The 72,089-nt window shown below is 37.1% G+C and overlaps 2 protein-coding genes and 10 non-coding genes across 12 annotated transcripts; 1 reads left to right on the top strand and 11 right to left on the bottom strand.

The window, feature by feature from the left end:
• Positions 1-6,118: 6,118 nt before the first annotated feature.
• LOC113284923 lies at positions 6,119-6,280 on the bottom strand. The gene has a single exon (XR_003328451.1). It is a non-coding gene; the product is annotated as a U1 spliceosomal RNA (small nuclear RNA).
• Positions 6,281-6,714: 434 nt separating this feature from the next.
• Positions 6,715-6,909, bottom strand: LOC113284678. The gene has a single exon (XR_003328317.1). It is a non-coding gene; the product is annotated as a U2 spliceosomal RNA (small nuclear RNA).
• A 14,122-nt stretch (positions 6,910-21,031) lies between these two features.
• Positions 21,032-21,190, bottom strand: LOC113285033. Its single transcript, XR_003328547.1, has one exon. It is a non-coding gene; the product is annotated as a U1 spliceosomal RNA (small nuclear RNA).
• A 285-nt stretch (positions 21,191-21,475) lies between these two features.
• Positions 21,476-21,673, bottom strand: LOC113284663. Its single transcript, XR_003328303.1, has one exon. It is a non-coding gene; the product is annotated as a U2 spliceosomal RNA (small nuclear RNA).
• Positions 21,674-38,483: 16,810 nt separating this feature from the next.
• LOC113285000 lies at positions 38,484-38,642 on the bottom strand. The gene has a single exon (XR_003328519.1). It is a non-coding gene; the product is annotated as a U1 spliceosomal RNA (small nuclear RNA).
• Positions 38,643-38,941: 299 nt separating this feature from the next.
• LOC113284671 lies at positions 38,942-39,139 on the bottom strand. Its single transcript, XR_003328310.1, has one exon. It is a non-coding gene; the product is annotated as a U2 spliceosomal RNA (small nuclear RNA).
• Positions 39,140-50,038: 10,899 nt separating this feature from the next.
• On the bottom strand, positions 50,039-50,987 carry LOC113280432 (protease Do-like 5, chloroplastic). Its single transcript, XM_026529054.1, has 2 exons — positions 50,946-50,987; positions 50,039-50,800 (listed from the first exon to the last, which is right to left on the bottom strand). Exons 1-2 carry the CDS (start codon positions 50,985-50,987, stop codon positions 50,039-50,041), a joined length of 804 nt encoding a protein of 267 aa, XP_026384839.1.
• A 300-nt stretch (positions 50,988-51,287) lies between these two features.
• On the bottom strand, positions 51,288-51,448 carry LOC113284989. The gene has a single exon (XR_003328509.1). It is a non-coding gene; the product is annotated as a U1 spliceosomal RNA (small nuclear RNA).
• A 299-nt stretch (positions 51,449-51,747) lies between these two features.
• LOC113284669 lies at positions 51,748-51,945 on the bottom strand. Its single transcript, XR_003328309.1, has one exon. It is a non-coding gene; the product is annotated as a U2 spliceosomal RNA (small nuclear RNA).
• Positions 51,946-52,175: 230 nt separating this feature from the next.
• On the top strand, positions 52,176-52,826 carry LOC113280431 (ribulose bisphosphate carboxylase large chain-like). The gene is made up of 2 exons (XM_026529053.1): positions 52,176-52,395; positions 52,537-52,826. The coding sequence occupies exons 1-2, from the start codon at positions 52,176-52,178 to the stop codon at positions 52,824-52,826; spliced, it is 510 nt and encodes a 169-aa protein (XP_026384838.1).
• A 13,862-nt stretch (positions 52,827-66,688) lies between these two features.
• On the bottom strand, positions 66,689-66,852 carry LOC113285045. The gene has a single exon (XR_003328558.1). It is a non-coding gene; the product is annotated as a U1 spliceosomal RNA (small nuclear RNA).
• Positions 66,853-68,252: 1,400 nt separating this feature from the next.
• On the bottom strand, positions 68,253-68,446 carry LOC113284679. The gene has a single exon (XR_003328318.1). It is a non-coding gene; the product is annotated as a U2 spliceosomal RNA (small nuclear RNA).
• Between the last annotated feature and the right edge of the window lie 3,643 nt (positions 68,447-72,089).

Below are 72,089 nucleotides of genomic sequence, written 5' to 3'. Positions count from 1 at the left end.
GCAAAGAAGTTTTTTAGTTATTGGTAAAGAAAAAAAAAGAGTTCGTTTTCATTACGGGCATAAGATCTATTTATATTGTAAAAAGAATCAGAAGTTTCGGATACTTACTTTTTTTTTTTCCTCCAGATATGTATTTTATACCTATAATTGGTGCTATATTACTGATTAGTAATCAGGAAGTTTCGATCAACAGGATAAAAGAATACATTCTTCTTTTGTTTTAGCAAAATTTTATGAAGAAAAAGAATTTCATCTTATCCTCTTACGTATTATAGATATAGAAAAATTCAAATCTATAAAATAATAGAATAGAAATCGTGCATATTTCAATATTTCCCGTGAGAACTCATATTTAGTTCTACATTCCTTGCACTTATTATTCTATACTTATAATAAATAGATATATTTATCATAAGATATCTTTATAACAGGTACAAATTTTAAATCGAGGTATCCATTCTATGACAACTTTTGATTTACCCTCTATTTTTGTGCCTTTAGTGGGCCTAGTTTTCCCGGCAATTGCAATGGCTTCTTTATTTCTTCATGTTCAAAAAAATAAGATTGTCTAGATTCCTATGAAGCAGACGCTTTTATATTTAACCAATTTGATGAATTATTTCTAATGGTTCACATCATAATAGTGCTAGTTGATGAGAGTTACTTCGGGAACAAAAAAGTAAAGTAAAATTCATTTGGGTTATTCTCTCAATTCCAATAAAATGCAACTGGATCTAGTATGAACTGGCGCTCAGAACGTATATGGATAGAACTTATAACGGGGTCTCGAAAAACAAGTAATTTCTGCTGGGCCTGTATCCTTCTTTTAGGTTCACTAGGGTTCTTATTGGTTGGAACTTCTAGTTATCTTGGTAGGAATCTGATATCCTTATTCCCGTCTCAGGAAATCCTCTTTTTTCCACAAGGCATCGTTATGTCTTTCTATGGGATCGCGGGTCTGTTCATTAGCTCCTATTTATGGTGCACAATTTCGTGGAATGTAGGTAGTGGTTATGACCGATTTGATCGAAAAGAAGGAATAGTGTGTATTTTTCGTTGGGGATTTCCTGGAATAAATCGTCGTATCTTCCTTCGATTCCTTATGAGAGATGTCCAGTCGATTAGAATCGAAATTAAAGAGGGTCTTTTTCCTCGTCGTGTCCTTTATATGGAAATCAGAGGTCAGGGAGCCATTCCCTTGACTCGTACTGATGAGAATCTGACTCCACGAGAAATTGAACAAAAAGCGGCGGAATTGGCCTATTTCTTGCGCGTACCAATTGAAGTATTTTGAAATGAACTGCGAAGAATTAATGTTTTGTTAGCATGGGGGGAAGGAACAGAACTAAGGAATCTTCATTTTATAGAACTCATGCTTCATAGAAATTTTCGATCGGATAGAGTCGACGAAAGAGGTGGTTTCCTTAGTAATTTACATATTTAAAATGCCACAAAAGAAAACATTCACTACCCTCACATATCTTGCATCTATTTTATTTTTACCCTGGTGGGTTTCTCTCTCATTTAATAAAAATCTGGAATCCTGGGTTACAAATTGGTGGAATACTAGGCAACCCGAAATGTTTTTGAATGATATTAAAGAAAAAATCTTCTAGAAAAATTCATAGAATTAGAAGAACTTTTCTTTTTGGACGAAATTATAAAGGAGTACCCGGAGACACATATACAAAAGCTCCGTATAGAAATCCACAAAGAAACGATACAATTGGTCAAGATGCACAATGAAGGTCATATTCATAGCATTTTGCACTTCTCGACAAATATAATCTGTTTCGCTATTCTAAGTGGTTATTCTATTCTAGGTAATGAAGAACTTCTCGTTCTTAATTCTTGGGTGAAAGAATTCCTCTATAACTTAAGTGACACAATAAAAGCTTTTTCTATTCTTTTATTAACTGATTTATGTATCGGATTCCATTCGCCTCATGGTTGGGAACTAATGATTGGCTCTATCTCCAAGGATTTTGGATTTTATCATAATGATCAAATTATATCTGGTCTTGTTTCCACTTTCCCAGTCATTCTAGATACACTTTTAAAATATTGGATTTTCCGTTATTTAAATCGCGTATCTCCGTCACTTGTAGTGATTTATCATTCAATGAATGACTAAAGACTGATTCACCGATATTAATCAAATCATAATTTTTTTACTTTGTTTGTACAACACAAACAAGCATTCAAAATCTTACTCACCTTTTATATTTATACCCATCCCAGAGACTCTTCCTGTATTCCATTCCAGTAAAATTATTCCATTACAATAGCAGAATCGTGGATAGGGAACTATACTAGTAACCTACCTAATTTATTGTAGAAATTCTCGGGATCAATGATTGGACCATGCAAAAAAAAATATCTTTTCTCGGATAAAGGAGCAGATGGCTCGATCCCGAGAATTTCTACAATAAATATCATTAGATTTGATAAAGCGCGATTCGATTAGAAGAAGTTTATTCTGTAAATTATTTAGGATTCGGCTTACTTTCCCATTGTGATATACTTCGTTGTGTAGGGTTCTCGTTCAAAATAAATCTTTTTTTGCATGAAGGCTAACCCAGTGGTTGGTCTTACTTTAAAACTAATTTTTATTACATTAATAAGTATTCCCGCCTTTTCGGACCCATTTCAAGTCAAGTACTAAAGACCGATATTCTAGATTCTTCTTTTAAGACTTCGAGCTTTAATTTCATAACCCGATTCTTTTTTGGGGAGACGGGTTGCACGTCGAGGTAGTACAGACTAAAAAATGGTAAATTGGGGATAGAACCCTAGGATTGTTATATGTAAGGGTTTCTCTCAATTCAAGGCATTGAATAAAATCCATTAAGTCTAGAACAAGGAAAAAATAGAATAGGGCGATGCATTCAGTTTCCGTATCTAATCAATAGAAACAAGAATCCTCTAACTGGATTGGATCTTAATGAAAAAAATAAACCAATACCCTTCGGCTTTATTATATGAATATTCATAAAATATATAACATCCATATAGAATTCTTAATATTCTTAATAGTATCTTAATTTAATCTTAATAAAAATTTTCTATAAATTATAACTAAAAAAATATGTAATTCTTTTTTCTCTTTTTTTTAGAGAAAATCCGAGACAAGATAAAAACGATAAGTTTGTAATAAGAGCATAATATGTCTCTAGCATATCGAAATGGAATTGAAAGAAGTGAAAATAGGACTCCACTCGATGAACCTTGAAACAAGAATGACCCACAGCAAAAAAAACTGGGGAGTTCAATCAAAATTCATTGGTATTTCGACTAGACAGTTATAGCTTAATTCAAATTCCAGATCGAATCGAGGAATACGGTATATATTTTTTCCACATTCATAGGAGTGCATCTACGTTTCTGCTTTACGAATATGACATTTTCTGGGCATTTCTAATAATATCAAGTCTTATTCCTATTTTGGCTTTTTTCATTTCGGGGGTTTTAGCCCCGACTCTCGAAGGACCAGAGAAACTTTCTAGTTATGAATCAGGCATAGAACCAATGGGCGACGCTTGTTTACAATTCCGAATTCGTTATTATATGTTTGCTTTGGTTTTTGTTGTTTTTGATGTTGAAACGGTTTTTCTTTACCCATGGGCGATGAGTTTAGATGTATTGGGTGTATCCGTTTTTACAGAAGCTTTAATTTTCGTGGTTATCCTAATTGTTGGTTTAGTTTATGCATGGCGAAAAGGAGCGTTGGAATGGTCTTAGCTCCTGAATATTCAGACAATAAAGAAGAAAAAAATGACATTGAGACAGTTATGAATTCCATTGAGTTTCCGGTACTTGATCAAACAACCCAAAATTTAGTTATTTCAACTACATCAAATGATATTTCAAATTGGTCAAGACTCTCCAGTTTATGGACGCTTCTGTATGGTACCGATTGTTGCTTTATTGAATTTGCTTCATTAATAAGCTCGCGCTTCGACTTTGATCATTATGGCTTGGTACCAAGATCGAGTCCTAGGCAAGCGGACTTAATTTTAACAGCCGGCATTGCTATGGGAGCCTGCACTATTACATGAGGGATGTTCAGTACTGATTCTTATAGTACTATTCGAGGAGTTGATAAGCTAATTCTTGTGGATGTTTATTTGCCAGGTTTCCCTCCTAAACCGGAGGAAGTTATCGATGCTATAACAAAACTTCGTAAGAAGGTATCTCGAGAAATCTACCAAGATAGATTTGGGTCTCAACAAAATAATCGATGTTTTACTACAACTCACAAGTATTATGTTGGACGTAGCACGCATACTGGAAATTATGATCAAGGATTACTCTATCAATCACGATCTACTTCAGAGATACCTTATGAAACATTTTTAAAATACCAAAGTTCAGTATCTTCCCATGAATTAGTGAATTAGGGATACTGCTTTTCTTTTGTGCAGAAGAATAGCAAATGCCCTTCACTTCAATTTCCAAAATTTCGTCGTAAACGTGAACTACTTATACAAATGAAAATCCGGGAGAGATTAAAAAAATGCAGGGTCGTTTGTCTGCTTGGCTAGTCAAGCATGGGTTAGTTCATAGATTTTTAGGCTTCAATTACCAAGGATTCGAAACTTTACAAATAAAGCCCGAGGATTGGCATTCCATTGCTGTCATGTCATATGTATATGGTTACAATTATCTACGCTCTCAGTGTGCCTATGATGTAGCACCAGGCGGACTCTTAGCTAGTGTGTATCATCTTACGAGAATAGAGTATGGTGTAGATCAGCCAGAGGAGGTATGCATAAAAGTATTTGCCCCAAGGATAAATCCTAGAATTCCATCTGTTTTTTGGATTTGGAAAAGTGCGGATTTCCAAGAACGGGAATCTTATGATATGTTGGGAATCTCTTAAAACAGATGACAGAAGGATACTGAACTTTGGTACCTGCTCTTCTTGGTACCTCTGGTGATACGACATAAATCACCAGAGGTACCAAGAAGAGCAGGTTTGAGATCGAAATTTCCTTCTGCGACATCGATCTTTAAAACCGCCAAATCATACGTGGGATCAAAACCAACAAGTTTGCCTTCCTTGGAGAACTTTTCCCTGTGTGCATTTTCAAGAAATACCTTGCAACGCTGAAGTCCAGTCGTATCAGTTGCCAACTTAGCTATGACATGATAATTGGTCACTTTGTGTCCACTTTTATCCCATATGAAACCAGAACCAGTCCCTTCGACTTTCGCAGTTTCCTCTTCTTCTTTCGTAAGAACTTCTTCATTATTGTGCTTCTGCCTGACAGGTCTTAGCTAATTCAAGGTCCTTAATAAAACCACCGAAGCAGAAGCCTCTTCGAATACCTGAACGACTCGTTCTCTTGGCACTGAGGTGTTTCTTCTTCTACTCGAGCATTTGCCAACTGAAAAGACGCCAAATGTAGAAAAGAGATTAAAATTGAGAGGAAGTAGCTAATATTGAAGAATTCCGCCTTGTGAGGAACATCTCTGTGAGTGTTCACAGAAGAAGAAAAGAAATGTTTGCTGAGATTATTATTGCGGATTTAGAGATCAAGTGATGATGAATGGAACCCAACACCACCACATCGGTCTATTAGAGTAAACACCACCTCCACTAGTCTTATTGACTGTAAAATTTCTTGGATGTGGCCTTTTCATATCTTATCTTCAAGCCACATGCATGAGTCAATTGTGTGGCCATATTTAAAGTGCTATTGAGTCCCCCTCCTATCTTAAGTGCCTTTAACAACACAAGGGCTGATGATCACCTGCTATCCAAACGAATTCACCTTATTAGAATAGTAGCCTTCAATTTGATTTTGGGCAGCCATGTTTTAACAGAAGGGATTGTTTACAGGCCATAACGGAAAATTATCAAAAATAAAATAAAATTGGGGAACTACAGTCGGAAGTTTTTTTTTTTTTTTTCTTGCGAAGAAAATTGATGATTAAGATAATGCAATTCCATATTTTTCAGAGAAACTTATTGTCCAACACATTCTGACGAGATCATCAAGTGTTGCAGATCAAGCTCAAATAACAGATCCTGTTCGGATCAAGCAAACTGCACTATGGTAAGAGCAAACGCTAAATAATACAACCGTAGATAAAATTTAGACTTGGAAGATTGGCAGGGGCCGCGCGGACGCGTTCCCCCTCAGGAACAAATTATGACGTGGACTCTCCCTCAGTGGGGAGATCTTAGGCGAGCGCCCTTCCAAAGTGCAATGGAAGTCACTAACCTAGGCCATGACCCTTCATGATCAGTCATAGACCCCGTCCAGGTAAGTATGATTCCTAGTAGCATTACAAGCTTGTCTTATAGGCTTCTTTTCCTCATCTTTTCTATGTTCTAATTAATGTGGGATTATTATTATCTTCATTCTGCAATAACTCCAAGCGTTGGGAGAGGTTGGGCTATGTATATTGTAGACCTATAATCTTCTTGCAAAACAGTGCGCCTTTGGTGGGCTATAAGAACAAAGATCTTACTTGGACCTTGGTGGAGTGTTACCAAGAGCTTTTATTGGTGAATTTGGAACCACCGTTTCTAGAAGCAATGGTGAATTTGGACATTTTCAGATTGGATTTCCCAAAGTGATACAGGTTCACATTGAAGGCCTAACCCGTGGCAAGAACACCAAATTCAAGAGCTAACTGCTCTGAGATTTGCGGAACTGGTCAAAGGGTCCAGGTTAGGGAACATAATTTTTATCTTAGTTTTGGTTGGGGTGTGCCAGGCCTATGCAGTAGTGCAACACAAAGGCGACGCGTGAGAACCCTAGCAGCAAGCTGCTGTGATGGGAACTCCCCTTGAAAAAAATTAATTTAATATCGTGTGAGCCGATGGTTCATATCAGATATTAAACTGATAAGAACAGATACTACACTTGATCTTAGCCAAAAGGCCGAGAAAGGTATGCTTGTTCAATCTTAAGCTTCTTGCTTTATACAGTCTCGTTTCCGTTCTTCTGCTTTAACTAGTCTAGGTGGGACTAAAGTATTAGCTTACTCCGGCTTAGGTATACGAGTCATGGGCAGGATACGAGTGTCTGAAAAGACTTCGATAACAATGTGCCAAACTCTGATGTAGTAGTAACTAACACCCAATCTGGAGTCACTTATATCTGAAAAGGCAAGACATTTTCAGATGGAGACAATTTCCTACCTTCCCGACTATGGGGTTGACGACGGTACTATAGTAGTGAAGAAGAACGCAACATTTCCGCCACTTCTAAGGTACTTGGCAATGATAAGGGTGAAGATAACCGGTTAACCACGATATTCAAGATGATCGTTCACTACCTAGCTCAAGCTGTTGGTTTAGCAGATTTTGTTGGGATTTTCAAAAAGGTACAGTTGTTGACGAAGCTAATGTTCGTTAACATGAAGTTGTCCAATAATTTTTCATCATCCAGTTGTTTGCTTTTGTGGAAAAGAAGTATGCAGAATGCAATGATGGAACTAGACTTTCCGTTTGATGATTCGAAGGCTGTGTTTGTCGGTGCATTATACTTCGGTTTGTCTGCAATGGCAAGGAGGTGATACAATTTTTAAAGCGAAGTTTTGGACTTTATACCGAGGTAAGGTAATGCTGGTATTTCAACAATGGATGATGTTGATTGGTTGAATCATTCAAGGCGATAGATATGCAACAGCGTGTTGTAGTGGTGTTGGCTAGGAAAAAGTATACCGAGTAACCAATTCTACCTATAACTTAATGGTTTACATAATACCTTTATCATGTTAACAGGAGTATTATAACGGTCCAGTAATGTGTTTAAGAAAGACAATTTCTTTAAACAATTCATCATCAATTAGGTGTTCAATTTCTGGATTTATTATCCCTTCGTGGATACTCAAAATTCATGATTTCTTTTCCCTTTGCATACATTCCTTTCCTTGGTCTTCGCTGGGAAACTAAGACAATAAACTAAAGCAATGGAGAGACAATCCTTAACCTTCTAAGTCTCACAATCATAAATATTCAACTTCTATTGTGGAACCATTATTAATGAATTCTTCCTTTATAGAATACTCACATTCAATAAAATTGAAGGCTGAAAACCAAATTAACTTTAATTGGGATGAGTAACTAACTGTAAAACATAAGCCGAGCTTCTAATCTCAAAAGATTTGATAGCTTTCCCATACCTTGTTCTTCAATCCAATAGGCCTTTGGCTAACCTATCGAAAAATCGATTTTAGAATTAAAACTTAATGAAGATTAAATTTATATTTTATTTCCAATATGAAACAAATTTTGTAAAATATGTTTTTATCTCAAAATTATTCAAATATTCAATATATATGCTTTATATGAGAGCTTTTAGTAATCCACATATAGATGAAAATCGCGTAGTACATATCACTGATATATATATATTTTTTAAATCATACAGATATGCAAAACCTAACTAAGATCACTACTTGCAGGTAGTGTGTCTTAACATAACCAAGAGTATAACTTTTCTCGCAGATCACGAGGAGTATGCATACAGTTTGTCCCGTGATTCAATATTTTTTTATGACCTTAGACGTATTTGGCTATCCAAAATTGTTTTTTCGTGACCAAAATCTATCCGTGACCCTAGCTAAGTCGTTCATGACTCAAGCTTGACGTGTCTTTTAACACATGGTGTCTCAGTTAGGAAGTTAGGAGCAAAGATGATTGTGGGAAAGGTGAGGCCGTAATTTTAATAATGAGTCCTACTGGAGAGTACCTTGATGGATCATGGAGATATCATTTGGTAAAGATCAAACCAGATATCATTTGGCCTAAAAAGAAATTAACAACTAGAAATACGTGTGAGGTAGCATATTGTGATGCCCCGACTACTAGATACGCAAAAGTTTCTCACTTCCCAAAGATATCCCACCTACTAATTAGGATATACACTTTTTTTCAGACGCCTAAAGTTTCGTATAGGCCACCCGAATAACTCTTGAGGAAGGTTAAGACTATAAACCTTCTATATGTAACCAGTAAAAATATTTATTGTGGGATTGACTCAACCTCCATATAATGCGGGATGATAAATTCTCAAAGGAATTTATCGACTTTGGATGCATAAAGATGGAAAGAGAATAGAAGACCATGAGGGAAGCGTTATAAACTCATAAATGAGACTCTCATGATTTGGTGGGAAGTATAAAAGAAGTTGAAATAGAACGTTAACGACTTTCGACACGATGTTGAATCTACCCATAACCGTACATCGGCTTCTTGTCTGGAAAACGTGGAATAAAGCACTACCGAGTCATCTCACGATCTAGAATCGGCAAATCCCTGGGGCGTAAAGAGAAAAACGGGGAATGAAGCGTTATCAAGATGATCCTGAATTGTTTTCGCAAACCCGAGGCGTAAAATTAAAAGGGATATTTAAGTCATTTTAGTACTTGGACATCTCTACAGTATAAACACAAAATAAAATTTTTCTAAAGAACAAAATTAGAATAATCGAGAAAGATAGTGACTGATAGAGGGGGTGGGGTTTTTTTTAAAAAAATTAGAACAATCGAGAACAAAATTAGAACAAAATTAAAATTTGTCTAAACACAAATAATCTCCTACTACTAAAAATATTCTCTCTCATTTTTAGGATGATTTTCTCTCATCTTTATGATGATTTTTTTTATCATCAGAGGACGATTATCTTTTTCATTCTAAATCCTTCAGTTAATTCATCTTTTTTTTCTTGGTGTGTTTGTTTCGACAGACCAAATCCCCCAAAAACTCATGGAAATATACAGGGATGCAAACTAATAGAGTTAGGAAACATTCATTATCTATGAAACAACGAATTGAGTTCTGCTCCCGAAAAAACGAGGAGTTGGGGGCTTCGTAACTCGTCCAAGTACAAAAAGGAGACCTCAACCTTCTTGCATAAAGTCAGCATCGGTAGAATTGGAATGGTGAGCAATTGGGTTGGGGTATATTGAGATCTATAAAAAGATATTTTGTACAAAAAGAAAAGAAATATCACAAACCTTTTGATCCTGGATAGGAAAATAGGAAAAATTTGTGTGTAATTCATCCACAAAGAAGAAAGGACGGTTTTTTTTATCCGAGATCAAAAAAATACCGATTGGGCCCACTGAAATGTTTTTCCGCTTCATGCTCACCCACGGGGGTTGCTCGGAGCATGTGATGATTATTCTATTTCGATGGGCCAAACGACGTCCGACTACAACCAACAAACAAGATTGAGGAAATGAAAACTATACAAATTTCTAGGGCTATACGGACTCGAACCATAGACCTTCTCGGTAAAACAGATCCAACTTTTTATTATCGAAATGATTCGAACTGTTCCAAAGACCCAACATGCATTTTTTTTGCATTGGGCTCTTTCATCAACTGATATAAATATCAGATAGTCCGCCATACTTTTTCTTAACAAAAAGATCACGAGATGGCTCCACGTGCTCTGATTCATTATTTAGATTATGATCCAGGAACAATACCAAAGTGTTTCAAAGAAGAGTTACCTTGACGTAGGTCTGCCTCTGGCCTAGATTAACCTAAGTTAAATGGAGTCTCTATCGCTCTGCTCAAAGAGTCAAATATGAAACTTCATACACCTTAAAGTTCATAGTACGAAAAGATATTTTTCTGAGGTCCTTATACCCATTATGCCTAGCATTGAATGGGCTGTGTATTCACCTTATCAATTATCAAATCAATGATGGGTTCTTTTTGGAGCCTAAATTGGCACCCAAAGCGGACCGAACCAAATATTTGTCAGGCTATTGTTCCCTCGAATATATAGAGTAAAACACTGATTTATAAATAAGATCAATTTTGTTGATTAAGATCAATTTTGTTGATTGCATGATGGACTCCCCTGAAAAACATTGGCGCGCGTGTAAACGAGTTGCTCTACCAACTGAGTTATAGCCCTTGTGATAGATAGTTTATCATGGAAATAATTTCTTGTCAAGATGAATCTTCAATGATCCAACATGATAGCTTCTGATCTGTTTCCTACCAAGAATTGGTATTGCTTAGAAATAAGATTGCATCTATAATTCATCGATATGACAAGCCCCTTTCTTTCTCTTTGTGATGATAAATGACCTACTTAACCCAGTGGTTAGAGTATTGCTTTCATACGGCGGGAGTCATTGGTTCAAATCCAATAGTAGGTAGAACTTATTAGATACCGGAGTAATTAGTATCTAATAAGTTTTTCTACCCACCCTCCCTTTTATTTTAGTTGCATAAGAAATGCCATTACAGTTGATTCGGCTCAATCCGCAGAACCAAAATATGGTGTACAAACAAAATATACTCGCGTCCTAGCTCGTCTGACGGCTAAATTCGCTTCAATTGTTTGTCTCTTGCCCTCAGCCCGACTTAAGTTAGCTTCAGCTATTTTAAGAGCTTTCTGAGCTTCTTGTGGATCAATGTCACTACCCTTCTCCGCATCATTTACTAAGATGGTAATATCATTATTGCCTACTCTAGCAAAACCACCCATCAGAGCGATTTTTAACCATTGGTCATTAAGGCGTAGTCTCAAAATACCTATATTTACAGCTGTGGCAATAGGGGCGTGATTTGGTAATACACCGATTTGGCCACTATTAGTAGATAAAACAATTTCTTTCACTTCTGAATCCCAAACAATTTGATTCGGGGTTAGTACACAAAGATTTAAGGTCATTTCTTCAATTTTCTCTCCACTTCTATGTTCACAGCCTTCGCGGTAGCTTCGTCGATGTTACCTACCAAATAAAAGGCCTGCTCAGGAAGACCATCTAATTCTATGGAAAGGATCAATTGAAACCCCCTAATGGTTTCTTCTAGACCAACATATTTCCCTGGAGAGCCCGTAAATACTTCTGCTATGAAGAAGGGTTGTGATAAGAAACGCTCAATTTTTCGTGCTCTTGCTACGGTTAAACGATCCTATTCAGATAATTCGTCCAACCCAAGGATAGCTATAATATCCTGAACTTCTTTGTAACGTTGTGAAGTTTGCTTAACTCTTTGCGCAATTTCATAATGTTCTTCACCAACGATGCGAGGTTGGAGCATAGTTGACGTACTATCAAGAGGATCAACTGCTGGATAGATACCTTTTGAAGCTAGTCCTCTTGATAATACGGTAGTAGCATCTAAATGTGCAAATGTTGTGGCAGGGTCAGGGTAGGTCAAATCGTCCGCAGGTACATAAACTGCTTGAATAGAAGTTATATACCCCTCTTTGGTAGAAGTAATTATTTCTTGAAATGTACCCATTTCTGTACTAAGGGTAGGTTGATAACCCACAGCAGAAGGCATTATGCCTAATAAAGCAGATACTTCGGATCCTGCTTGGACAAATCGGAAAATATTGTCGATAAATAGAAGGACATCTTGTTCATTAACATCTCGGAAATATTCTGCCATGGTTAGGGCAGTCAAACCAACTCTAATACGATCTCCCGGCGGTTCATTCATCTGACCATAGACTAGAGCTACTTTTGATTCTGCAAGATTTTGTTCATTAATTACCAGACTCTTTCATTTCCATGTAAAGATCATTCCCCTCACGAGTACGTCACCCACTCCGCCAAATACAGATACGCCTCCATGAGATTTGGCGATGTTGTTGATCAATTCCATGATAAGGACTGTTTTACCCACTCCAGCTCCCCCGAATAGTACTATTTTCCCCCCACGTGATAAGGAGCTAACAAATCAACTACTTTGATCCCTGTTTCAAAATAGATAATTTTGTATCTAATTGTATAAAGGCAGGCGCGGATCTATGAACAGGAGATGTTGTGCGAGTATGTACAGGACCTAAATTATCAACAAGCTCTCCAAGAAAGTTGAAAATTCGTCCGAGAGTAGCCCCACCAACCGTAACACTTAGAGCAGCTCCCATGGTGGTCTAACAACCAACCATTCTGATTAGTTGATAATATTTGTTGAGAGTTTTGTGAAAGATTCCTGTTAAAGGTTTCATTAACGGCTAATTCATGTCGAGTAGACCTTGTCGTTGTGAGAATTCTTAATTCATGCGTTGTAGGGAGGGACTTATGTCACCACAAACAGAGACTAAAGCAGGTGTTGGATTCAAAGCTGGTGTTAAAGATTACAAATTGACTTATTATACTCCTGACTATGAAACCAAGGATACTGATATCTTGGCAGCATTCCGAGTTACTCCTCAACCTGGAGTTCCACCTGAGGAAGCAGGGGCCGCGGTAGCTGCCGAATCTTCTACTGGTACATGGACAACTGTGTGGACCGATGGACTTACCAGCCTTGATCGTTACAAAGGAAGATGCTACGACATCGAGCCCGTTGCTGGAGAAGACAATCAATATATTTGTTATGTAGCTTATCCTTTAGACCTTTTTGAAGAAGGTTCTGTTACTAACATGTTTACTTCCATCGTGGGTAATGTATTTGGGTTCAAAGCGCTTCGTGCTCTACGTCTGGAGGATCTGCGAATTCCTGTTGCTTATGTTAAAACTTTCCAAGGACCACCTCACGGTATCCAAGTTGAAAGAGATAAATTGAATAAGTATGGTCGTCCCCTATTGGGATGTACTATTAAACCAAAATTGGGGTTATCTGCTAAGAACTACGGTAGGGCGGTTTATGAATGTCTACGTGGTGGACTTGATTTTACCAAGGATGATGAAAACGTGAACTCACAACCCTTTATGCGTTGGAGAGACCGTTTCTTATTTTGTGCCGAAGCAATTTATAAATCACAGGCCGAAACAGGTGAAATCAAAGGACATTACTTGAATGCTACTGCAGGTACATGCGAAGAAATGATGAAAAGGGCTGTATTTGCCAGAGAATTGGGAGTTCCTATTGTAATGCATGACTACTTAACGGGTGGATTCACTGCAAATACTAGCTTGGCTCATTATTGCCGAGATAATGGCTTACTTCTTCACATCCACCGCGCAATGCATGCAGTTATTGATAGACAGAAGAATCATGGTATCCACTTCCGTGTACTAGCGAAAGCATTACGTATGTCTGGTGGAGATCATATTCACTCTGGTACCGTAGTAGGTAAACTGGAAGGGGAAAGAGAAATAACCTTGGGCTTTGTTGATTTACTACGTGATGATTATATTGAAAAAGACCGAAGTCGTGGTATTTATTTCACCCAAGATTGGGTATCTCTACCGGGTGTTCTGCCTGTGGCTTCAGGTGGTATTCACGTTTGGCATATGCCTGCTCTGACCGAGATCTTTGGAGATGACTCTGTACTACAGTTCGGTGGAGGAACTTTAGGACACCCTTGGGGTAATGCACCGGGTGCTGTAGCAAATCGAGTAGCCCTAGAAGCGTGTGTACAAGCGCGTAATGAGGGACGTGATCTTGCTCGTCAAGGTAATGACATTATCCGTGAAGCTTGCAAATGGAGCCCTGAGCTAGCAGCTGCTTGTGAAGTATGGAAGGAAATCAAATTCGAATTTGAAGCAATGGATACTTTGTAATCCAGTAATTACCATTCGTTCCTTTAATTGAATTGCAATTAAACTCGGCCCAATCTTTTACTAAAAAAGGATTGAGCCGAATAACGAATAAGGTTCCTATTTCATTTTCCAGGCATATATACATACTGGATTTCGGTATAAAAATATTAAATACAAGATCTAAGACTCAACAATTCAAATCCTTCTGTTGTTGGATCCATAATTAATCCTATGGATCCTTGAGATGGGATTAGTAGAATATTTTCTATACCCCTTAATCCGGACTATGGTCGAATCGAGCCAATGGTCACAACGCTTTATCCCCGTCCCGTATATTGCCCTTTTCCTTCCGCATTGCAATAGAAACTTATTATTCTCCAAAAAGAATTCCTAGGAGAGAACAAATCTTTTCGATTAGAATTTGTACACGGCACGGGATAACCCTCGCTTTCTATTCTAATTGAAGAAAGGGTTCCATCATATAGATTGATAGTGAAGTGATATCCAGATTCCCACAAAAAAAGAATCCTTTTTTTCAAGACTCATCCGTGATTAGTTAATTATTCTATTGGATCTATATGCTTATTCCGAGAGGATATATTCAAATTATTATTCATCGAATGACTATTCATCTATTGTATTTACATTCAAATAGGGGGGCAGACAAGCTCTATGGAAAAAAGGTGGTTCCATTCGATGTTGTTTAACGAGGAATTAAAACATAGGTCTGGGCTAAGTAAATCAATGGATAGTCTTGGTCCTATTGAAAATACCAGTGGAAGTGAAGATCCCGTTATTATGATAGGGATAAAAATATTGATAGTGGGGACGATAGTGATAATTCCAGTGCTAATAATATGGATACTTTTTTCGATGTCAGGGACATTCGGAGTTTGATCTCTGATGACATCTTTTTAGTTAGGGATCGTAATGGTAACAGTTATTCGATATATTTTAATATTGAAAATTTTATTTTCGAGATTGACAACGATCGCTCTTTTATGAATGAACTAGAAAGTTCCTTTTATAGTTATCTGAATAATGGTTCTCAAAGCGACAATCACTACTACGATCGTTATATGTATGATACTCAATATAGTTGGAATAATCACATTTTTAATTGCATTGATAGTTATCTTCGTTCTGAAATCAGTATTGACATTTCAGGCGATAGTTACAATTACAGCGACAGTTACATGTATAGTTACATTTGTAATGAAAGTGTAAATAGTAGTGACAACGAGAGTTCCAGTATACGAATTAGCACAAATAGAAGTGATTTCAATATGAGAAGAAGATATAATGATCTCGATATAAATAAAAAATACAGACATTTGTGGGTTCAATGCGAGAGTTGTTATGGGTTAAATTATAAGAAATTTTTTAAGTCAAAACTCAATGTTTGTGAACAATGCGGATATCATTTGAAAATGAGCAGTTCAGATAGAATCGAGCTTTCGGTTGATCCGGGCACTTGGGATCCTATGAATGAAGACATGGTTTCTATGGACCCCATTGAATTTCATTCAGAAGAGGAACCTTATAAAGATCGTATCGATTCTTATCAAAGAAAAACAGGGTTAACCGAGGCTATTCAAACAGGCATAGGTCAACTAAATGGTATTCCCATAGCTATTGGGGTTATGGATTTTCAGTTCATGGGGGGCAGTATGGGATCCGTAGTAGGCGAGAAAATTACCCGTTTGATCGAGCATGCGACTCGTAAAGCTCTACCTCTTATTATAGTTTGTGCTTCGGGAGGAGCGCGCATGCAAGAAGGAAGTTTGAGCTTGATGCAAATGGCTAAAATATCTTCCGCTTCATATAATTATCAATCAAATAAAAAGTTATTCTATGTATCAATCCTTACATCTCCTACAACCGGTGGGGTGACTGCAAGTTTTGGTATGTTGGGAGATATCATTATTGCCGAGCCTAATGCCTACATTGCATTTGCGGGTAAAAGAGTAATTGAACAAACATTGAATAAGACAGTACCTGATGGTTCCCAGCGGCTGAGTATTTATTCCAAAGGGCTTATTGGACTCAATCGTACCACGTAATCTTTAAAAAGTGTTCTGGGTGAGTTATTTCAGCTTCACGGTTTCTTTCCCTTAAATCAAAATTCAATCAAGTAGAGCATCCAATTCAGTTTTTTATTGCGGCAAAGAAGTTTTTTAGTTATTGGTAAAGAAAAAAAGAAGTTCGTTTATTACGGGCATAAGATCTATTTAGTAAAAAGAATCAGAAGTTTCAGATACTTACTTTTTCTTTTTTCCTCCAGATATGTATTTATACCTAAATTGGTGCTATATACTGATTAGTAATCAGGAAGTTTCCATCAACAGGATAAAAGGATACATTCTTCTTTTGTTTTAGCAAAATTTTATGAAGAAAAAGAATTTCATCTTATCCTCTTACGTATTATAGATATAGAAAAATTCAAATCTATAAAATAATAGAATAGAAATCGTGCATATTTCAATATTTCCCGTGAGAACTCATATTTAGTTCTACATTCCTTGCACTTATTATTCTATACTTATAATAAATAGATATATTTATCATAAGATATCTTTATAACAGGTACAAATTTTAAATCGAGGTATCCATTCTATGACAACTTTTGATTTACCCTCTATTTTTGTGCCTTTAGTGGGCCTAGTTTTCCCGGAAATTGCAATGGCTTCTTTATTTCTTCATGTTCAAAAAAATAAGATTGTCTAGATTCATATGAGGCAGACGCTTTTATATTTAACCAATTTGATGAATTATTTCTAATGGTTCACATCATAATAGTGCTAGTTGATGAGAGTTACTTCGGGAACAAAAAAGTAAAGTAAAATTCATTTGGGTTATTCTCTCAATTCCAATAAAATGAAACTGGATCTAATATGAACTGGCGCTCAGAACGTATATGGATAGAACTTATAATGGGGTCTCGAAAAACAAGTAAATTCTGCTGGGCCTGTATCCTTCTTTTAGGTTCACTAGGGTTCTTAATGGTTGGAACTTCTAGTTATCTTGGTAGGAATCTGATATCCTTATTCCCGTCTCAAGAAATCCTCTTTTTTCCACAAGGCATCGTTATGTCTTTCTATGGGATCGCGGGTCTGTTCATTAGCTCCTATTTATGGTGCACAATTTCGTGGAATGTAGGTAGTGGTTATGACCGATTGATCGAAAAGAATAGTGTGTATTTTTCGTTGGGGATTTCCTGGAATAAATCGTTGTATCTTCCTTCGATTCCTTATGAGAGATGTCCAGTCGATTAGAATCGAAATTAAAGAGAGTATTTTTCCTCGTCGTGTCCTTTATATGGAAATCAGAGGTCAGGGAGCCATTCCCTTGACTCATACTGATGAGAATCTGAGTCCACGAGAAATTGAACAAAAAGCGGCGGAATTGGCCTATTTCTTGCGCGTACCAATTGAAGTATTTTGAAATGAACTGCGTAGAATTAATGTTTTGTTAGCATGGGGGGAAGGAACAGAACTAAGGAATCTTCATTTTATATAACTCATGCTTCATAGAAATTTTCGATCGGATAGAGTCGATGAAAGAGGTGGTTTCCTTAGTAATTTACATATTTAAAATGCCACAAAAGAAAACATTCACTACCCTCACATATCTTGCATCTATTTTATTTTTACCCTGGTGGGTTTCTCTCTCATTTAATAAAAATCTGAAATCCTGGGTTACAAATTGGTGGAATACTAGGCAACCCGAAATGTTTTTGAATGATATTAAATAAAAGAATCTTCTAGAAAAATTAATCGAATTAGAAGAACTTTTCTTTTTGTACGAAATTATAAAGGAGTACCCGGAGACACATATACAAAAGCTCTGTATAGAAATCCACAAAGAAACGATACAATTGGTCAAGATGCACAATGAAGGTCATATTCATAGCATTTTGCACTTCTCGACAAATATAATCTGTTTCACTATTCTAAGTGGTTATTCTATTCTAGGTAATGAAGAACTTCTCGTTCTTAATTCTTGGGTGAAAGAATTCCTCTATAACTTAAGTGACACAATAAAAGCTTTTTCTATTCTTTATTAACTGATTTATGTATCGGATTCCATTCGCCTCATGTTGGGAACTAATGATTGGCTATCTCAAAGGATTTGGATTTTATCATAATGATCAAATTATATCTGGTTGTTCCACTTTCCAGTCATTCTAGATACACTTTTAAAATATTGGATTTTCCGTTATTTAATGCGTATCTCCGTAACTTGTAGTGATTTATCATTCAATGAATGATAAAGACTGATCACCGATATTAATCAATCATAATTTTTTTACTTTGTTTGTACATACACAAACAAAGCATTCAAAATCGTACTCACCTTTATATTATATACCCATCCCAGAGACTCTTCATGTATTCCATTCAGTAAAATTATTCCATTACAATAGCAGAATCGTGGATAGGGAACTATACTAGTAACCTGCCTAATTTATTGTAGAAATTCTCGGGATCAATGATTGGACCATGCAAAAAAGAATATTTTCCGGATAAAGGAGCAGATGGCTCGATCCCGAGAATTTCTACGCAAATATCATTAGATTTGATAAAGCGCGATTCGATTAGAAGATAGTTTATTCTGTAAATTATTTATGATTCGGCTTACTTTCCCGTTGTGATATACTCGTTGTGTAGGGTTCTCGTTCAAAATAAATCTTTTTTGCATGAAGGCTAACCCAGTGGTTGGTCTTACTTTAAACTAATTTTATTACATTAATAAGTATTCCCGCCTTTTTCGGACCCATTTCAAGTCAAGTACTAAAGACCGATTCTAGATTCTTCTTTTAAGACTTCGAGCTTTAATTTCATAAACCCGATTCTTTTTGGGGAGACGGGTTGCAGGTCGAGGGTAGTAGCGACCAAAAAATGGTAAATTGGGGATAGACCTAGGATTGTTTATGTAAGGGTTTCTCTCAATTCAAGGGCATGAATAAAATCCATTAAGTCTAGAACAAGGAAAAAATAGAATAGGGCGATGCATTCAGTTTCCGTATCTAATCAATAGAAACAACAATCCTCTAACTGATTGGATCTTAATGAAAAAAATAAACAATACCCTCGGTTTTTTATATGAATATTCATAAATATAAACATCCATAAGAATTCTTAATATTCTTAATAGTATCTTAATTTAATCTTAATAAAAATTTTCTATAAATTATAACTAAAAAAATATGTAATTCTTTTTCCTCTTTTTTTTAGAGAAAATCTGACAAGAATAAAACGATAAGTTTGTAATAAGAGCATAATAGTCTCTAGCATATCGAAATGGAATTGAAAGAAAGTGAAAATAGGACTCCACTCGATGAACCTTGAAACAATGACCAACACACAAAAAAAACTGGGGAGTTCAATCAAATTCATTGGTATTTCGACTAAAAGTTATAGCTTAATTCAAATTCCAGATCGAATCGAGGAATACTGTATATATTTTTCCACATTCATAGAGCGCATCTATTTTCTGCTTTACGAATATGACATTTTCTAGGCATTTCTAATAATATCAAGTCTTATTCCTATTTTGGCTTTTTTCATTTCCGGGGTTTTAGCCCGACTCGCGAAGGACCGGAGAAACTTTCTAGTTATGAATCAGGCATAGAACACATGGGCGACGCTTGGTTACAATTCCGAATTCGTTATTATATGTTTGCTTTGGTTTTTGTTGTTTTGATGTTGAAACGGTTTTTCTTTACCCGTGGGCGATGAGTTTCGATGTATTGGGTGTATCCGTTTTTATAGAAGCTTTAATTTTCGTGCTTAGCCTAAGTTGTTGGTTTAGTTTATGCATGGAGAAAAGGAGCGTTGGAATGGTCTTAGCTCCTAATATTCAGACAATAAGAAGAAAAAAATGACATTGAACATTATGAATTCCATTGAGTTTCCGGTACTTGATCAAACACCCAAAATTCAGTTATTTCAACTACATCAAATGATCTTTCAAATTGGTCAAGACTCTCCAGTTTAATGGCCGCTTCTGTATGGTACCGATTGTTGCTTTATTGATTTGCTTCATTAATAAGCTCGCGCTTCTTCTTTGATCGTTATGGCTTGGTACCAATACGATCCTAGGCAAGCGGACTTAATTTAACAGCCGGCACAGTAACAATGAAAATGACTCCTCTTTAGTAAGATTAAATGAGAAAATGCCTGAACCAAAATGTAATTGCTATGGGAGCCTGCACTATTACAGGAGGGATGTTCAGTACTAATTCTTATAGTACTGTTCGAGGAGTTGATAAGCTAATTCCTGTGGATGTTATTGCCAGGTTTCCCTCCTAAACTGGAGGCAATTATCGATGTTTATAACAAAACTTCGTAAGAAGGTATTCTCGAGAAATCTACGAAGATAGATTTGGGTCTCAACAAAATAATCGATGGTTTACTACCATCCACAAGTTTATGTTGGACGTAGCACGCATACTGGAAATTATGATCAAGGATACTCTATAAATCGCGATCTACTTCAGAGATACCTATGAAACAGATCCTGTTCGGATCAAGCAAACTGCACTATGGTATGCAACGCTAAATAATACAACCGTAGGATAAAATTTAGACTTGGAAGATTGGCAGGGGCCGCCGGACGCGTTCCCCTCAGGAACAAATTATGACATAGACTCTCCCTCAGTGGGAGATCTTAGGCGAGCGCCCTTCCAAAGTGCAATGGAAGTCACTAACCTAGGCCATGACCCTTCATGATCAGTCATAGACCCCGTCCAGGTAAGTATGATCCTTACGGAAAATGGAGTTTTTTTTTTTAATATGTTGGTCTATAAGAAACAAAGATCTTACTTGGACCTTGGTGGAGTGTTACCAAGAGCTTTTATTGGTGAATTTGGAACCACCGTTCTAGAAGCAATGGTGAATTTGGACATTTTCAGATTGGAATACAGGTTCACATTGAAGGCCAAACCCGTGGCAAGAACACCAAATTCAAGAGCTAACTGCTCTGAGATTTGCGAAACTGGTCAAAGGGTCCAGGTTAGGGAACATAATTTTTATCTTAGTTTTGGTTGGGGTGTGCCAGGCCTATGCAGTAGTGCAACACAAAGGCGACGCGTGAGAACCCTAGCAGCAAGCTGCTGTGATGGGAACTCCCCCTTGAAAAAAATTAATTTAATATCGTGTGAGCCGATGGCTCACATATCAGATATTAAACTGATAAGAACAGATACTACACTTGATCTTAGCCAAAAGGCCGAGAAAGGTATGCTTGTTCAATTCTTAAGCTTCTTGCTTTATACAGTCTCGTTTCCGTTCTTCTGCTTTAACTAGTCTAGGTGGGACTAAAGTATTAGCTTACTCCGGCATAGGTATACGAGTCATGGGCAGGATACGAGTGTCTGAAAAGACTTCGATAACAATGTGCCAAACTCTGATGTAGTAGTAACTAACACCCAATCTGGAGTCACTTATATCTGAAAAGGCAAGACATTTTCAGATGGAGACAATTTCCTACCTTCCCGACTATGGGGTTGACGACGGTACTATAGTAGTGAAGACGAACGCAACATTTCCGCCACTTCTAAGGGACTTGGCAATGATAAGGGTGAAGATAACCGGTTAACCACGATATTCAAGATGATCGTTCACTACCGCTCAAGCTGTTGGTTTAGCAGATTTTGTTGGGATTTTCAAAAAGGTACAGTTGTTGACGAAGCTAATGTTCGTTAACTTGAAGTTGTCCAATAATTTTTCATCATCCAGTTGTTTGCTTTTGTGGAAAAGAAGTATGCAGAATGCAGTGATGGAACTAGACTTTCCGTTTGATGATTCGAAGGCTGTGTTTGTCGATGCATTATACTTCGGTTTGTCTGCAATGGCAAGGAGGTGATACAATTTTTAAAGCGAAGTTTTGGACTTTATACCGAGGTAAGGTAATGCTGGTATTTCAACAATGGATGATGTTGATTGGTTGAATCATTCAAGGCGATAGATATGCAACAGCGTGTTGTAGTGGTGTTGGCTAGGAAAAAGTATACCGAGTAACCAATTCTACCTATAACTTAATGGTTTACATAATACCTTTATCATGTTAATAGGAGTATTATAACGGTCCAGTAATGTGTTTAAGAAAGACAATTTCTTTAAACAATTCATCATCAATTAGGTGTTCAATTTCTGGATTTATTATCCCTTTGTGGATACTCAAAATTCATGATTTCTTTTCCCTTTGCATACATTCCTTTCCTTGGTCTTCGCTGGGAAACTAAGACAATAAACTAAAGCAATGGAGAGATAATCCTTAACCTTCTAAGTCTCACAATCATAAATATTCAACTTCTATTGTGGAACCATTATTAATGAATTCTTCCTTTATAGAATACTCACATTCAATAAAATTGAAGGCTGAAAACCAAATTAACTTTAATTGGGATGAGTAACTAACTGTAAAACATAAGCCGAGCTTCTAATCTCAAAAGATTTGATAGCTTTCCCATACCTTGTTCTTCAATCCAATAGGCCTTTGGCTAACCTATCGAAAAATCGATTTTAGAATTAAACTTAATGAAGATTAAATTTATATTTTATTTCCAATATGAAACAAATTTTGTAAAATGTTTTTATCTCAAAATTATTCAAATATTCAATATTATGCTTTATATGAGAGCTTTTAGTAATCCACATATAGATGAAAATCGCGTAGTACGTATCACTGATATATATAATATATAGATATATATATATATATATATATATATATATTTTAAATCATACAGATATGCAAAACCTAATTAAGATCGCTACTTGCAGGTAGTGTGTCTTAACATAACCAAGAGTATAACTTTTCTCGCAGATCACGAGGAGTATGCATACATTTGTCCCGTGATTCAATATTTTTTATGACCTAAGACGTATTTGGCTATCCAAAATTGTTTTTTCGTGACCAAATCTATCCGTGACCCTATCTAAGTCGTTCATGACTCAAGCTTGACGTGTCTTTTAAAACATGGTGTCTCAGTTAGGAAGTTAGGAGCAAAGATGATTGTGGGAAAGGTGAGGCCGTAATTTTAATAATGAGTCCTACTGGAGAGTACCTTGATGGATCATGCAGATATCATTTGGTAAAGATCAAACCAGATATCATTTGGCCTAAAAAGAAATTAACAACTAGAAATACGTGTGAGGTAGCATATTGTGATGCCCCGACTACTAGATGCGCAAAAGTTTCTCACTTCCCAAAGATATCCCACCTACTAATTAGGATATACACTTTTTTTCAGACGCCTAAAGTTTCGTATAGGCCACCCGAATAACTCTTGAGGAAGGTTAAGACTATAAACCTTCTATATGTAACCAGTAAAAATATTTATTGTGGGATTGACTCAACCTCCATATAATGCGGGATGAGAAATTCTCAAAGGAATTTATCGACTTTGGATGCATAAAGATGGAAAGAGAATAGAAGACCATGAGGGAAGCGTTATAAACTCATAAATGAGACTCTCATGACTGAAATCAGTTTTTTGTCCAGACGTTTTTTTTTTTGGGGAAGTATAAAAGAAGTGGAAATAGAATGTTAACGATTTTCACACGATGTTGAATCTACCATATCCGTACATCGGCTTCTTGTCGGGAAAACGTGGAATAAAGCACTACCGAGTCATCTCACGATCTAGAATCGGCAAATCCCTGGGGCGTAAAGAGAAAAACGGGGAATGAAGCGTTATCAGATGATCCTGAATTGTTTTCGCAAACCCGAGGCGTAAAATTAAAAGGGATATTTAAGTCATTTTAGTACTTGGACATCTCTACAGTATAAACACAAAATAAAATTTGTCTAAAGAACAAAATTAGAATAATCGAGAAAGATAGTGACCGATAGAGGGGGTGGGTTTTTTTAAAAAAAATTAGAATAATGAGAAAAAATTAGAACGAAATTAAAATTTGTCTAAACACAAAATAATCTCCTACACTAAAAATATTCTCTCTCTCATTTTATGATGATTTTTTTTCATCAGAGGACGATTATCTTTTTCATTCTAAATCCTTCAGTTAATTCATCTTTTTTTTCTTGGTGTGTTTGTTTCGACAGACCAAATCCCCCAAACAACTCATGGAAATAGACAGGGATGCAAACACTAATAGAGTTAGGAAACATTCATTATCTCTGAAACAACGAATTGAGTTCTGCTCCCGAAAAAACGATGAGTTGGGGGCTTCTTAACTCGTCCAAGTGCAAAAAGGAGACCTCAACCTTCTTGCATAAAGTCAGCATCGGTAGAATTGGAATGGTGAGCAATTGGGTTGGGGTATATTGAGATCTATAAAAAGATATTTTGTACAAAAAGAAAAGGAATATCACAAACCTTTTGATCCTGGATAGGAAAACAGGAAAAATTTGTGTGTAATTCATCCACAAAGAAGAAAGGACGGGTTTTTTTATCCGAGATCAAAAAAATACCGATTGGGCCCACTGAAATGAATTTTTTCCGCTTCATGCTCACCCACGGGGGTTGCTCGGAGCATGTGATAATTATTCTATTTCGATGGGCCAAACGACCGTCCGACTACAACCAACAAACAAGATTGAGGAAATGAAAACTATACAAATTTTTAGGGCTATACGGACTCGAACCGTAGACCTTCTCGGTAAAACAGATCCAACTTTTTATTATCGAAATGATTCGAACTGTTCCAAAGACCCAACATGCATTTTTTTGCATTGGGCTCTTTCATCAACTGATATAAATATCAGATAGTCCGCCATACTTTTTCTTAACAGAAAGATAACGAGATGGCTCCACGTGCTCTGATTCATTATTTAGATTATGATCCAGGAGCAATACCAAAGTGTTTCTAAGAAGAGTTACCTTGACGTAGGTCTGCCTCTGGCCTAGATTAACCTAAGTTAAATGGAGTCTCTATCGCTCTGCTCAAAGAGTCAAATATGAAACTTCATACACCTTAAAGTTCATAGTACGAAAAGATATTTTTTTGAGGTCCTTATACTCATTATGCCTAGCATTGAATGGGCTGTGTATTCACCTTATCAATTATCGAATCAATGATGGGTTCTTTTTGGAGCCTAAATTGGCACCCAAAGCGGACCGAACCAAATATTTGTCAGGCTATTGTTCCCTTGAATATATAGAGTAAGACACCGATTTATCAATAAGATCAATTGTTGTTGTGATTGCATGATGGACTCCCCTGAAAAACATTGGCGCGCGTGTAAACGAGTTGCTCTACCAACTGAGCTATAGCCCTTGTGATAGATAGTTTATCATGGAAATAATTTCTTGTCAAGATGAATCTTCTATGATCCAACATGATAGCTTCTGATCTGTTTCCTGCCAAGAATTGGTATTGCTTAGAAATAAGATTGCATCTATAATTCATCGATATGACAAGCCCCTTTCTTTCTCTTTGTGATGATAAATGACCTACTTAACCCAGTGGTTAGAGTATTGCTTTCATACGGCGGGAGTCATTGGTTCAAATCCAATAGTAGGTAGAACTTATTAGATACCGGAGTAATTAGTATCTAATAAGTTTTTCTACCCACCCTCCCTTTTATTTTAGTTGCATAAGAAATGCCATTACAGTTGATTCGACTCAATCCGCAGAACCAAAATATGGTGTATAAACAGAATTTCCTTTTTTATTGGGGCGCACCTATTTTTTATGAAATTTCATTCATAGCCTCTACTCGCGTCCTAGCTCGTCTGACGGCTAAATTCGCTTCAATTGTTTGTCTCTTGCCCTCAGCCCGACTTAAGTTAGCTTCAGCTATTTCAAGAGCTTTCTGAGCTTCTTGTGGATCAATGTCACTACCCTTCTCCGCATCATTTACTAAGATGGTAATCTCATTATTGCCTACTCTAGCAAAACCACCCATCAGAGCGATTTTTAACCATTGGTCATTAAGGCGTAGTCTCAAAATACCTATATCTACAGCTGTGGCAATAGGGGCGTGATTTGGTAATACACCGATTTGGCCACTATTAGTAGATAAAACAATTTCTTTCACTTCTGAATCCCAAACAATTTGATTCGGGGTTAGTACACAAAGATTTAAGGTCATTTCTTCAATTTGCTCTCCACTTCTATGTTCACAGCCTTCGCGGTAGCTTCGTCGATGTTACCTACCAAATAAAAGGCCTGCTCAGGAAGACCATCTAATTCTCCGGAAAGGATCAATTGAAACCCCCTAATGGTTTCTGCTAGACCAACATATTTCCCTGGAGAGCCCGTAAATACTTCTGCTACGAAGAAGGGTTGTGATAAGAAACGCTCAATTTTTCGTGCTCTTGCTACGGTTAAACGATCCTCTTCAGATAATTCGTCCAACCCAAGGATAGCTATAATATCCTGAAGTTCTTTGTAACGTTGTGAAGTTTGCTTAACTCTTTGCGCAATTTCATAATGTTCTTCACCAACGATGCGAGGTTGGAGCATAGTTGACGTACTATCAAGAGGATCTACTGCTGGATAGATACCTTTTGAAGCTAGTCCTCTTGATAATACGGTAGTAGCATCTAAATGTGCAAATGTTGTGGCAGGGGCAGGGTCGGTCAAATCGTCCGCAGGTACATAAACTGCTTGAATAGAAGTTATAGACCCCTCTTTGGTAGAAGTAATTCTTTCTTGCAAAGTACCCATTTCTGTACTAAGGGTAGGTTGATAACCCACAGCAGAAGGCATTCTGCCTAATAAAGCAGATACTTCGGATCCTGCTTGGACAAATCGGAAAATATTGTCGATAAATAGAAGGACATCTTGTTCATTAACATCTCGGAAATATTCTGCCATGGTTAGGGCAGTCAAACCAACTCTCATACGAGCTCCCGGCGGTTCATTCATCTGACCATAGACTAGAGCTACTTTTGATTCTGCAAGATTTTGTTCATTAATTACTCCAGACTCTTTCATTTCCATGTAAAGATCATTCCCCTCACGAGTACGCTCACCCACTCCGCCAAATACAGATACGCCTCCATGAGCTTTGGCGATGTTGTTGATCAATTCCATGATAAGGACTGTTTTACCCCTCCCAGCTCCCCCGAATAGTCCTATTTTCCCCCCACGTCGATAATGGAGCTAAAACGATCAACTACTTTGATCCCTGTTTCAAAAATAGATAGATTTTTGTATCTAATTGTATAAAGGCAGGCGCGGATCTATGAATAGGAGATGTTGTGCGAGTATCTACAGGACCTAAATTATCAACAGGCTCTCCAAGAACGTTGAAAATTCGTCCGAGAGTAGCCCCACCAACCGGAACACTTAGAGCAGCTCCCGTGTCAATAACCTCCATTCCTCTCTTCAGACCATCTGTAGCACTCATAGCTACAGCTCTCACTCGATTATTTCCTAATAATTGCTGTACCTCACAAGTGACATTAATTAGCTCGCCGTCAGTATTTCGGCCCTTAACTACCAAAGCGTTGTAAATATTAGGCATCTTACCCGGGGGAAAGGATACATCTAGCACCGGACCAATGATTTGAGCGACACGCCCCAGGTTTTTTTCTTCAAGTGCGGAAACCCCGAGACCCGAAGGGGTAGGATTTGTTTTCATAATAATGATAAAGTGAAATATGTAGAAATTCTTTGCATTTTGTAAACCGAAGAAAAAATGTCCGATAGCAAGCAGGTTGATCGGTTAATTCAATACAATAATAAATAGGAGTTAGTACTTGATTTCGTTGGTACCATTCAAGCGACTCCAATTCGATTGTTTACTCGTTCAATGAGTTAATTTTCAAGTTTCACAACCTAAAAAATGAGGTAGATGGATAAAAACCATGAGGGAGCGTTTCAGTTCTCTAGCATTATAGACAATCCCACCCATATTTTCTATGGAATTCGAACCTGAACTCTATTTATGATTCATTTTTTTTCACATTGGCCATTATTTCTTATTTCAGCATATATTTTTCCGCCTCTTCTCTACCTTTTTAGGGACGAATTCCGGATAGTTTTACATCTAGGATTTACATATACAACATATAGCACTGTCAAGAGTGAATTTCCTTTTTTTGATAAATTTAGATTAAAAAAAGTACGGGATTCGAAACTTGAAAAACAGGGATTGGGTTGCGCCATACATATGAAAGAGTATACAATAATGATGTTGATGTATTTGGCGAATCAAATACCGTGGTCTAACAACCAACCATTCTGATTAGTTGATAATATTTGTTGAGAGTTTTGTGAAAGATTCCTGTTAAAGGTTTCATTAACGGCTAATTCATGTCGAGTAGACCTTGTCGTTGTGAGAATTCTTAATTCATGCGTTGTAGGGAGGGACTTATGTCACCACAAACAGAGACTAAAGCAGGTGTTGGATTCAAAGCTGGTGTTAAAGATTACAAATTGACTTATTATACTCCTGACTATGAAACCAAGGATACTGATATCTTGGCAGCATTCCGAGTTACTCCTCAACCTGGAGTTCCACCTGAGGAAGCAGGGGCCGCGGTAGCTGCCGAATCTTCTACTGGTACATGGACAACTGTGTGGACCGATGGACTTACCAGCCTTGATCGTTACAAAGGAAGATGCTACGACATCGAGCCCGTTGCTGGAGAAGACAATCAATATATTTTTATGTAGCTTATCCTTTAGACCTTTTTGAAGAAGGTTCTGTTACTAACATGTTTACTTCCATCGTGGGTAATGTATTTGGGTTCAAAGCGCTTCGTGCTCTACGTCTGGAGGATCTGCGAATTCCTGTTGCTTATGTTAAAACTTTCCAAGGACCACCTCACGGTATCCAAGTTGAAAGAGATAAATTGAATAAGTATGGTCGTCCCCTATTGGGATGTACTATTAAACCAAAATTGGGGTTATCTGCTAAGAACTACGGTAGGGCGGTTTATGAATGTCTACGTGGTGGACTTGATTTTACCAAGGATGATGAAAACGTGAACTCACAACCCTTTATGCGTTGGAGAGACCGTTTCTTATTTTGTGCCGAAGCAATTTATAAATCACAGGCCGAAACAGGTGAAATCAAAGGACATTACTTGAATGCTACTGCAGGTACATGCGAAGAAATGATGAAAAGGGCTGTATTTGCCAGAGAATTGGGAGTTCCTATTGTAATGCATGACTACTTAACGGGTGGATTCACTGCAAATACTAGCTTGGCTCATTATTGCCGAGATAATGGCTTACTTCTTCACATCCACCGCGCAATGCATGCATAGACAGAAGAATCATGGTATCCACTTCCGTGTACTAGCGAAAGCATTACGTATGTCTGGTGGAGATCATATTCACTCTGGTACCGTAGTAGGTAAACTGGAAGGGGAAAGAGAAATAACCTTGGGCTTTGTTGATTTACTACGTGATGATTATATTGAAAAAGACCGAAGTCGTGGTATTTATTTCACCCAAGATTGGGTATCTCTACCGGGTGTTCTGCCTGTGGCTTCAGGTGGTATTCACGTTTGGCATATGCCTGCTCTGACCGAGATCTTTGGAGATGACTCTGTACTACAGTTCGGTGGAGGAACTTTAGGACACCCTTGGGGTAATGCACCGGGTGCTGTAGCAAATCGAGTAGCCCTAGAAGCGTGTGTACAAGCGCGTAATGAGGGACGTGATCTTGCTCGTCAAGGTAATGACATTATCCGTGAAGCTTGCAAATGGAGCCCTGAGCTAGCAGCTGCTTGTGAAGTATGGAAGGAAATCAAATTCGAATTTGAAGCAATGGATACTTTGTAATCCAGTAATTACCATTCGTTCCTTTAATTGAATTGCAATTAAACTCGGCCCAATCTTTTACTAAAAAAGGATTGAGCCGAATAACGAATAAGGTTCCTATTTCATTTTCCAGGCATATATACATACTGGATTTCGGTATACAAAATATTAAATACAAGATCTAAGACTCAACAATTCAAATCCTTCTGTTGTTGGATCCATAATTAATCCTATGGATCCTTGAGATGGGATTAGTAGAATATTTTCTATACCCCTTAATCCGGACTATGGTCGAATCGAGCCAATGGTCACAACGCTTTATCCCCGTCCCGTATATTGCCCTTTTCCTTCCGCATTGCAATAGAAACTTATTATTCTCCAAAAAAGAATTCTTCCTAGGAGAGAACAAATCTTTTCGATTAGAATTTGTACACGGCACGGGATAACCCTCGCTTTCTATTCTAATTGAAGAAAGGGTTCCATCATATAGATTGATAGTGAAGTGATATCCAGATTCCCACAAAAAAAGAATCCTTTTTTTCAAGACTCATCCGTGATTAGTTAATTATTCTATTGGATCTATATGCTTATTCCGAGAGGATATATTCAAATTATTATTCATCGAATGACTATTCATCTATTGTATTTACATTCAAATAGGGGGGCAGACAAGCTCTATGGAAAAAAGGTGGTTCCATTCGATGTTGTTTAACGAGGAATTAAAACATAGGTCTGGGCTAAGTAAATCAATGGATAGTCTTGGTCCTATTGAAAATACCAGTGGAAGTGAAGATCCCGTTTATATGATAGGGATAAAAATATTGATAGTGGGGACGATAGTGATAATTCCAGTGCTAATAATATGGATACTTTTTTCGATGTCAGGGACATTCGGAGTTTGATCTCTGATGACATCTTTTTAGTTAGGGATCGTAATGGTAACAGTTATTCGATATATTTTAATATTGAAAATTTTATTTTCGAGATTGACAACGATCGCTCTTTTATGAATGAACTAGAAAGTTCCTTTTATAGTTATCTGAATAATGGTTCTCAAAGCGACAATCACTACTACGATCGTTATATGTATGATACTCAATATAGTTGGAATAATCACATTTTTAATTGCATTGATAGTTATCTTCGTTCTGAAATCAGTATTGATAATTACATTTCAGGCGATAGTTACAATTACAGCGACAGTTACATGTATAGTTACATTTGTAATGAAAGTGTAAATAGTAGTGACAACGAGAGTTCCAGTATACGAATTAGCACAAATAGAAGTGATTTCAATATGAGAAGAAGATATAATGATCTCGATATAAATAAAAAATACAGACATTTGTGGGTTCAATGCGAGAGTTGTTATGGGTTAAATTATAAGAAATTTTTTAAGTCAAAACTCAATGTTTGTGAACAATGCGGATATCATTTGAAAATGAGCAGTTCAGATAGAATCGAGCTTTCGGTTGATCCGGGCACTTGGGATCCTATGAATGAAGACATGGTTTCTATGGACCCCATTGAATTTCATTCAGAAGAGGAACCTTATAAAGATCGTATCGATTCTTATCAAAGAAAAACAGGGTTAACCGAGGCTATTCAAACAGGCATAGGTCAACTAAATGGTATTCCCATAGCTATTGGGGTTATGGATTTTCAGTTCATGGGGGGCAGTATGGGATCCGTAGTAGGCGAGAAAATTACCCGTTTGATCGAGCATGCGACTCGTAAAGCTCTACCTCTTATTATAGTTTGTGCTTCGGGAGGAGCGCGCATGCAAGAAGGAAGTTTGAGCTTGATGCAAATGGCTAAAATATCTTCCGCTTCATATAATTATCAATCAAATAAAAAGTTATTCTATGTATCAATCCTTACATCTCCTACAACCGGTGGGGTGACTGCAAGTTTTGGTATGTTGGGAGATATCATTATTGCCGAGCCTAATGCCTACATTGCATTTGCGGGTAAAAGAGTAATTGAACAAACATTGAATAAGACAGTACCTGATGGTTCCCAGGCGGCTGAGTATTTATTCCACAAGGGCTTATTGGACTCAATCGTACCACGTAATCCTTTAAAAAGTGTTCTGGGTGAGTTATTTCAGCTTCACGGTTTCTTTCCCTTAAATCAAAATTCAATCAAGTAGAGCATTCAATTCAGTTATTTTATTTGCGGCAAAGAAGTTTTTTAGTTATTGGTAAAGAAAAAAAGAAGAGTTCGTTTTCATTACGGGCATAAGATCTATTTATATTGTAAAAAGAATCAGAAGTTTCGGATACTTACTTTTTCTTTTTTCCTCCAGATATGTATTTTATACCTATAATTGGTGCTATATTACTGATTAGTAATCAGGAAGTTTCGATCAACAGGATAAAAGAATACATTCTTCTTTTGTTTTAGCAAAATTTTATGAAGAAAAAGAATTTCATCTTATCCTCTTACGTATTATAGATATAGAAAAATTCAAATCTATAAAATAATAGAATAGAAATCGTGCATATTTCAATATTTCCCGTGAGAACTCATATTTAGTTCTACATTCCTTGCACTTATTATTCTATACTTATAATAAATAGATATATTTATCATAAGATATCTTTATAACAGGTACAAATTTTAAATCGAGGTATCCATTCTATGACAACTTTTGATTTACCCTCTATTTTTGTGCCTTTAGTGGGCCTAGTTTTCCCGGCAATTGCAATGGCTTCTTTATTTCTTCATGTTCAAAAAAATAAGATTGTCTAGATTCCTATGAAGCAGACGCTTTTATATTTAACCAATTTGATGAATTATTTCTAATGGTTCACATCATAATAGTGCTAGTTGATGAGAGTTACTTCGGGAACAAAAAAGTAAAGTAAAATTCATTTGGGTTATTCTCTCAATTCCAATAAAATGCAACTGGATCTAGTATGAACTGGCGCTCAGAACGTATATGGATAGAACTTATAACGGGGTCTCGAAAAACAAGTAATTTCTGCTGGGCCTGTATCCTTCTTTTAGGTTCACTAGGGTTCTTATTGGTTGGAACTTCTAGTTATCTTGGTAGGAATCTGATATCCTTATTCCCGTCTCAGGAAATCCTCTTTTTTCCACAAGGCATCGTTATGTCTTTCTATGGGATCGCGGGTCTGTTCATTAGCTCCTATTTATGGTGCACAATTTCGTGGAATGTAGGTAGTGGTTATGACCGATTTGATCGAAAAGAAGGAATAGTGTGTATTTTTCGTTGGGGATTTCCTGGAATAAATCGTCGTATCTTCCTTCGATTCCTTATGAGAGATGTCCAGTCGATTAGAATCGAAATTAAAGAGGGTCTTTTTCCTCGTCGTGTCCTTTATATGGAAATCAGAGGTCAGGGAGCCATTCCCTTGACTCGTACTGATGAGAATCTGACTCCACGAGAAATTGAACAAAAAGCGGCGGAATTGGCCTATTTCTTGCGCGTACCAATTGAAGTATTTTGAAATGAACTGCGAAGAATTAATGTTTTGTTAGCATGGGGGGAAGGAACAGAACTAAGGAATCTTCATTTTATAGAACTCATGCTTCATAGAAATTTTCGATCGGATAGAGTCGACGAAAGAGGTGGTTTCCTTAGTAATTTACATATTTAAAATGCCACAAAAGAAAACATTCACTACCCTCACATATCTTGCATCTATTTTATTTTTACCCTGGTGGGTTTCTCTCTCATTTAATAAAAATCTGGAATCCTGGGTTACAAATTGGTGGAATACTAGGCAACCCGAAATGTTTTTGAATGATATTAAAGAAAAGAATCTTCTAGAAAAATTCATAGAATTAGAAGAACTTTTCTTTTTGGACGAAATTATAAAGGAGTACCCGGAGACACATATACAAAAGCTCCGTATAGAAATCCACAAAGAAACGATACAATTGGTCAAGATGCACAATGAAGGTCATATTCATAGCATTTTGCACTTCTCGACAAATATAATCTGTTTCGCTATTCTAAGTGGTTATTCTATTCTAGGTAATGAAGAACTTCTCGTTCTTAATTCTTGGGTGAAAGAATTCCTCTATAACTTAAGTGACACAATAAAAGCTTTTTCTATTCTTTTATTAACTGATTTATGTATCGGATTCCATTCGCCTCATGGTTGGGAACTAATGATTGGCTCTATCTCCAAGGATTTTGGATTTTATCATAATGATCAAATTATATCTGGTCTTGTTTCCACTTTCCCAGTCATTCTAGATACACTTTTAAAATATTGGATTTTCCGTTATTTAAATCGCGTATCTCCGTCACTTGTAGTGATTTATCATTCAATGAATGACTAAAGACTGATTCACCGATATTAATCAAATCATAATTTTTTTACTTTGTTTGTGTATGTACAAACAAAGCATTCAAAATCTTACTCACCTTTTATATTTATACCCATCCCAGAGACTCTTCCTGTTTCCTTCCAGTAAAATTATTCCATTACAATAGCAGAATCGTGGATAGGGAACTATACTAGTAACCTACCTAATTTATTGTAGAAATTCTCGGGATCAATGATTGGACCATGCAAAAAATATCTTTTCTCGGATAAAGGAGCAGATGGCTCGATCCCGAGAATTTCTACAATAAATATCATTAGATTTGATAAAGCGCGATTCGATTAGAAGAAGTTTTTTCTGTAAATTATTTAGGATTCGGCTTACTTTCCCATTGTGATATACTTCGTTGTGTAGGGTTCTCGTTCAAAATAAATCTTTTTTTGCATGAAGGCTAACCCAGTGGTTGGTCTTACTTTAAAACTAATTTTTATTACATTAATAAGTATTCCGCCTTTCGCGGACCCATTTCAAGTCAAGTACTAAAGACCGATATTCTAGATTCTTCTTTTAAGACTTCGAGCTTTAATTTCATAACCCGATTCTTTTTTGGGGAGACGGGTTGCAGGTCGAGGTAGTACATATTCAAAAATGGTAAATTGGGGATAGAACCCTAGGATTGTTATATGTAAGGGTTTCTCTCAATTCAAGGCATTGAATAAAATCCATTAAGTCTAGAACAAGGAAAAAATAGAATAGGGCGATGCATTCAGTTTCCGTATCTAATCAATAGAAACAACAATCCTCTAACTGGATTGGATCTTAATGAAAAAAATAAACCAATACCCTTTGGATTTATTATATGAATATTCATAAAATATATAACATCCATATAGAATTCTTAATATTCTTAATAGTATCTTAATTTAATCTTAATAAAAAATTTCTATAAATTATAACTAAAAAAATATGTAATTCTTTTTTCTCTTTTTTTTAGAGAAAATCAGAGACAAGATAAAAACGATAAGTTTGTAATAAGAGCATAATATGTCTCTAGCATATCGAAATGGAATTGAAAGAAGTGAAAATAGGACTCCACTCGATGAACCTTGAAAGAATAATGACCCACAGCAAAAAAAACTGGGGAGTTCAATCAAAATTCATTGGTATTTCGACTAGACAGTTATAGCTTAATTCAAATTCCAGATCGAATCGAGGAATACGGTATATATTTTTTCCACATTCATAGGAGTGCATCTACGTTTCTGCTTTACGAATATGACATTTTCTGGGCATTTCTAATAATATCAAGTCTTATTCCTATTTTGGCTTTTTTCATTTCGGGGGTTTTAGCCCCGACTCTCGAAGGACCGGAGAAACTTTCTAGTTATGAATCAGGCATAGAACCAATGGGCGACGCTTGTTTACAATTCCGAATTCGTTATTATATGTTTGCTTTGGTTTTTGTTGTTTTTGATGTTGAAACGGTTTTTCTTTACCCGTGGGCGATGAGTTTAGATGTATTGGGTGTATCCGTTTTTACAGAAGCTTTAATTTTCGTGCTTATCCTAATTGTTGGTTTAGTTTATGCATGGCGAAAAGGAGCGTTGGAATGGTCTTAGCTCCTGAATATTCAGACAATAAGAAGAAAAAAAAATGACATTGAGACAGTTATGAATTCCATTGAGTTTCCGGTACTTGATCAAACAACCCAAAATTCAGTTATTTCAACTACATCAAATGATCTTTCAAATTGGTCAAGACTCTCCAGTTTATGGACGCTTCTGTATGGTACCGATTGTTGCTTTATTGAATTTACTTCATTAATAAGCTCGCGCTTCGACTTTGATCATTATGGCTTGGTACCAAGATCGAGTCCTAGGAAAGCGGACTTAATTTTAACAGCCGGCACAGTAACAATGAAAATGGCTCCCTCTTTAGTAAGATTATATGAGCAAATGCCTGAACCAAAATATGTAATTGCTATGGGAGCCTGCACTATTACAGGAGGGATGTTCAGAACTGATTCTTATAGTACTATTCGAGGAGTTGATAAGCTAATTCTTGTGGATGTTTATTTGCCAGGTTTCCCTCCTAAACCGGAGGAAGTTATCGATGCTATAACAAAACTTCGTAAGAAGGTATCTCGAGAAATCTACCAAGATAGATTTGGGTCTCAACAAAATAATCGATGTTTTACTACCACTCACAAGTTTTATGTTGGACGTAGCACGCATACTGGAAATTATGATCAAGGATTACTCTATCAATCGCGATCTACTTCAGAGATACCTTATGAAACATTTTTAAAATACCAAAGTTCAGTATCTTCCCATGAATTAGTGAATTAGGGATACTGCTTTTCTTTTGTGCAGAAGAATAGCAAATGCCCTTCACTTCAATTTCCAAAATTTCGTAAACGTGAACTACTTATACAAATGAAAATCCGGGAGAGATTAAAAAAATGCAGGGTCGTTTGTCTGCTTGGCTAGTCAAGCATGGGTTAGTTCATAGATTTTTAGGCTTCGATTACCAAGGATTCGAAACTTTACAAATAAAGCCCGAGGATTGGCATTCCATTGTTGTCATGTCATATGTATATGGTTACAATTATCTACGCTCTCAGTGTGCCTATGATGTAGCACCAGGCGGACTCTTAGCTAGTGTGTATCATCTTACGAGAATAGAGTATGGTGTGGATCAGCTAGAGGAGGTATGCATAAAAGTATTTGCCCCAAGGATAAATCCTAGAATTCCATCTGTTTTTTGGATTTGGAAAAGTGCGGATTTCCAAGAACGGGAATCTTATGATATGTTGGGAATCTCTTAAAACAGATGAGAGAAGGATACTGAACTTTGGTACCTGCTCTTCTTGGTACCTCTGGTGATACGACATAAATCACCAGAGGTACCAAGAAGAGCAGGTTTGAGATTGAAATTTCCTTCGGCGACATCGATCTTTAAAACCGCCAAATCATACGTGGGATCAAAACCAACAAGTTTGCCTTCCTTGGAGAACTTTTCCCGTGTGCATCTTCAAGAAATACCTTGCAACGCCGAAGTCCAGTCGTATCAGTTGCCAACTTAGCTATGACATGATAATTGGTCACTATGTGTCCACTTTTATCCCATATGAAACCAGAACCAGTCCCTTCGACTTTCGCAGTTTCCTCTTCTTCTTTCGTAAGAACTTCTTCAGTATTTGTGCTTCTGCCTGACGAGGTCTTAGCTAATTCAAGGTCCTTAATAAAAACCACCGAAGGAGAAGCCTCTTCGAATACCTGAACGACCGTTCTTCTTGGCGTGAGGTGTTTCTTCTTCTATTCGAGCATTTGCCAACTGAAAAGACGCAAATGTAAAAAGAAGATAAAATTGAGGAAGTAGCTAATATTGATGAATTCCGCCTTGTGGGGAACAATCTCTGTGAGTTGTTCACAGAAGAAGAGGAAGAAATGTTTGCTGAGATTATTATTGCGGATTTAGAGATCAAGTGATGATGAATGGAACCCAACACCACCACCATCGGTCTATTTAGAGTAAACACCACCTCCACTAGTCTTATTGACTGTAAAATTTCTTGGATGTGGCCTTTTCATATCTTATCTTCAAGCCACATGCATGAGTCAATTTGTGTGGCCATATTTAAAGTGCTATTGAGTCCCCCTCCTATCTTAAGTGCCTTTAACAACACAAGGGATGATGATCACCTGCTATCCAAACGAATTCACCTTATTAGAATAGTAGCCTTCAATTTGATTTTGGGCAGCCATGTTTTAACAGAAGGGCTTGTTTACAGGCCATAACGGAAAATTATCAAAAATAAAATAAAATTGGGGAACTACAGTCGGGAGTTTTTTTTTTTCTTGCGAAGAAAATTGATGATTAAGATAATGCAATTCCATATTTTTCAGAGAAACTTATTGTCCAACACATTCTGACGAGATCATCAAGTGTTGCAGATCAAGCTCAAATAACAGATCCTGTTCGGATCAAGCAAACTGCACTATGGTAAGAGCAAACGCTAAATAATACAACCGTAGATAAAATTTAGACTTGGAAGATTGGCAGGGGCCGCGCGGACGCGTTCCCCCTCAGAACAAATTATGACGTAGACTCTCCCTCAGTGGGGAGATCTTAGGCGAGCGCCCTTCCAAAGTGCAATGGAAGTCACTAACCTAGGCCATGACCCTTCATGATCAGTCATAGACCCCGTCAGGTAAGTATGATCCTTACGGAAAATGGATAGTTTTTTTTTTTTTAATATGTTGGGCTATAAGAACAAAGATCTTACTTGGACCTTGGTGGAGTGTTACCAAGAGCTTTTATTGGTGAATTTGGAACCACCGTTTCTAGAAGCAATGGTGAATTTGGACATTTTCAGATTGGATTTCCCAAAGTGATACAGGTTCACATTGAAGGCCAAACCCGTGGCAAAACACCAAATTCAAGAGCTAACTGCTCTGAGATTTGCGAAACTGGTGAAAGGGTCCAGGTTAGGGAACATAATTTTTATCTTAGTTTGGTTGGGGTGTGCCAGGCCTATGCAGTAGTGCAACACAAAGGAGACGCGTGAGAACCCTAGCAGCAAGCTGCTGTGATGGGAACTCCCCCTTGAAAAAAATTAATTTAATATCGTGTGAGCCGATGGCTCACATATCAGATATTAAACTGATAAGAACAGATACTACACTTGATCTTAGCCAAAAGGCCGAGAAAGGTATGCTTGTTCAATTCTTTAGCTTCTTGCTTTATACAGTCTCGTTTCCGTTCTTCTGCTTTAACTAGTCTAGGTGGGACTAAAGTATTAGCTTACTCCGGCTTAGGTATACGAGTCATGGGCAGGATACGAGTGTCTGAAAAGACTTCGATAACAATGTGCCAAACTCTGATGTAGTAGTAACTAACACCCAATCAGGAGTCACTTATATCTGAAAAGGCAAGACATTTTCAGATGGAGACAATTTCCTACCTTCCCGACTATGGGGTTGACGACGGTACTATAGTAGTGAAGACGAACGCAACATTTCCGCCACTTCTAAGGGACTTGGCAATGATAAGGGTGAAGATAACCGGTTAACCACGATATTCAAGATGATCGTTCACTACCTAGCTCAAGCTGTTGGTTTAGCAGATTTTGTTGGGATTTTCAAAAAGGTACAGTTGTTTACGAAGCTAATGTTCGTTAACATGAAGTTGTCCAATAATTTTTCATCATCCAGTTGTTTGCTTTTGTGGAAAAGAAGTATGCAGAATGCAGTGATGGAACTAGACTTTCCGTTTGATGATTCGAAGGCTGTGTTTGTCGATGCATTATACTTCGGTTTGTCTGCAATGGCAAGGAGGTGATACAATTTTTAAAGCGAAGTTTTGGACTTTATACCGAGGTAAGGTAATGCTGGTATTTCAACAATGGATGATGTTGATTGGTTGAATCATTCAAGGCGATAGATATGCAACAACGTGTTGTAGTGGTGTTGGCTAGGAAAAAGTATACCGAGTAACCAATTCTACCTATAACTTAATGGTTTACATAATACCTTTATCATGTTAATAGGAGTATTATAACGGTCCAGTAATGTGTTTAAGAAAGACAATTTCTTTAATCAATTCATCATCAATTAGGTGTTCAATTTCTGGATTTATTATCCCTTTGTGGATACTCAAAATTCATGATTTCTTTTCCCTTTGCATACATTCCTTTCCTTGGTCTTCGCTGGGAAACTAAGACAATAAACTAAAGCAATGGAGAGACAATCCTTAACCTTCTAAGTCTCACAATCATAAATATTCAACTTCTATTATGGAACCATTATTAATGAATTCTTCCTTTATAGAATACTCACATTCAATAAAATTGAAGGCTGAAAACCAAATTAACTTTAATTGGGATGAGTAACTAACTGTAAAACATAAGCCGAGCTTTTAATCTCAAAAGATTTGATAGCTTTCCCATACCTTGTTCTTCAATCCAATAGGCCTTTGGCTAACCTATCGAAAAATCGATTTTAGAATTAAAACTTAATGATGATTAAATTTATATTTTATTTCCAATATGAAACAAATTTTGTAAAATATGTTTTATCTCAAATTATTCAATATTCAATATATGCTTTATATGAGAGCTTTTAGTAATCCACATATAGATGAAAATCGCGTAGTACATATCACTGAATATATATATATTTTTTTAAATCATACAGATATGCAAACCTAATTAAGATCACTACTTGCAGGTAGTGTGTCTAAACATAACCAAGGTATAACTTTTCTCGCAGATCATGAGGAGTATGCATACAGTTTGTCCCGTGATTTATTTTTTTATGACCTAAGACGTATTTGGCTATCCAAAATTGGTTTTTCGTGACCAAAATCTATCCGTGACCCTATCTAAGTCGTTCATGACTCAAGCTTGACGTGTCTTTAAAACATGGTGTCTCAGTTAGGAAGTTAGGAGCAAAGATGATTGTGGGAAAGGTGAGCCCGTAATTTTAATAATGAGTCCTACTGGAGAGTACCTTGATGGATCATGGAGATATCATTTGGTAAAGATCATACCAGATATCATTTGGCCTAAAAAGAAATTAACAACTAGAAATACGTGTGAGGTAGCATATGTGTGTGCCCCGACTACTAGATGCGCAAAAGTTTCTCACTTCCCAAAGATATCCCACCTACTAATTAGGATATACACTTTTTTTCTGACGCCTAAAGTTTCGTATAGGCCACCCGAATAACTCTTGAGGAAGGTTAAGACTATAAACCTTCTATATGTAACCAGTAAAAATATTTATTGTGGGATTGACTCAACCTCCATATAATGCGGGATGATAAATTCTCAAAGGAATTTATCGACTTTGGATGCATAAAGATGGAAAGAGAATAGAAGACCATGAGGGAAGCGTTATAAACTCATAAATGAGACTCTCATGACTGAAATCAGTTTTTTGTCCAGACGTTATTTTTGGTGGGAAGTATAAAAGAAGTGGAAATAGAACGTTAACGACTTTCGACACGATGTTGAAACTACCCATAACCGTACATCGGCTTCTTGTCGGGAAAACGTGGAATAAAGCACTACCGAGTCATCTCACGATCTAGAATCGGCAAATCCCTGGGGCGTAAAGAGAAAAACGGGGAATGAAGCGTTATCAAGATGATCCTGAATTGTTTTCGCAAACCCGAGGCGTAAAATTAAAAGGGATATTTAAGTCATTTTAGTACTTGGACATCTCTACAGTATAAACACAAAATAAAATTTGTCTAAAGAACAAAATTAAAATAATCGAGAAAGATAGTGACTGATAGAGGGGGTGGGGTTTTTTTAAAAAAAATTAGAATAATCGAGAACAAAATTAGAACAAAATTAAAATTTGTCTAAACACAAAATAATCTCCTACTACTAAAAATATTCTCTCTCATTTTTAGGATGATTTTCTCTCATCTTTATTTTAATTTTTTTTATCATCAGAGGACGATTATCTTTTTCATTCTAAATCCTTCAGTTAATTCATCTTTTTTTTCTTGATGTGTTTGTTTCGACAGACCAAATCCCCCAAACAACTCATGGAAATATACAGGGATGCAACGAATTGAGTTCTGCTCCCGAAAAAACGAGGAGTTGGGGGCTTCGTAACTCGTCCAAGTACAAAAAGGAGACCTCAACCTTCTTGCATAAAGTCAGCATCGGTAGAATTGGAATGGTGAGCAATTGGGTTGGGGTATATTGAGATCTATAAAAAGATATTTTGTACAAAAAGAAAAGAAATATCACAAACCTTTTGATCCGGGATAGGAAAACAGGAAAAAGTGTTGTAATCATCCACAAAGAAGAAAGGACGGTTTTTTTTATCCGAGATCAAAAAATACCGATTGGGCCCCTGAAATGAATTTTTTTTCCGCTTCATGGCTCACCCACGGGGTGCTCGGACATGTGATTGATTATTCTATTCGATGGGCCAACCAACGACCGTCCGACTACAACCAACAACAGATTGAGGAAATGAAACTATACAATTTCTAGGGCTATACGGACCGAACCATAGACCTTCTCGGTGAAAACAGATCCAACTTTTTATTATCGAAATGATTTGAACTGTTCCAAAGACCCAACATGATTTTTTTTTGCATTGGTCTTTCAACTGATATAAATATCAAATATCCGCCATACTTTTTTCTTAACAAAAGATCACGAGATGGCTCCCGTGCTCTGATTCATATTTAGATTATGATCCAGGAACAATACCAAAGTGTTTCAAAGAAGAGTTACCTTGACGTAGGTCTGCCTCTGGCCTAGATTAACCTAAGTTAAATGGAGTCTCTATCGCTCTGCTCTCAAAGAGTCAAATATGAAACTTCATACACCTTAAAGTTCATAGTACGAAAAGATATTTTTTGAGGTCCTTATACCCATTATGCCTAGCATTGAATGGGCTGGTATTCACCTTATCAATTATCGAATCAATGATGGGTTATTTTTTAGCCTAAATTGGCACCCAAAGCGGACCGAACCAAATATTTGTCAGGCTATTGATTAAGATCAATTTTATTGATTAAGATCAATTTTGTTGATTGCGATGGACTCCCCTGAAAAACATTGGCGCGCGTGTAAACGAGTTGCTCTCCAACCAACTTAGTTAGCCCCTTGATAGATAGTTTATCATGGAAATAATTTCTTGTCAAGATGAATCTTCAATGATCCAACATGATAGCTTCTGATCTGTTTCCTACCAAGAATTGGTATTGCTTAGAAATAAGATTGCATCTATAATTCATCGATATGACAAGCCCCTTTCTTTCTCTTTGTGGATGATAATGACCCCTACTTAACCCAGGGTTAGGTATTGCTTTCATATGGCGGGAGTCCATTGGGTTTCAAATCCAGTAGGTAGAACTTATTATATACCGGAGTAATAGTATCTAATAAGTTTTTCTACCCACCCTCCCTTTTTATTTTAGTTGCATAGAAATGCCATTCAGTTGATTCGACTCAATCCCAGAACCAAATATGGTTTACAAACAGAATTTCCTTTTTTATTGGGCGCACCTATTTTTTTATGAAATTTCATTCATAGCCTCTACTCGCGTCCTAGCTCGTCTGACGGCTTAAATTCGCTTCAATGTTTGTCTCTTGCCCTCAGCCCGACTTAAGTTAGCTTCAGTTATTTTAAGAGCTTTCTGAGCTTCTTGTGGATCAATGTCACTACCCTTTCCGCATCATTTACCTAAGATGGTAATATCATTATTGCCTACTCTAGCAAACCACCCATCAGAGCGATTTTAACCATTGGTCATTAAGGCGTAGTCTCAAATACCTATATCTACAGCTGTGGCAATAGGGGCGTGATTTGGTAATACACCGATTTGGCCACTATTAGTAGATAAAACAATTTCTTTCACTTATGAATCCCAAAAAATTTGATTCGGGGTAAGTACACAAAGATTTAAGGCCATTCTTCAATTTGCTCTCCATTCTATGTTCACAGCCGTCGCGGTAGCTTCGTCGATGTACCTACCAAATAAAAGGCCTGCTCAGGAAGACCATCTAATTCTCTGGAAAGGATCAATTGAAACCCCCTAATGGTTTCTTTCTAGACCAACATATTTCCCTGGAGAGCCCGTAAATACTTCTGCTACGAAGAAGGGTTGTGATAAGAAAACGCTCAAGTTTTCGTGCTCTTGCTACGGTTAACGATCCTCTTCAGATAATTCATCCAACCCAAGGATAGCTATAATATCCTGAACTTCTTGGTAACGTTGTGAAGTTTGCTTAACTCTTGGCGCAATTTCATAATGTTCTTCACAACGATGCGAGGGTTGGAGCATAGTTGACGTACTATCAAGAGGATCTACTGTGGTAGATCTTTTTGAAGCTAGTCCTTTGATAAAGACGGTAGAGCATCTAAATGTGCAAATGTTGTGGCAGGGGCAGGGTCGGTCAAATCGTCCGCAGGTACATAAACTGCTGAAATAGAAGTTATAGACCCCTCTTTGGTAGAAGTATTATTTCTTGCAATGTACCATTATGTACTAAGGGTAGGTTGATAAACCCACAGCAGAAGGCATTATGCCTAATAAAGCAGATACTTCGGATCCTGCTTGGACAAATCGGAAAATATTGTCGATAAATAGAAGGACATCTTGTTCATTAACATCTCGGAAATATTCTGCCATGGTTAGGCAGTCAAACCAACTCTCATACGAGCTCCCGGCGTTTCATTCATCTGACCATAGACTAGAGCTACTTTGATTCTGCAAGATTTTGTTCATTAATTACTCCAGACTCTTTCATTTCCATGTAAAGATCATTCCCCTCACGAGTACGCTCACCCACCTCCGCCAAATACAGATACGCCTCCATGAGATTTGGCGATGTTGTTGATCAATTCCATGATAAGGACTGTTTTACCCACTCCAGCTCCCCCGAATAGTACTATTTCCCCCCACGTCGATAAGGAGCTAACAGATCAACTACTTGATCCCTGTTTCAAAAATAGATAATTTTTGTATCTAATTGTATAAAGGCAGGCGCGGATCTATGAACAGGAGATGTTGTGCGAGTATGTACAGGACCTAAATTATCAACAGGCTCTCCAAGAAAGTTGAAAATTCGTTCGAGAGTAGCCCCACCAACCGTAACACTTAGAGCAGCTCCCATGGTGGTCTAACAACCAACCATTCTGATTAGTTGATAATATTTGTTGAGAGTTTTGTGAAAGATTCCTGTTAAAGGTCTAATATTAAATACAAGATCTAAGACTCAACAATTCAAATCCTTCTGTTGTTGGATCCATAATTAATCCTATGGATCCTTGAGATGGGATTAGTAGAATATTTTCTATACCCCTTAATCCGGACTATGGTCGAATCGAGCCAATGGTCACAACGTTGTATCCCAGTCCCGTATATTGCCCTTTTCCTTCCGCATTGCAATAGAAACTTATTATTCTCCAAAAATTCCTAGGAGAGAACAAATCTTTTCGATTAGAATTTGTACACGGCACGGGATAACCCTCGCTTTCTATTCTAATTGAAGAAAGGGTTCCATCATATAGATTGATAGTGAAGTGATATCCAGATTCCCACAAAAAAAGAATCCTTTTTTTCAAGACTCATCCGTGATTAGTTAATTATTCTATTGGATCTATATGCTTATTCCGAGAGGATATATTCAAATTATTATTCATCGAATGACTATTCATCTATTGTATTTACATTCAAATAGGGGGGCAGACAAGCTCTATGGAAAAAAGGTGGTTCCATTCGATGTTGTTTAACGAGGAATTAAAACATAGGTCTGGGCTAAGTAAATCAATGGATAGTCTTGGTCCTATTGAAAATACCAGTGGAAGTGAAGATCCCGTTATATATGATAGGGATAAAAATATTGATAGTGGGGACGATAGTGATAATTCCAGTGCTAATAATATGGATACTTTTTTCGATGTCAGGGACATTCGGAGTTTGATCTCTGATGACATCTTTTTAGTTAGGGATCGTAATGGTAACAGTTATTCGATATATTTTAATATTGAAAATTTTATTTTCGAGATTGACAACGATCGCTCTTTTATGAATGAACTAGAAAGTTCCTTTTATAGTTATCTGAATAATGGTTCTCAAAGCGACAATCACTACTACGATCGTTATATGTATGACTCAATATAGTTGGAATAATCACATTTTTAATTGCATTGATAGTTATCTTCGTTCTGAAATCAGTATTGATAATTACATTTCAGGCGATAGTTACAATTACAGCGACAGTTACATGTATAGTTACATTTGTAATGAAAGTGTAAATAGTAGTGACAACGAGAGTTCCAGTATACGAATTAGCACAAATAGAAGTGATTTCAATATGAGAAGAAGATATAATGATCTCGATATAAATAAAAAATACAGACATTTGTGGGTTCAATGCGAGAGTTGTTATGGGTTAAATTATAAGAAATTTTTTAAGTCAAAACTCAATGTTTGTGAACAATGCGGATATCATTTGAAAATGAGCAGTTCAGATAGAATCGAGCTTTCGGTTGATCCGGGCACTTGGGATCCTATGAATGAAGACATGGTTTCTATGGACCCCATTGAATTTCATTCAGAAGAGGAACCTTATAAAGATCGTATCGATTCTTATCAAAGAAAAACAGGGTTAACCGAGGCTATTCAAACAGGCATAGGTCAACTAAATGGTATTCCCATAGCTATTGGGGTTATGGATTTTCAGTTCATGGGGGGCAGTATGGGATCCGTAGTAGGCGAGAAAATTACCCGTTTGATCGAGCATGCGACTCGTAAAGCTCTACCTCTTATTATAGTTTGTGCTTCGGGAGGAGCGCGCATGCAAGAAGGAAGTTTGAGCTTGATGCAAATGGCTAAAATATCTTCCGCTTCATATAATTATCAATCAAATAAAAAGTTATTCTATGTATCAATCCTTACATCTCCTACAACCGGTGGGGTGACTGCAAGTTTTGGTATGTTGGGAGATATCATTATTGCCGAGCCTAATGCCTACATTGCATTTGCGGGTAAAAGAGTAATTGAACAAACATTGAATAAGACAGTACCTGATGGTTCCCAGGCGGCTGAGTATTTATTCCACAAGGGCTTATTGGACTCAATCGTACCACGTAATCCTTTAAAAAGTGTTCTGGGTGAGTTATTTCAGCTTCACGGTTTCTTTCCCTTAAATCAAAATTCAATCAAGTAGAGCATTCAATTCAGTTATTTTATTTGCGGCAAAGAAGTTTTTTAGTTATTGGTAAAGAAAAAAAGAAGAGTTCGTTTTCATTACGGGCATAAGATCTATTTATATTGTAAAAAGAATCAGAAGTTTCGGATACTTACTTTTTCTTTTTTCCTCCAGATATGTATTTTATACCTATAATTGGTGCTATATTACTGATTAGTAATCAGGAAGTTTCGATCAACAGGATAAAAGAATACATTCTTCTTTTGTTTTAGCAAAATTTTATGAAGAAAAAGAATTTCATCTTATCCTCTTACGTATTATAGATATAGAAAAATTCAAATCTATAAAATAATAGAATAGAAATCGTGCATATTTCAATATTTCCCGTGAGAACTCATATTTAGTTCTACATTCCTTGCACTTATTATTCTATACTTATAATAAATAGATATATTTATCATAAGATATCTTTATAACAGGTACAAATTTTAAATCGAGGTATCCATTCTATGACAACTTTTGATTTACCCTCTATTTTTGTGCCTTTAGTGGGCCTAGTTTTCCCGGCAATTGCAATGGCTTCTTTATTTCTTCATGTTCAAAAAAATAAGATTGTCTAGATTCCTATGAAGCAGACGCTTTTATATTTAACCAAATGAATTATTTCTAATGGTTCACATCATAATAGTGCTAGTTGATGAGAGTTACTTCGGGAACAAAAAAGTAAAGTAAAATTCATTTGGGTTATTTTCTCAATTCCAATAAAATGAAACTGGATCTAATATGAACTGGCGCTCAGAACGTATATGGATAGAACTTATAACGGGGTCTCGAAAAACAAGTAATTTCTGCTGGGCCTGTATCCTTCTTTTAAGTTCACTAGGGTTCTTAATGGTTGGAACTTCTAGTTATCTTGGTAGGAATCTGATATCCTTATTCCCGTCTCAGGAAATCCTCTTTTTTCCACAAGGCATCGTTATGTCTTTCTATGGGATCGCGGGTCTGTTCATTAGCTCCTATTTATGGTGCACAATTTCGTGGAATGTAGGTAGTGGTTATGACCGATTTGATCGAAAAGAAGGAATAGTGTGTATTTTTTGTTGGGGATTTCCTGGAATAAATCGTTGTATCTTCCTTCGATTCCTTATGAGAGATGTCCAGTCGATTAGAATCGAAATTAAAGAGAGTCTTTTTCCTCGTCGTGTCCTTTATATGGAAATCAGAGGTCAGGGAGCCTTCCCTTGACTCATACTGATGAGAATCTGAGTCCACGAGAAATTGAACAAAAAGCGGCGGAATTGGCCTATTTCTTGCGCGTACCAATTGAAGTATTTTGAAATGAACTGCGAAGAATTAATGTTTTTTTAGCATGGGGGGAAGGAAAAGAACTAAGGAATCTTCATTTTATATAACTCATGCTTTATAGAAATTTTCGGTCGGATAGAGTCGACGAAAGAGGTGGTTTCCTTAGTAATTTACATATTTAAAATGCCACAAAAGAAAACATTCACTACCCTCACATATCTTGCATCTATTTTATTTTTACCCTGGTGGGTTTCTCTCTCATTTAATAAAAATCTGAAATCCTGGGTTACAAATTGGTGGAATACTAGGCAACCCGAAATGTTTTTGAATGATATTAAATAAAAGACTTCTAGAAAAATTAATAGAATTAGAAGAACTTTTCTTTTTGGACGAAATTATAAAGGAGTACCCGGAGACACATATACAAAAGCTCTGTATAGAAATCCACAAAGAAACGATACAATTGGTCAAGATGCACAATGAAGGTCATATTCATAGAATTTTGCACTTCTCGACAAATATAGTCTGTTTCGCTATTCTAAGTGGTTATTCTATTCTAGGTAATGAAGAACTTCTCGTTCTTAATTCTTGGGTGAAAGAATTCCTCTATAACTTAAGTGACACAATAAAAGCTTTTTCTATTCTTTTATTAATTGATTTATGTATCGGATTCCATTCGCCTCATGGTTGGGAACTAATGATTGGCTCTATCTCAAAGGATTTTGGATTTTATCATAATGATCAAATTATATCTGGTCTTGTTTCCACTTTCCCAGTCATTCTAGATACACTTTTAAAATATTGGATTTTCCGTTATTTAAATCGCGTATCTCCGTCACTTGTAGTGATTTAATTCTTGTGGATGTTTATTTTCCAGGTTTCCCTCCTAAACCGGAGGAAGTTATCGATGCTATAACAAAACTTCGTAAGAAGGTATCTCGAGAAATCTACCAAGATATATTTGGGTCTCAACAAAATAATCGATGTTTTACTACCACTCACAAGTTTTATGTTGGACGTAGCACGCATACTGGAAATTATGATCAAGGATTACTCTATCAATTGCGATCTACTTCAGAGATACCTTATGAAACATTTTTAAAATACCAAAGTTCAGTATCTTCCCATGAATTAGTGAATTAGGGATACTACTTTTCTTTTGTGCAGAAGAATAGCAAATGCCTTTCACTTCAATTTCCAAAATTTCGTCGTAAACGTGAACTACTTATACAAATGAAAATCCGGGAGAGATTAAAAAAATGCAGGGTCGTTTGTCTGCTTGGCTAGTCAAGCATGGGTTAGTTCATAGATTTTTAGGCTTCGATTACCAAGGATTCGAAACTTTACAAATAAAGTCTGAGGATTGGCATTCCATTGTTGTCATGTCATATGTATATGGTTACAATTATCTACGCTCTCAGTGTGCCTATGATGTAGCACCAGGCGGACTCTTAGCTAGTGTGTATCATCTTACGAGAATAGAGTATGGTGTGGATCAGCCAGAGGAGGTATGCATAAAAGTATTTGCCCCAAGGATAAATCCTAGAATTCCATATGTTTTTTGGATTTGGAAAAGTGCGGATTTCCAAGAACGGGAATCTTATGATATGTTGGGAATCTCTTAAAACAGATGAGAGAAGGATACTGAACTTTGGTACCTGCTCTTCTTGGTACCTCTGGTGATATGACATAAATCACCAGAGGTACCAAGAAGAGCAGGTTTGAGATCGAAATTTCCTTCGGCGACATCGATCTTTAAAACCGCCAAATCATACGTGGGATCAAAACCAACAAGTTTTCCTTCCTTGGAGAACTTTTCCCCGTGTGCATCTTCAAGAAATACCTTGCAACGCTGAAGTCCAGTCGTATCAGTTGCCAACTTAGCTATGACATGATAATTGGTCACTATGTGTCCACTTTTATCCCATATGAAACCAGAACCAGTCCCTTCGACTTTCGCAGTTTCCTCTTCTTCTTTCGTAAGAACTTCTTCAGTATTTGTGCTTCTTCCTGACGAGGTCTCAGCTAATTCAAAGTCCTTAATAAAAACCACCGAAGGAGAAGCCTCTTCGAATACCTGAACGACTCGTTCTTCTTGGCGCTGAGGTGTTTCTTCTTCTACTCGAGCATTTGCCAACTGAAAAGACGCCAAATGTAGAAAAGAAGATAAAATTGAGGAAGTAGCTAATATTGAAGAATTCCGCCTTGTGAGGAACAATCTCTGTGAGTTGTTCACAGAAGAAGAGGAAGAAATGTTTGCTGAGATTATTATTGCGGATTTAGAGATCAAGTGATGATGAATGGAACCCAACACCACCACCCTCGGTCTGTTTAGAATAAACACCACCTCCACTAGTCTTATTGACTGTAAAATTTCTTGGATCTGGCCTTTTCATATGTTATCTTCAAGCCACATGCATGAGTCAATTTGTGTGGCCATATTTAAAGTGCTATTGAGTCCCCCTCCTATCTTAAGTGCCTTTAACAACACAAGGGCTGATGATCACCTGCTATCCAAACGAATTCACCTTATTAGAATAGTAGCCTTCAATTTGATTTTTGGCAGCCATGTTTTAACAGAAGGGCTTGTTTACAGGCCATAACGGAAAATTATCAAAAATAAAATAAAATTGGGGAACTACAGTCGGAAGTTTTTTTTTTTTTTTTCTTGCGAAGAAAATTGATGATTAAGATAATGCAATTCCATATTTTTCAGAGAAACTTATTGTCCAACACATTCTGACGAGATCATCAAGTGTTGCAGATCAAGCTCAAATAACAGATCCTGTTCGGATCAAGCAAACTGCACTATGGTAAGAGCAAACGCTAAATAATACAACCGTAGATAAAATTTAGACTTGGAAGATTGGCAGGGGCCTCCCGGACGCGTTCCCCCTCAGAAAAAAATTATGACGTAGACTCTCCCTCAGTGGGGAGATCTTAGGCGAGCGCCCTTCCAAAGTGCAATGGAAGTCACTAACCTAGGCCATGACCCTTCATGATCAGTCATAGACCCCGTCCAGGTAAGTATGATCCTTACGGAAAATGGATAGTTTTTTTTTTTAATATGTTGGGCTATAAGAACAAAGATCTTACTTGGACCTTGGTGGAGTGTTACCAAGAGCTTTTATTGGTGAATTTGGAACCACCGTTTCTAGAAGCAATGGTGAATTTGGACATTTTCAGATTGGATTTCCCAAAGTGATACAGGTTCACATTGAAGGCCAAACCCGTGGCAAGAACACCAAATTCAAGAGCTAACTGCTCTGAGATTTGCGAAACTGGTGAAAGGGTCCAGGTTAGGGAACATAATTTTTATCTTAGTTTTGGTTGGGGTGTGCCAGGCCTATGCAGAAGTGCAACACAAAGGCGACGCGTGAGAACCCTAGCAGCAAGCTGCTGTGATGGGAACTCCCCCTTGAAAAAAATTAATTTAATATCGTGTGAGCCGATGGCTCACATATCAGATATTAAACTGATAAGAACAGATACTACACTTGATCTTAGCCAAAAGGCCGAGAAAGGTATGCTTGTTCAATTCTTTAGCTTCTTGCTTTATACAGTCTCGTTTCCGTTCTTCTGCTTTAACTAGTCTAGGTGGGACTAAAGTATTAGCTTACTCCGGCTTAGGTATACGAGTCATGGGCAGGATACGAGTGTCTGAAAAGACTTCGATAACAATGTGCCAAACTCTGATGTAGTAGTAACTAACACCCAATCTGGAGTCACTTATATCTGAAAAGGCAAGACATTTTCAGATGGAGACAATTTCCTACCTTCCCGACTATGGGGTTGACGACGGTACTATAGTAGTGAAGACGAACGTAACATTTCCGTCACTGCAAATACTTCTTCACATCCACCGCGCAATGCATGCAGTTATTGATAGACAGAAGAATCATGGTATCCACTTTCATGTACTAGCGAAAGCATTACGTATGTCTGGTGGAGATCATATTCACTCTGGTACCATAATAGGTAAACTGAAAGGGGAAAGATAAATAACCTTGGGCTTTGTTGATTTACTACGTGATGATTATATTGAAAAAGACCGAAGTCGTGGTATTTATTTCACCCAAGATTGGGTATCTCTACCGGGTGTTCTGCCTGTGGATTCAGGTGGTATTCATGTTTGGCATATGCCTGCTCTGACCGAGATCTTTGGAGATGACTCTGTACTTCAGTTCGGTGGAGGAACTTTAGGACACCCTTGGGGTAATGCACCGGGTGCTGTATCAAATCGAGTAGCCCTAGAAGTGTGTGTACAAGCGCGTAATGAGGGACGTGATCTTGCTCGTCAAGGTAATGACATTATCCGTGAAGCTTGCAAATGGAGCCCTGAGCTAGCAGCTGCTTGTGAAGTATGGAAGAAAATCAAATTCGAATTTGAAGCAATGGATACTTTGTAATCCAGTAATTACCATTCGTTCCTTTAATTGAATTGCAATTAAACTCGGCCCAATCTTTTACTAAAAAAGGATTGAGCCGAATAACGAATAAGGTTCTTATTTCATTTTCCAGGCATATATACATACTGGATTTCGGTATAAAAAATATTAAATACAATATCTAAGACTCAACAATTCAAATCCTTCTGTTGTTGGATCCATAATTAATCCTATGGATCCTTGAGATGGGATTAGTAGAATATTTTCTATACCCCTTAATCCGGACTATGGTCGAATCGAGCCAATGGTCACAACGTTGTATCCCAGTCCCGTATATTGCCCTTTTCCTTCCGCATTGCAATAGAAACTTATTATTCTCCAAAAATTCCTAGGAGAGAACAAATATTTTCGATTAGAATTGGTACACGGCACGGGATAACCCTCTCTTTCTATTCTAATTGAAGAAAGGGTTCCATCATATAGATTGATAGTGAAGTGATATCCAGATTCCCACAAAAGAAGAATCCTTTTTTTCAAGACTCATCCGTGATTAGTTAATTATTCTATTGGATCTATATGCTTATTCCGAGAGGATATATTCAAATTATTATTCATCGAATGACTATTCATCAATTGTATTTACATTCAAATAGGGGGGCAGACAAGCTCTATGGAAAAAAGGTGGTTCCATTCGATGTTTTTTAACGAGGAATTAAAACATAGGTCTGGGCTAAGTAAATCAATGGATAGTCTTGGTCCTATTGAAAATACCAGTGGAATTGAAGATCCCGTTATATATGATAGGGATAAAAATATTGATAGTGGGGACGATTGTGATAATTCCAGTGCTAATAATATGGATACTTTTTTCGATGTCAGGGACATTCGGAGTTTGATCTGTGATGACATCTTTTTAGTTAGGGATCGCAATGGTAACATTTACTCGATATATTTTAAAAAATTGAAAATTTTATTTTCGAGATTGACAACGATCGCTCTTTTATGAATGAACTAGAAAGTTCCTTTTATAGTTATCTGAATAATGGTTCTCAAAGCGACAATCACTACTACGATCGTTATATGTATGATACTCAATATAGTTGGAATAATCACATTTTTAATTGCATTGATAGTTATCTTCGTTCTGAAATCAGTATTGATAATTACATTTCAGGCGATAGTTACAAACACGCGACAGTTACATGTATAGTTACATTTGTAATGAAAGTGTAAATAGTAGTGACAACGAGAGTTCCAGTATACGAATTAGCACAAATAGAAGTGATTTCAATATGAGAAGAAGATATAATGATCTCGATATAAATAAAAAATACAGACATTTGTGGGTTTCAATGCGAGAGTTGTTATGGGTTAAATTATAAGAAATTTTTTAAGTCAAAACTCAATGTTTGTGAACAATGCGGATATCATTTGAAAATGAGCAGTTCAGATAGAATCGAGCTTTCGGTTGATCCGGGCACTTGGGATCCTATGAATGAAGACATGGTTTCTATGGACCCCATTGAATTTCATTCAGAAGAGGAACCTTATAAAGATCGTATCGATTCTTATCAAAGAAAAACAGGGTTAACCGAGGCTATTCAAACAGGCATAGGTCAACTAAATGGTATTCCCATAGCTATTGGGGTTATGGATTTTCAGTTCATGGGGGGCAGTATGGGATCCGTAGTAGGCGAGAAAATTACCCGTTTGATCGAGCATGCGACTCGTAAAGCTCTACCTCTTATTATAGTTTGTGCTTCGGGAGGAGCGCGCATGCAAGAAGGAAGTTTGAGCTTGATGCAAATGGCTAAAATATCTTCCGCTTCATATAATTATCAATCAAATAAAAAGTTATTCTATGTATCAATCCTTACATCTCCTACAACCGGTGGGGTGACTGCAAGTTTTGGTATGTTGGGAGATATCATTTTGCCGAGCCTAATGCCTACATTGCATTTGCGGGTAAAAGAGTAATTGAACAAACATTGAATAAGACAGTACCTGATGGTTCCCAGGCGGCTGAGTATTTATTCCACAAGGGCTTATTGGACTCAATCGTACCACGTAATCCTTTAAAAAGTGTTCTGGGTGAGTTATTTCAGCTTCACGGTTTCTTTCCCTTAAATCAAAATTCAATCAAGTAGAGATTCAATTCAGTTATTTTATTTGCGGCAAAGAAGTTTTTTAGTTATTGGTAAAGAAAAAAAGAAGAGTTCGTTTTCATTACGGGCATAAGATCTATTTATATTGTAAAAAGAATCAGAAGTTTCGGATACTTACTTTTTCTTTTTTCCTCCAGATATGTATTTTATACCTATAATTGGTGCTATATTACTGATTAGTAATCAGGAAGTTTCGATCAACAGGATAAAAGAATACATTCTTCTTTTTTTTAGCAAAATTTTATGAAGAAAAAGAATTTCATCTTATCCTCTTACGTATTATAGATATAGAAAAATTCAAATCTATAAAATAATAGAATAGAAATCGTGCATATTTCAATATTTCCGTGAGAACTCATATTTAGTTCTACATTCCTTGCACTTATATTCTATACTTATAATAAATAGATATATTTATCATAAGATATCTTTATAACAGGTACAAATTTTAAATCGAGGTATCCATTCTATGACAACTTTTGATTTACCCTCTATTTTTGTGCCTTTAGTGGGCCTAGTTTTCCCGGCAATTGCAATGGCTTCTTTATTTCTTCATGTTCAAAAAAATAAGATTGTCTAGATTCCTATGAAGCAGACGCTTTTATATTTAACCAATTTGATGAATTATTTCTAATGGTTCACATCATAATAGTGCTAGTTGATGAGAGTTACTTCGGGAACAAAAAAGTAAAGTAAAATTCATTTGGGTTATTCTCTCAATTCCAATAAAATGCAATGGATCTAGTATGAACTGCGCTCAGAACGTATATGGAAGACTTATAACGGGTCTCGAAAAACAAGTAATTTCGCTAGGACCATGATCCTTCTTTTAGGTGTCACTAGGGTTCTTATTGTTGGAACTTCTAGTTATCTTGGTAGGAATCTGATATCCTTATTCCCGTCTCAGGAAATCCTCTTTTTTCCACAAGGCATCGTTATGTCTTTCTATGGATCGCGGGTCTGTTCATTAGCTCCTATTTATGGTGCACAATTTCGTGGAATGTAGTAGTGGTTATGACCGATTTGATCGAAAAAGGAATAGTGTGTATTTTTCGTTGGGGATTTCCTGGAATAAATCGTCGTATCTTCCTTCGATTCCTTATGAAGATGTCCAGTCGATTAGAAGTCGAAATTAAAGAGGGTCTTTTCCTCGTCGTTTCCTTTATATGGAAATCAGAGGTCAGGAGCCTTCCCTTGACCGTACTGATGAGAATCTGACTCCACGAGAAATTGAACAAAAAGCGGCGGAATTGGCCTATTTTCTTGCGCGTACCAATTGAAGTATTTTGAAATGAACCTCGAAGAATTAATGTTTTGTTAGCATGGGGGGAAGGAACAGAACTAAGGAATCTTCATTTTATAACTCATGCTTCATAGAAATTTCGATCGGATAGAGTCGACGAAAGAGATGGTTTCCTTAGTAATTTCATATTTAAAATGCCACAAAAGAAAACATTCACCACCCTCACATATCTTGCATCTATTTTTTTTACCCTGGTGGGTTTCTCTCTCTCATTTAATAAAAATCTGAAATCCTGGGTTACAAATTGGTGGAATACTAGGCAACCCGAAATGTTTTTGAATGATATTAAATAAAAGAATCTTCTAGAAAAATTAATAGAATTAGAAGAACTTTTCTTTTTGGACGAAGTTATAAAGGAGTACCCAGAGACACATATACAAAAGCTCCGTATAGAAATCCACAAAGAAACGATACAATTGGTCAAGATGCACAATGAAGGTCATATTCATAGCATTTTGCACTTCTCGACAAATATAATATGTTTCGATATTCTAAGTGGTTATTCTATTCTAGGTAACGAAGAACTTCTCGTTCTTAATTATTGGGTGAAAGAATTCCTCTATAACTTAAGTGACACAATAAAAGATTTTTCTATTCTTTTATTCACTGATTTATGTATCGGATTCCATTCGCCTCATGGTTGGGAACTAATGATTGGCTCTATCTCAAAGGATTTTGGATTTTATCATAATGATCAAATTATATCTGGTCTTGTTTCCACTTTCCCAGTCATTCTAGATACACTTTTAAAATATTGGATTTTCCGTTATTTAAATCGCGTATCTCCATCACTTGTAGTGATTTATCATTCAATGAATGACTAAAGACTGATTCACCGATATTAATCAATCATAATTTTTTTACTTTGTTTGTACATACACAAACGAAGCATTCAAAATCTTACTCACCTTTTATATTTATACCCATCCCAGAGACTCTTCATGTATTCCATTCCAGTAAAACTATTACATTACAATAGTAGAATCGTGGATAGGGAACTATACTAGTAACCTACCTAATTTATTGTAGAAATTCTCGGGATCAATGATTGGACCATGCAAAAAAGAATATCTTTTCTCGGATAAAGGAGCAGATGGCTCGATCCCGAGAATTTCTACAGTAAATATCATTAGATTTGATAAAGCGCGATTCGATTAGAAGAAGTTTATTCTGTAAATTATTTAGGATTCGGCTTACTTTCCCGTTGTGATATACTTCGTTGTGTAGGGTTCTCGTTCAAAATAAATCTTTTTTTGCATGAAGGCTAACCCAGTGGTTGGTCTTACTTTAAAACTAATTTTTATTACATTAATAAGTATTCCCTTTTCGCCTTTTCACATTCAAGTCAAGTACTAAAGACCGATATTCTAGATTCTTCTTTTAAGACTTCGAGCTTTAATTTCATAACCCGATTCTTTTTTGGGGAGACGGGTTGCAGGTCGAGGTAGTACGGACTAAAAAATGGTAAATTGGGGATAGATCCCTAGGATTGTTATATGTAAGGGTTTCTCTCAATTCAAGGCATTGAATAAAATCCATTAAGTCTAGAACAAGGAAAAAAGAATAGGGCGATGCATTCAGTTTCCGTATCTAATCAATAGAAACAACAATCCTCTAACTGGATTGGATCTTAATGAAAAAAATAAACCAATACCCTTCGGTTTTATTATATGATATAGAATATCATAAAATATAACATCCATATAAAATTCTTAATATTCTTAATAGTATCTTAATTTAATCTTAATAAAAATTTTCTATAAATTATAACTAAAAAAAATATGTAATTCTTTTTTCTCTTTTTTTTAGAGAAAATCTGAGACAAGATAAAAACGATAAGTTTGTAATAAGAGCATAATATGTCTCTAGCATATCGAAATGGAATTGAAAGAAGTGAAATAAGGACTCCTCTCGATGAACCTTGAAACAAGAATGACCCACAGCAAAAAAAAACTGGGGAGTTCAATCAAAATTCATTGGTATTTCGACTAAACAGTTATAGCTTAATTCAAATTCCAGATCGAATCGAGGAATACGGTATATATTTTTTCCACATTCATAGGAGCGCATCTATGTTTCTTCTTTACGAATATGACATTTTCTAGGCATTTCTAATAATATCAAGTCTTATTCCTATTTTGGCTTTTTTCATTTCCGGGGTTTTAGCCCCGACTCTCGAAGGACCGGAAAACTTTCTAGTTATGAATCAGGCATAGAACCAATGGGCGACGCTTGTTTACAATTCCGAATTCGTTATTATATGTTGCTTTGGTTTTTGTTGTTTTTGATGTTGAAACGGTTTTTCTTTACCCATGGGCGATGAGTTTCGATGTATTGGGTGTATCCGTTTTTATAGAAGCTTAATTTTCGTGCTTATCCTAATTTTTGGTTTAGTTTATGCATGGAGAAAATGAGCGTTGGAATGGTCTTAGCTCCTGAATATTCAGACAATAAAGAAGAAAAAAATGACATTGAGACAGTTATGAATTCCATTGAGTTTCCGGTACTTGATCAAACAACCCAAAATTCAGTTATTTCAACTACATCAAATGATCTTTCAAATTGGTCAAGACTCTCCAGTTTATGGACGCTTCTGTATGGTACCGATTGTTGCTTTATTGAATTTGCTTCATTAATAAGCTCGCGCTTCGACTTTGATCATTATGGCTTGGTACCAAGATCGAGTCCTAGGCAAGCGGACTTAATTTTAACAGCCGGCACAGTAACAATGAAAATGGCTCCCTCTTTAGTAAGATTATATGAGCAAATTCCTGAACCAAAACATGTAATTGCTATGGGAGCCTGCACTATTACAGGAGGGATGTTCAGTACTGATTCTTATAGTACTATTCGAGGAGTTGATAAGCTAATTCTTGTGGATGTTTATTTGCCAGGTTTCCCTCCTAAACCGGAGGAAGTTATCGATGCTATAACAAAACTTCGTAAGAAGGTATCTCGAGAAATCTACTAAGATAAATTTGGGTCTCAACAAAATAATCGATGTTTTACTACCACTCACAAGTTTTATGTTGGACGTAGCACGCATACTGGAAATTATGATCAAGGATTACTCTATCAATCGTGATCTACTTCAGAGATACCTTATGAAACATTTTTAAAATACCAAAGTTCAGTATCTTCCCATGAATTAGTGAATTAGGGATACTGCTTTTCTTTTGTGCAGAAGAATAGCAAATGCCCTTCACTTCAATTTCCAAAATTTCGTCGTAAACGTGAACTACTTATACAAATGAAAATCCGGGAGAGATTAAAAAAATGCAGGGTCGTTTGTCTGCTTGGCTAGTCAAGCATGGGTTAGTTCATAGATTTTTAGGCTTCGATTACCAAGGATTCGAAACTTTACAAATAAAGCCCGAGGATTGGCATTCCATTGCTGTCATGTCATATGTATATGGTTACAATTATTTACGCTCTTAGTGTGCCTATGATGTAGCACCAGGCGGACTCTTAGCTAGTGTGTATCATCTTACGAGAATAGAGTATTGATGCAGATGAGCAGGCTATAGCCTATTTGGAGGCTAAAAATCCAAGTGTCGTAATTTAGATCCTTAGGGGTCCATTTCGATGGGAAACAAGCCAAAGAACAGGACAAGGGAATCTTCGATTGCCTTGGTCTTCAGAATTTAGCCAAATTCCATCGTTTAGGGCATCAAACATACGTTTTTGCTATTTTAGGAAAGTTTTTATTTTGTTAATAACTCTTTCGTTAGGAGTCTGTTTGGGCCGCCGTTTGAGGCGAATTGTTTTATTTTATGAGTACTTTCATTATTTTAGGTCGACCAAAATTTGCCAAAAATAGCAAATTAGGGTCTGAGTCGGTTTAGGGGGTTTTTTCATCCTTTCTTGACTAGCAAGTTAGGGTTTTTCCCCAAGTCTATAAAAGAGTCCATCATAAATTGTTTAGGGCAACTTTTTTTGGAATATATATCTTCTTTATCAAACTTTGTTCAAGTTTAATCGATTTTTATCTAAAGTTGGGAAACCGAAGTCTAGATATTAATCAACGTTCATAGTCGATATTCCTAGGAATATTTGAAGTCTGAACAACACTTCTCTTTTCTCTAGTTTCTCTAATATCCGCTGCATCAGTTGGCATCAGAGCCAGTTCGATTCCAGGGTTAGTAATATGCCAAGGTTACCAGTTGGTCGAGGTCGTGGTCGAGGTCGTGTTCGAGGCCAAGAAGTTGATCCAATTGATTATAATACGATGAAGGAAGAATTATTGAATGAAATCCGAGTGATGATGGGTCAGAATAACATTCATCATGAAGAAGGAGACGAGGAAGAAGGGGATAATACCAACGAAGAAGGGGATTATACCAACCCTTTTGGTAGAGGACGCCGTGAAGGTAGGATAATCCAACGTGACGATTCTGAGCGCTGGAAGGCCGGAATAAAAGTGGAGGTTCCAGAATTCTATGGAGGTTTAGAACCGGAGGAGTTTCTTTCGTGGTTGAACACAGCTGAGGAAGTATTGGAATTTAAGGATGTACCAGATAACAAACGAGTTCAGCTGGTAGCAACTATGTTTCGGGGAAGAGCTAATTCGTGGTGGCAACAACACAAACTACAACGCTCTCGTAAAGGGAAGCAGAAGTTAGTCTCGTGGGAGAAGATGAAGAAACATATGAGAGCAGAATTTTTACCACACAACTATATCAGCTTGATGTACCAGCAACTACAAAACCTACGCAAGGGAACACGTTCTATAGACGAGTACACGAAGGAATTTTATCGATTACTTTCTCTTAACGATTTGTCGGAGTCAGATGAGCAAAGAGTCGCACGTTATGTAGGTGGTCTTCCTCAGCAATATCAGGATACACTTAACATGTTTGACTGTTGTTCTATATCGGATGCACATCATAGAGCAAGGCAGGTAGAGAAACAAGTGGGGCGTAGAAGTTCAAATTGGGGTAACAATGTAGCATCTTCCCCAACAAGTAATCGTAGTACGTCAACAACTAGTACTGTTAACAAACCTAATTCGGTTTCGACCCAAGTAAAACTCCAATCAGCTATTTTGGAGGCAAGTGTAATAAGTGCGGTGAAACTGGGCACAAAGGCACTGACTGTCGCAAAGTAGAACGTGTGAACAAGGTTCTTTTCAATGAAGACAATCGTGAAGAAGATGATTGGGTACCTGAATATGATGAGGATCCAGAGGATGACTCTGAACCTAGTGATGAAGTAGTTACAGAGTGAACTTTGTAGCAAGAAGAAGTTTTCTCACTCCACGTACAGATGAGGACGACAACTGGTTACGTAATAATATATTCCAGTCGACATGTACGATCGAGGGAAAGTTTGTCGTTTAGTTATTGATCCTGGAAGTTGCGAGAATATTATTGACGAAGAGGTCGTGAAACGGTTTAGGCTGGAAACCAAGGCACATCCGCATCCATATAAACTTTCTTGGCTTAAGAAAGGGAATGAGGTGAAAGTAAACAAACGTTGCTTGGTTTCTTTTTCGATTGGTAACAAATATAAAGATAAAATATGGTGTGACATTACTAGTATGGATGCTTGTCACTTGTTGTTGGGTCGACCATGGGAGTTTGACAGGAAAACTAGTCATGACGGGCATAAAAATACCTACAGCTTTTTATGGAACGACGTACGTATAGTACTTGTACCCAGCAAAGAAATTGCACCTAAACCATCTACCGGACAAACTACCAATCTCTTGTCGTTTAAGCAGTTTGAAGTTGAGGCAGAAGATGCAGGAGAACTGTATGTGTTGATTAGCAAAGACCAACAGCCGGATGAAAGTAGTATCCCTATTGCAGCTCAACCTTTAATTAAGGAATTTATTGATGTTTTCCCTAACGAGTTGCCAGACGAGCTACCACCTCTCCGGGATATACAACACCATATTGATCTCATCCCTGGATCAAGCTTGCCAAACAAAGCGCATTATAGAATGAGTCCTAAGGAGCATGAAGAACTTCGTCGTCAAGTGGAAGAGTTGTTACAGAAAGGTTTGATCCGACAGAGCCTAAGTCCTTGTGCTGTACCGGCCTTGTTGATTCCAAAGAAAGATGGAACGTGGAGAATGTGTGTTGACAGTCGAGCCATCAACAAAATCACACAGTAAAATACCGTTTTCCAATTCCTAGATTGGATGACCTGCTAGATCAGTTGTGTGGAGCGAAGGTGTTTAGCAAACTCGACTTGAAGAGTGGGTACCATCAGATCAGAATTCGAGAAGGTGATGAGTGGAAAACAGCTTTTAAGACTCGAGAAGGGTTATATGAGTGGATGGTTATGCCGTTTGGATTGTCCAATGCGCCTAGTACATTCATGCGTATAATGAATCAAGTTCTCAGGCCCTTTATCGGTACTTTTGTGGTCGTTTATTTCGACGATATTCTTATTTATAGTGTTGATATGAACATGCATTTTCAACATCTTCGAGAAGTGCTTTCAACTCTACGTCGGGAAAAATTATTTGCAGCCATCAAGAAGTGTTCATTCATGACTGACCAAATTCTATTTCTCGGCTATGTCGTAACCAAGGATGGAATAAAGGTAGATGATTCCAAGGTTGAAGCTGTAAGAAATTGGACCACACCCACTACACTGCACGAGGTAAGGAGTTTTCATGGTTTCGCTTCTTTTTACCGGCGTTTTATTCATCACTTCAGCACCATTATGGCACCCATTACTGAATGCATGAAAGTAGGAAAGTTCTCATGGTCTGAGGAAGCTGACAAAGCCTTTGAAGCAGTCAAGACAAAACTAATAACCGCACCACTATTGGTGTTACCTGATTTCAGCAAGCCATTTGAATTACACTGTGATGCATCGAAGGTGGGAATTGGAGCTGTTTTGAGTCAGGAAGGACGACCTGTAGCATATTTTAGTGAGAAGTTGAATGGTGCTAAGACCAACTACAGTACTTATGATGTGGAGTTTTATGCCATAGTTCAAGCCTTGAAGCATTGGCGACACTATCTAATTCATAACGAATTCATTATGTTTTCTGACCATGATTCTTTAAGGCATATCAATAGGCAAGAGAAGCTTTCATCTAGACATGGTAAGTGGGCTTCTTATTTGCAAGAGTTCACTTTTGTACTGAAGCACAAAGCTGGGTCGCAGAATCAAGTTGCTGATGCTTTAAGCCGTCGAAGTATGTTACTCAACACCATGCGAACTGAGGTAATAGATTTTGATTCGTATTCTGAACATATTCTAACCGATCCACACTTTGTGGAGATTGTGGATAATATCAGTCTAGGAAAACGAAGTGATTACCTTATGCATGAAGGATTTCTCTTTAAAGGTAACCAATTGTGTATTCCCGATTCTAGTCTTCGATTGAAGATTATTAAGGAGTTACATGACGAGGGGCACATGGGTAGAGATAAGACTTTCCAGCTTGTTTCAAAATCATATTACTGGCCAACAATGAGGCGTGAAGTTGCTAAATTCGTGGACAGATGTCGAATCTGTCAAGTTTCAAAAGGAAAAGCAACCAATGCAGGGTTATTATACCACTAAAAGTTCCAAGCCAACCATGGTCAGATTTGAGCATGGATTTCGTATTGGGTTTACCTCGAACTCAGAGGGGGCATGATTCAGTATTTGTTGTTGTCGACCGTTTTTCAAAAATGTCTCACTTTATTGCTTGCAAGAAGACTACTAATGCACTGAAGGTAGCTGAATTGTTCTTCCAAGAAGTGTATCGTCTACATGGATTGCCCTGTTCAATAGTCAGTGATCGAGACACAAGATTCCTTAGTTATTTCTGGAAAACCTTGTGGAAATTGGCTAATACAAGACTTAATTTCAGTAGTGCGTATCATCCTCAAAGTGATGGCCAAACAGAAGTTGTGAATCGTTCTTTGGGTGATATACTACGGTGTATGGTTGGAGACAATCCGAAAAGTTGGGACCAGAAACTTTGCCAAGCTGAATTTGCATTTAATCGTTCAGTCAACCGTAGCCTGGGTATGAGTCCGTTCGAGGTTGTTTATGGATACAATCCACGAGCAATAGATTTAGCTCGTGTTCCTGATTTGAAGAGAATTGAAGTTCGTGCTGAAGAACGTATCCAACAGCTGCAGCAAGTTCACAAGTTGGCCGAAGAACAGTTGCTTCGAGCTAATGAAAGGTACAAGGAGGCGGCAGATAAGAAACGCAGAGTTGTCGAGTTTGAAGTAGGGGATTTTGTCTGGGCAATATTGACAAAGGATCGTTTTCCAGTTGGCGAGTACAACAAACTGAAGGCGCGCAAGATTGGTCCCTTGGAAATTGTCGCAAAGATTAATTCCAATGCATACAAGTTGAAGCTTCCAAGTCACATCCGTACTTCTGATGTTTTTAATGTCAAACACTTAGTGCCTTTTTGTGGTGATAATTCTGATGATGATACGACAAATTCGAGGGCGAATTTCTCCCAACCCCGAGAGAATGATGCAGATGAGCAGGCTATAGCCTATTTGGAGGCTAAAAATCCAAGTGTCGTAATTTAGATCCTTAGGGGTCCATTTCGATGGGAAACAAGCCAAAGAACAGGACAAGGAATCTTGATTGCCTTGGTCTTCAGAATTTAGCCAAATTCCATCGTTTAGGGCATCAAACATACGTTTTTGCTATTTTAGGAAAGTTTTTATTTTGTTAATAACTCTTTCGTTAGGAGTCTGTTTGGGCCGCCGTTTGAGGCGAATTGTTTTATTTTATGAGTACTTTCATTATTTTAGGTCGACCAAAATTTGCCAAAAATAGCAAATTAGGGTCTGAGTCGGTTTAGGGGGTTTTTTCATCCTTTCTTGACTAGCAAGTTAGGGTTTTTCCCCAAGTCTATAAAAGAGTCCATCATAAATTGTTTAGGGCAACTTTTTTTTGGAATATATATCTTCTTTATCAAACTTTGTTCAAGTTTAATCGATTTTTATCTAAAGTTGGGAAACCGAAGTCTAGATATTAATCAACGTTCATAGTCGATATTCCTAGGAATATTTGAAGTCTGAAAAACGCTTCTCTTTTCTCTAGTTTCTCTAATATCCGCTGCATCAAGTATGGTGTGGATCAGCCAGAGGAGGTATGCATAAAAGTATTTGCCCCAAGGATAAATCCTAGAATTCCATCTGTTTTTTGGATTTGGAAAAGTGCGGATTTCCAAGAACGGGAATCTTATGATATGTTGGGAATCTCTTAAAACAGATGAGAGAAGGATACTCAACTTTGGTACCTTCTCTTCTTGGTACCTCTGGTGATACGACATAAATCACCAGAGGTACCAAGAAGAGCAGGTTTGAGATCGAAATTTCCTTCGGAGACATCGATCTTTAAAACCGCCAAATCATACGTGGGATCAAAACCAACAAGTTTTCCTTCCTTGGAGAACTTTTCCCTGTGTGCATCTTCAATAAATACCTTGCAACGCTGAAGTCCAGTCGTATCAGTTGCCAACTTAGCTATGACATGATAATTGGTCACTATGTGTCCACTTTTATCCCATATGAAACCAGAACCAGTCCCTTCGACTTTCGCAGTTTCCTCTTCTTCTTTCGTAAGAACTTCTTCAGTATTTGTGCTTCTGCCTGACGAGGTCTTAGCTAATTCAAGGTCCTTAATAAAAACCACCGAAGGAGAAGCCTTTTCGAATACCTGAACGACTCGTTTTCTTGGCGCTGAGGTGTTTCTTCTTTTACTCGAGCATTTGCCAACTGAAAAGACACCAAATGTAGAAAAGAAGATAAAATTGAGGAAGTAGCTAATATTGAAGAATTCCTCCTTGTGAGGAACAATCTCTGTGAGTTGTTCACAGAAGAAGAGAAGAAATGTTTGCTGGATTATTATTGTATTTAGAGATCAAGTGATGATGAATGGAACCAACACCACCATCATCGGTCTATTTGAGTAAACACCACCTCCACTAGTCTTATTGACGTCAAAATTTCTTGGATGTGGCCTTTTCATATCTTATCTTCAAGCCACATGCATAGTCAATTTGTGTGGCCATATTTAAAGTGCAATTGAGTGCCCCTCCTATCTTAAGTGCCTTTAACACCAAGGCTGATGATCCCTGCTATCAACGAATTCACCTTATTAGAATAGTAGCCTTCATTTGATTTTGGGCAGCCATGTTTTTAACAGAAGGGCTTGTTTACAGGCCATAACGGAAAATTATCAAAATAAAATAAAATTGGGGAACTACAGTCGGAAGTTTTTTTTTTTTTTTTTTCTTGCGAAGAAAATTGATGATTAAGATAATGCAATTCCATATTTTCAGAGAACTTATTGTCCAACACATTTTGACGAGATCATCAAGTGTTGCAGATCAAGCTCAAAATAACAGCTCCTGTCCGGATCAAGAAACTGCACTATGGTAAGAGCAAACGCTAATAACACAACCGTAGATAAAATTTAGACTTGGAAGATTGGCAGGTGCCGCGCGGACGCGTTCCCCCTCATGAACAAATTATGGACCGTAGAACTCTCCCTCAGTGGGGAATCTTAGGCGAGCGCCCTTCCAAAGTGCAATGGAAGTCACTAACCTAGGCCATGACCCTTCATGATCAGTCATAGACCCCGTCCAGGTAAGTATGATTCCTAGTAGCATTACAGCTTGTCTTATAGGCTTCTTTTCCTCATCTTTTCTATGTCTAATAATGTGGGATTATTATTATCTCATTCTGCAATAACTCCAAGCGTTGGAGAGGTTGGGCTATGTAGATTGTAGACCTATAACTTCTTGCAAAACACTGCGCCTTTGGTGCTTGATACTGAGCTGGAATGACATGGTTTACATTGTTTGCTAAAATTGGAGCGGGTACAAGAAAGTTTAAAACCTCAGAGATCATGGAGCATAGCTCCTCCAACCGTCATCACCAATTGCAATCAAAATCACCCTTCATTTACACAAGCTCTGCAACCATGTACTATAAAACTTCCGATAGATTTCATCTTGACAGCACAAACATTTATTCAACGAAGTGGTTTACTAGAGCCTCTTAGTTCCAGTGGATAAGACACCATGATTTCTTTGATTCCAATTTGAATTGTACCTATAAAGGTGTTCGCAGCAACAGCAACAAAGAGCTGTGAGGAGAAGAATGGAAGTAAAAGCATGGTCATAAGATCATTATCGATCTCATAACCAGTGCCAATTTGTGGACCTTAAACCCACAAGATCCCTCAGAAGGTGTTGCCCCCTTATGTGGTGCAACACTTCATTGATGGTGTGCTCTTTGGGACTGAAAAACAAATCTGATCAAGTGAACCTGCAATTGCTAGTCGGCAATAATCCATCTGACAGGTTCTCTTAATATGTATTATGGCACTATGAACTCTCCGAGTAGGTGTTAAACCAGCGAATTTTATAGGTGTGTGTGTTTTCAACAGATGGGTTCTGAGCATAATTGTGAACTTCGAAACTTTGTAATATCAAAACCTATCTATTGATTGTAATTAAAATAACAGATGGAAATTAATTATCACTTTGTAATCAAATAGCAGGCTAATTGGACAGGATGTAGGCCAAGTATTTACGAAGTCTGCTGCTAGAGGCAACCAAGATAGCGTTAAAATTTGTGGGTGATGGACACTCATGGACTCTTAACAGTGATATGCCTACCGAGCCCCAAACATGAGTCCTTCATCTTCTACCACTTTTTGTTTAGTTGTAGTTTTTAGTCCCTTTGATGAACAAAGTACATTAAAGATCCTTACGGAAAATGGATAGTTTTTTTTTTATAATGTTGGGCTATAAGAACAAAGATCTTACTTGGACCTTGGTGGAGTGTTACCAAGAGCTTTTATTGGTGAATTTGGAACCACCGTTTCTAGAAGCAATGGTGAATTTGGACATTTCAGATTGGAATACAGGTTCACATTGAAGGCCAAACCCGTGGCAAGAACACCAAATTCAAGAGCTAACTGCTCTGAGTTTTGCGAAACTGGTGAAAGGGTCCAGGTTAGGGAACATAATTTTTATCTTAGTTTTGGTTGGGGTGTGCCAGGCCTATGCAGTAGTGCAACACAAAGGCGACGCGTGAGAACCAGCAGCAGCTGCTGTGATGGGAACTCCCCCTTGAAAAAAATTAATTTAATATCGTGTGAGCCGATAGCTCACATATCAGATATTAACTGATAAGAACAGATACTACACTTGATCTTAGCCAAAAGGCCGAGAAATGTATGCTTGTTCAATTCTTTAGCTTCTTGCTTTATACAGTCTCGTTTCCGTTCTTCTGCTTTAAACTAGTCTAGGTGGGACTAAAGTATTAGCTTACTCCGGCTTAGGTATACGAGTCATGGGCAGGATACGAGTGTCTGAAAAGACTTCGATAACAATGTGCCAAACTCTGATGTAGTAGTAACTAACACCCAATCTGGAGTCACTTATATCTGAAAAGGCAGACATTTTCAGATGGAGACAATTTCCTACCTTCCCGACTATGGGGTTGACGACGGTACTATAGTAGTGAAGACGAACGCAACATTTCCGCCACTTCTAAGGGACTTGGCAATGATAAGGGAAGATAACCGGTTAACCAATAACGATATTCAAGATATCGTTCACTACCTAGCTCAAGCTGTTGGTTTAGCAGATTTTGTTGGGATTTTCAAAAAGGTACAGTTGTTGACGAAGCTAATGTTCGTTAACATGAAGTTGTCCAATAATTTTTCATCATCCAGTTGTTTGCTTTTGTGGAAAAGAAGTATGCAGAATGCAGTGATGGAACTAGAGCAATGGAGAGACAATTTCTTTAAACAATTCATCATCAATTAGGTGTTCAATTTCTGGATTTATTATCCCTTTGTGGATAGTCAAAATTCATGATTTATTTTCCCTTTGCATACATTCCTTTCCTTGGTGTTCGCTGGGAAACTAAGACAATAAACTAAAGCAATGGAGAGACAATCCTTAACCTTCTAAGTCTCACAATCATAAATATTCAACTTCTATGTGGAACCATTATAATGATTATTCCTTTATAGAATACTCACATTCAATAAATTGAAGGCTGAAAACCAATTAACTTAATAGGATGAGTAACTAACTGTAAAACATATGCCGAGCTTCTAATCAAAAGATTTGATAGCTTTCCCATACCTTGTTCTTCAATCCAATAGGCATTGGCTAACCTATCGAAAAATCGATTTTAGAATTAAAACTTAATGAAGATTAAATTTATATTTTATTTCCAATATGAAACAAATTTTTGTAAAATATGTTTTTATCTCAAAATTATTCAAATATTCAATATATATGCTTTATATGAGAGCTTTTAGTAATCCACATATAGATGAAAATCGCGTAGTACATATCACTGATAATATATATTTTTTAAATCATACAGATATGCAAAACCTAATTAAGATCACTACTTGCAGGTAGTGTGTCTTAACATAACCAAGAGTATAACTTTTCTCGCAGATCACGAGGAGTATGCATACAGTTTGTCCCGTTTTCAATATTTTTTTATGACCTAAGACGTATTTGGCTATCCAAAATTGTTTTTTCGTGACCAAAATCTATCCGTGACCCTAGCTAAGTCGTTCATGACTCAAGCTTGACGTGTCTTTTACACTGGTGTCTCAGTTAGGAGTTAGGAAGCAAAGATGATTGTGGGAAAGGTGAGGCCGTAATTTTAATAATGAGTCCTACTGGAGAGTACCTTGATGGATCATGGAGATATCATTTGGTAAAGATCAAACCAGATATCATTTGGCCTAAAAAGAAATTAACAACTAGAAATACGTGTGAGGTAGCATATTGTGATGCCCCGACTACTAGATGCGCAAAAGTTTCTCACTTCCCAAAGATATCCCAAAGATAGGCCACCCGAATAACTCTTGAGGAAGGTTAAGACTATAAACCTTCTATATGTAACCAGTAAAAATATTTATTGTGGGATTGACTCAACCTCCATATAATGCGGGATGATAAATTCTCAAAGGAATTTATCGACTTTGGATGCAGAAAGATGGAAAGAGAATAGAAGACCATGAGGGAAGCGTTATAAACTCATAAATGAGACTCTCATGACTGAAATCAGTTTTTGTCCAGACGTTTTTTTTTGGTGGAAGTATAAAAGAAGTGGAAATAGAACGTAACGACTTTCGACATGATGTTGAATCTACCCATAACCGTACATCGGCTTCTTGTCTGGAAAACGTGGAATAAGCACTACCGAGTCATCTCACACGATCTAGAATCGGCAAATCCTGGGGCGCTAAAGAGAAAAACGGGGAATGAAGCGTTATCAAGATGATCCTGAATTGTTTTCGCAACCCGAGGCGTAAAATTAAAAGGGATATTTTAAGTCATTTTAGTACTTGGACATCTCTACACAGTATAAACACAAAATAAAATTTGTCTAAAGAACAAAATTAGAATAATCGAGAAAGATAGTGACTGATAGAGGGGTGGGGTTTTTTAAAAAAAAAAATAGAATAATCGAGAACAAAATTAGAACAAAATTAAAATTTGTCTAAACAAAAAATAATCTCCTACTACTAAAATATTCTCTCTCATTTTTAGGATGATTTTCTCTCATCTTTATGATGATTTTTTTTATCATCAGAGGACGATTATCTTTTTCATTCTAAATCCTTCAGTTAATTCATCTTTTTTTTCTTGGTGTGTTTGTTTCGACAGACCAATCCCCCAAAAACTCATGGAAATATCAGGGATGCAAACACTAATAGAGTTAGGAAACATTCATTATCTATGAAACAACGAATTGAGTTCTGCTCCGAAAAACGAGGAGTTGGGGGCTTCGTAACTCGTCCAAGTACAAAAGGAGACCTCACCTTCTTGCATAAAGTCAGCATCGGTAGAATTGGAATGGTGAGCAATTGGGTTGGGGTATATTGAGATCTATAAAAAGATATTTTGTACAAAAAAAAGAAATATACAAACCTTTTGATCCTGGATAGGAAAACAGGAAAATTTGTGTGTAATTCATCCACAAATAGAAAGGACGGTTTTTTTTATCCGAGATCAAAAAAATACCGATTGGGCCCACTGAAATGAATTTTTTTCCGCTTCATGCTCACCCACGGGGGTTGCTCGGAGCATGTGATGATTATTCTATTTCGATGGGCCAAACGACCGTCCGACTACAACCACAAACAAGATTGAGGAAATGAAAACTATACAAATTTCTAGGGCTATACGGACTCGAACCATAGACCTTCTCGGTAAAACAGATCCAACTTTTTATTATCGAAATGATTCGAACTGTTCCAAAGACCCACAGCATTTTTTTTGCATGGGCTCTTTCATCAACTGATATAAATATCAGATAGTCCGCCATACTTTTTCTTAACAAAAAGATCACGAGATGGCTCCACGTGCTCTGCTTCATTATTTAGATTATGATCCAGGAACATACCAAAGTGTTTCAAAGAAGAGTTACCTTGACGTAGGTCTGCCTCTGGCCTAGATTAACCTAAGTTAAATGGAGTCTCTATCGCTCTGCTCAAAGAGTCCAAATATGAAACTTCATACACCTTAAAGTTCATAGTACGAAAGATATTTTTTTGAGGTCCTTATACCCATTATGCGCTAGCATTGAATGGGATGTGTATTCACCTTATCATTATCGAATCAATGATGGGTTCTTTTTGGAGCCTAAATTGGCACCCAAAGCGGACGAACCAATATTTGTCAGGCTATTGTTCCCTCGAATATATAGAGTAAGACACTGATTATCAATAAGATCAATTTTGTTGATTAAGATCAATTTTGTTGATTGCATGATGGGACTCCCCTGAAAAACATTGGCGCGCGTGTAACGAGTTGCTCTACCAACTGGAGTTTAGCCCTTGTGA

This window comes from Papaver somniferum, chromosome 5 (genome assembly GCF_003573695.1).
Source record: "Papaver somniferum cultivar HN1 chromosome 5, ASM357369v1, whole genome shotgun sequence".
In the NCBI taxonomy this organism is placed as follows: domain Eukaryota; kingdom Viridiplantae; phylum Streptophyta; class Magnoliopsida; order Ranunculales; family Papaveraceae; genus Papaver; species Papaver somniferum.
This window is presented reverse-complemented; position numbering and strand designations above follow the sequence as displayed.

What these genes read in the sequence shown, in the direction of transcription:
- LOC113280432 (XM_026529054.1), bottom strand. Translation starts at nt 50,987, where the DNA reads ATGGCTGCCAAAAATCAAATTGAAGGCTACTATTCTAATAAG. An exon ending in AAGGCTACTATTCTAATAAG is followed by an intron (nt 50,801 to 50,945) that starts GTGAATTCGTTT and finishes TGAAAAGGCCAG; the next exon opens with ATCCAAGAAATTTTACAGTC.
- LOC113280431 (XM_026529053.1), top strand. Translation starts at nt 52,176, where the DNA reads ATGGAGACAATTTCCTACCTTCCCGACTATGGGGTTGACGACGGTACT. An exon ending in TCACTCTGGTACCATAATAG is followed by an intron (nt 52,396 to 52,536) that starts GTAAACTGAAAG and finishes CTGTGGATTCAG; the next exon opens with GTGGTATTCATGTTTGGCAT.